The following is a 72,089-nucleotide window of genomic DNA, read 5'->3' as shown; positions in this document are numbered from 1 at the left end:
CATAAGCCTCTGGAAAGATAGATAACCAACTACTATTTATACAGACTCGATCAAGCTTTTTTGCCACGTCAACATAATTTTTCACCCTTCTGTACCAAGAAAATCACCTCCCAATAGTCTTCAGATCAAACAAACCACTATCCCCTAATGAAGTAGCAAACATGTCTGCTCTTTGATGAGAAAATTGACAGCCCTTAGATTCATTAGAAAATTTGACTTCATTAAAATCACCAAGAACAATCCAAGGTCCTTGAAAAACTATGGATTGTGCAATAAGATAATCCCAAAGGAGAACCCTTTTATTAAATTGAGGACTGCCATAAATACCACTACACCTCCAAATTAAATTATCAAATTGAACCTCAACAGTAACACCCTGATCAAAAGCATCAATGAACTTACAACAAACACACTGCATAGAGGATAGAAACCAAATACCTCCCTTATGCCCTTCTGCTTCTACTATACCAACAGAGTGATACTCCAACCTTTCCCAAAACAATTTTAAATGCTGAAAAGGAGAGTGAGTTTCAACCACAATAAAGAAAACAGGTCTAAATTTTCTAACAAGTTCTTTACAATGCACCCGGGCTAACTTATTAGAAGCACCCCTAATATTCCAAACAATCATATTTAAACTATCCATAAATAATAGGGACAGAATAAATAAGAACATAAACTCTAAACAGAATCACCAACCTCAATAGGTGGTTTGTCCTGCGGAACTGACACACTCTGATCCTCAATAATTGCCACCTTCGGACCCTCTAACACTGCACCTGCCATGCTTCCATCTACTAAGGTTTCCTCCATTGTGCCACCATTTTTATCAACTGGCGAGTTCTGTAGGGAGGAAGGCCGAGGACGCTTCCGTAGAGAAATTCCACGACGTGCAGGAGTTCTGCACGATGAAGATGGTGCAATTTCATATTTTTCTCGCTTCCCCATCCTAATGCCAATTGATTTGCCTCCATCACCATGAAAATTGGGCCTTGGAACCTTTCTCGAACCATACTTGTGCTGCTTTCCATCTTGGTCCTTCAAACCTGATGACTGACCCATTGTGAATTTTTCCTTACGCAGCACTTGTTGCCAGCCCTCTCAATCATCTATGCATGCCTCATTAACATGACCATCAGGCACGTGAGGAGCTAATGATTCCGTAACGACATCCTTTCCTTTAACAACTCCTAATTTCTCACCCAAATTACGAGAATTCTCACCCAAATTACGAGCTTCTGATTCAGCCTATTTATGAAGCTCATGATTGTTGTGTGGCACTAGTGTTGGGGCTTTATTATTTTTTTCCATCACCAAAGGAATTTCTGTTTCCTTCCAAGGACTCCTTCTCCATGCACAACAATTTATCATGCCCATACCGTGCACAAGTAGCACAAATCAACTGTAAACTCTCGTACTCCACTTCATGAGTCACACCCTCCACTATAATATGTTTGATTACAGGCAACCCAAGATTAATTTGAACACAAGCTCAGGCATATTTTCCTCTTTTTGCAAGCTTAGTGGCCAAATATACTTTCACCGGAACCCCTGTTGCAGAAGCAATTCGCAGCATTGCTTGTTCCTGGTAGCACCAAATTGGAAGTCCCGAGACTCGAATCCATACCAGCGTTGATCCAAAAGATTCTTCGCATGGCCTAAAATCCACGTCCCATGGCTTTACTGCAACATAGTGACCGTCTATCAACCACGGGCCACCAAGAATGACTTTCTCACGATCCGCAGCAATATCAAATTTAACCAAAAAATACCCAAACCCCACATTCAATAAATCAAACCCTCCTTTGATGCGCCATACTATCCGAAGCTTATGCATGAGAGCCGTGTAGCCATAATGCTTATCCATCACCTTGATCACGATGGCTTCCTTATAAGGTTCAGCTAGACAGCTCTTTGCCTCCTTGGTAAAACTGACACTTGGTGGGCGAGAATCACCCTGCTTACCTGTCACCGTCGCAATACCATCCCAGATAAAGATCCTACTAATGCAAAGGCCTTAGACTTTTCTGCACCAATGACTTTATCTCTAAAAGAGACCTTGGATGGCTTTTCTAACCCCTCTCGAGAAGAACCCTCCTTACCACCGGATACACACCTACCTACGATCTCCTCCCCCTTATCTCTTCCGATGGCATGGCCATCTTTCTCACCGTGTTTCACCCTCAACCGCTCGCCCCGCTCTCTCCTTCTCTCATTCTCCTTGAGTATAGAGTACGTATTCTTTCTCTACTAGGGTTTTTTTTAAATGTTCGGCGTGTTATCAAATTTGAATCAATTGCAGGAGCTAACAAATAGGGGATTTGGGAAAAAAGAAAAGAAAAGTGTGAGGGAGATATCCTAAAAACTGGGTGTGGACTACTAAATAAAAATTGCATTTAACATTGCCACTAAAAATTTCATTTATCTTATTATAGATGTTAATTTGAATTTTGTTTAGTGAAATAACTCTCATTTTTAATTTAGAGTAAAATTTAACTTTAATAAAAAATATTAAATTGTAAATTTTATAACTTTAAATTATATTTCAAAAATTTTATATACTAATTAAAATTTAGAATTTTGACTTGTTGGATTTAAAAAAAAATGGCATCAGTAAAAATTAAAATAAATAAAATTCAAATTTAAGAATTTGATACCTTTGGATTGAAAAAGAATATAAATTTTGTACATAGTTAGAAAATGAACTTCCATGAAATTAATTTTATTTTATTTTTCTATTAAACTAATAAAATGATAATAAATAGATAGAATAATAAAATGTAGGTATAAAACTAATGTTCTGAATTTTAAGAGTTAGGACTTTGCTCATTAATATTGTGTAAATTAATAGTGAGTAATTAAAATAGTTATTATTCCAATCAATCATAATTAGTATTTTTTTATTTTCTAGAATTAGCTAGAGTTATTTTGTTTAAGATAAATATGTACTTTTTTGTACTTCTTTGATACTCTTTTTATAATTTTAACATTTATTTTCAATTAAATCATTTTATTCCATTACTAAAGTTTCTAAATTAATACATACTGTGGAATTGGACACTGAAACTGTATTTGGCCAGAAAGAGTACGAATAAAAAAATTTGACAACTAAAAAACATAAATAGTAAATTTGTATGTATATGAATTAATCTCTTTGATTACATTACAATCTGATTTTTATAAAATAATGAACAACATAACCACACTAAAAAATTACTGTTAAATCAAGAAGGGCAAATTAACCAAATCAGCGTAGAAGTAGTAGTAAGTAAAACAAAACAAGATTCGGAGATATGACAGAGTATAAGAATAATAGCAAATGAAAAAATTGCACACCGTTAACCACATCTAAAATCAAACTATTAGCAAACTTTATTAATTTTTCAGTGGCAGCACTCGAAAGAATTGAGGAAAAAAAAACTAACAATTGGAGAATTAGAAAAGCTTGATAAATCGAATTTACCTTATATTAGAGTTTAAAATTGGAAAAAAGTATAAACCGTATAAAAATATTTTGAGAGGGATGGAGAAAAATACCAAATTAAGCGCGAAAATTAGAAGTGAAAATCGTTCGAATTCGTCACGGTGATCATTAGATCCGTGGTAATTGAGAGAACTCATCTCAAATTAGCCACGAACAAATAAAACCGTCGAAAAATTTCACAAAATTTGGCCACGGAGATATAAGACGTTGCAAGTGATTACCGTGATCATATAAATTTATCACTGTTTTTCATTCGTGGGTATCTTCTCGTTGGTAACGCCCGTGTTTCTGGTAGTGATATAGAGACTTTTGCAATTTACAAACCAAACTTGGTTGTAACACAGCCAAACCGGGTGGTATCTTCATATAACCTTCCTTGTCCAAATCTTCATAAAGGAAGGCAGTGTTGACGTCCAGCTATTTCAAATGTCATTTCTTTACCGCTGCTAATGCTAACATTACTCGTAGGGTAGTCATTATCACCATAATCTACTCCTTGCACTTGAGTGAATCCTTTTGCAACTAGCCTCGCTTTGTGCCTTTCTATGGTGTCATTGGGATTGAATTTTACCCGAAAAACCCATTTGCAGCCCACAACCTTCTTGTTTTTTGGGAGTTCAGTGAGACACCAAGTTCTGTTCTGATCTAGAGCTGTCAATTCATCTTGTATTGCCTTTCTCCAACATTCATATGCAGCCGCTTCCTCATAAGTGTTAGGTTCTTGATTTGAGGTGATGGCTAGAGAAAGTGACTTATATTTTGGGATTAGTTTATCATTTGACAAATGTTGTGAGATAGGATATAAAGAGTTGGAGTTGGCAAAGTTGCCAGAGTGAGCTGTGTGGGTTGTCATACAATGATAGTCTTTTAAATAAGTAGGCGGTTTCTTAACTCTTTCAGACTTTCTAGTAATGCAGTCATGTGTGGTGTTAGAGTAGTAATGGGTGCAATGGTGTGTGAGAAAATTGATGAGTACATTGAATTTGAAAAATATTCATGTTTACGACGCCCCGAAAAACTAAACTGCAATGCAAGAGCATACAAAAAAAAAACACAGATAAAAAATACAAAGAGAACGTAGTTACCATAAATTAATGCATGTGTATGTTGTTTGAAAAAACTTTTTAATTGGTCTATAAAAATGATGACGAATAACATGAATAATAAATAGATATAATTAATTAATGGGAACAATAAAAAAGATTTTTGAAAAACAATTAAGAAAATAAAAGAGAAAAAATTTTGAGAATTTTAAATTTTTAGTGTCTTTCGATTTTTTTGATTTATTCTTTTTATCTTTTAAAATTTCTTTTATTTTGTAATTGAAATTAATTAATAAAAGTATAATTTGATAAAAAAAATAAAAAAAAAACAAAATTAAACTTTTTTAATAATTGTTATAATTTATAAAAAAAGTTACATCATGATTAATTAATTAGATTAACAAATTTTAGGTTAAACTAAAAGTTAAAATTAATCATAATAAACTAATTCATTTTATTTTGTTTGATAATAATAAGACACATATATCATAAAAAATAACTTACCTTTTTAATTTAAAAAGAATTGGATATATATATATATATATAATTACCCAACTAATGAATATAGCACTGCTCAAATTACCTGGTCACATGATGATTAAGGATCACAATCAAGAGAGTAATAAAGCTAGTAGTTTTACCATCATTACTTGTTTTTGTGTTAGACGAGAAGATAGTACTTCACGCTAAATTACTTAATAATTAATTAATCTCATGCGAGACTAAAAATGTACTTGATGCAAAATAAATAAATAAACATATTGCAAGCCGTCATCATAAATACATGCATGTCTCAATGCATACTAATGCTAATTAATTTGCTCTATTTCTCTTTCATTCTCTTAATTTTATTATGGCCAGATCTAAAATACCCTAATCATTTCGTAGACTAAAAAATAATTAAAAAAAAAGTAGATTTATAATATATAGAGCAAGCCATAATCATACTGGCATGTTAGTAATTTGAGCAGTTATTTGATATTTAACTCAAAATTTGTTAGTTGGCATAGATTTTTCTACATTTTTAATGTTATAGTGTAATTATATATATTAAATACAGGAGAGTATAGTAGAGTACATGTTGATTTATTTCAGTAATAGAAAGTTATCGCTTGTGATATTGTTATCTAGTGAGATCAGATTTCAATAATTTTCATATGGTATCAATAGTCTCGTTCTTATATATGATCCACTGCTACTAGTACTGCTAATTCAGATTCTTCAGTCACCTTTTCCTCTTCTAATTCATCATTCACTCCACAATTCTTTGATCATCCCATAAGTGACAAGTTCAATGAAAATAATCATAAGACTTGACAACAACAGGCTTTGGCTGCAATTTTTGGACAAGCCCTTGAGGATCATCTACACTCTGACAGAATGTCCTCACAGTATGCAGACGAAGCTAATTAAGTTGCTGGTATTCTATCAACCGATTACAAACAATAGAGGCAAGAAGATTATAATATTATTTTCTGACTTCTTGCTTCCATGGATGAATCCTTCAAAAACAAAATGATAGGTTATGTTTTTACTTCTGATATCTGAAATAGAATTGAGGATTATTTCTCAAAATCAATTCGATATAGGGTCAAGCAGCTAAAAACTCAGCTGAAGCTTACAAAGAAACAAGGTCTTCCTGCTGCTGACTATGTCTCAAGAATCAAAAGAATTTTTTATTCTTTAGCGTCTTTGCGTTTTTTCTTAACTACTGATGAATATATTGATGCTCTTTTGGAAGGGCTCAATGAAGATTACCAAAACCTCATTACTACTATTATCTACTAAACCTGAGCTGTATTCTCTTTAAAAGGTTGAGATGCCCATTCTATCTCATGATGATATGCTTGAGAAATTTCACAAATCTCAGCCCTTTCTTGCTCAATAACATCTCACTCAGTCTGCAATCCCTTCTTCATCCTCTGCTGGTAGAAGTGTTGGGGATAGAAGGGGCGTGGTGGAAGATTCTTTAGAGGTGATCGTGTCTTCTTTGCTAATATTAATCGCCCTCAATGTCAAGTATGTGGCCGATTTGGTCATATTGGGTGGTATTACTTCCAACGATTCAATCAAGAACACCCTCCCCTTCTCAGATCTCATGATTTTCACAGCCCAATGCCTCCTCCTCTTCTGCTTCTTCTTCATATTCAGCAACTTCACCCCCACCATCATCATCTTTCCATAATCCCTCTGCCTATATGGTAGTTCCTTCATCTGTTTCTGATCCAGAGTAGTTTTCTGATACTGGGGCCTCTCATCACATTACTCCTCATCAGTCAAATCTGCTCTCGCGTGTTCTGAATATTCGGGTCCTGAACAGATTCATATAGATAATAGAGGAGGTATGCATATTAAACACATTGGAATTCTGAAAGATTTTTTAAATTGTAATCTTTAATTCATGCACCTGATATTACTAAGAATCTTGTAAGTGTTTCTAAATTTGCAAAAGATAATGCAGTATTTTTTTAGTTTCATGATGAATTTTGTTTTGTGAAGTACAAGTATACCAAGAAGATTCTTCTTCAAGGTTTTAATATTGAAGGACTCTATTAATTTCACAATGTTGCAATTCGAAGACTCACTACACACTACCCACTTGCTCTATTTTCTGTTTTCTCTTTCAATTTTCAACTATGGCATAAGAGACTTGGACATGCCACTACTAACACTATTAAAATTGTTTTTCAATTGTATAACTCTATACAATTTTCTAATAAAAATGATAATTCTATACCTGTGTTATGTAATGACTGTGCCTGTGCTAAAATGCACAAATTACCTTATCATGATTCACTGACTTCTTATACTTCTCTTTTACAACTCATTTATTCTGATGTTTGGGGGCCTATCCCCATGATTTCTCATTTAGGATATCGTTATTATGTAATTTTTATTGATGCATTCTCTAGATATACATGTCTTTATCTATTAGTGAATAAATCTCAAGTTTTTTATGCTTTTCTGCAATATAAGGCTTACATTGAAAAACTGACTGGTCACCATATTAAGTGTTTACAATCTGATAATGGTAAGGAGTATATCTCCGATACCTTTTCTTCTTTTTTATAGTAGTCTGGGATTGAGTATAGGTTCTCTTGTCCTTACATTCATGAGCAGAATGGAAGGACAAAGAGAAAACATCGCCATCTCACTGAGATGACTTTGTCCATGCTCTCTACTACACATATGTCATTAATATACTGGGATGAAACATTTTTAACTGCTGCTTTCCTCATTAATAGACTACCCACCTCTGTTTTAAACAATAAGTCACCTTTTGAAGTCCTTCTAAGCCATAAACTTGACTATATTCTTCTAAAGGTCTTTGGCAGTTCTTGTTATCATAATTTAAGGCCATATAATAAAATTAAGTTTAGCTATAGGTCTCACCAGTGTGTGTTTATAGGGTATGCTCAGAATTATAAAGGGTATAAGTGTTTATTACCATCTGGTAGAGTATATGTTTCAAGAAATATGTTATTTGATGAGAATATATATCCATATCCTTTGTTATTCTCTGGGAGTTCTAAGTCTCTCAGGACTACTACTATTAATGCTTCTCCTAATGAATATGTTCCTAGACCTTTAGCCTTTAGATTTCCTGGTCTTGTATTGCGAGATGACTCCATCCATTCTTTGCAGTCTAGTGATGTTGTCCCTGATGTGTCCACTAATGCTCCCAATTCATCTCCTATCAATACTGTTGTGACAACTCCATTCATTGTTTCCTCACAATCAATTTCAATATCTGACATAGAGATTTGTTTATCACCCGTTTTGCCTGACTCTGTCCCTAAAAATACTCATCAAATGGTCACTAGGTCCAAGGCAAGCATTCATCAACTTAGAGCACATTTTTCTTGCCTGAATTCTCAAATTATTGATGTAGCATTGCCTAAGAATGCCAAATCTGCTTTGAGCATTCCTCATTGATTTCAAGCAATGCAAGATGAATATCAAGCATTGATTAGGGCCAACACATGGACACTTATATCTCCACCAGAAGGTGCTAAGATCATAGGCTGCCTTGGGTGTTTGCTGTCAAAAGGTTGCCAAATGGACAGATTCAGAAGTACAAGGCTCGTTTGGTGGCCCAAGACTTTTATCAAAGTGAAAGTTTTGACTTTGAACATGTATTCAGTCCAGTGATTAGGCCAGCCACAATCAGGTTAGTTCTTAGTGTTGTTTTGTCCAGAGACTGAGTATTTCGACAATTTAATTTCAATAATGCATTTCTCAATGGAGAATTGCATCAAGAAATCTACATGACACATTTCTTGGGATTTGAAATGGATGACAAAGGTTTGTAAGCTTAATAAATCTTTTTATGGTCTAAAACAAGCTCCAATAGAGTGGTTTTTAAAACTAAGTACTACTTTACAATCATTTGGTTTCTAAAATTTAAAGTCTAATATGTCATTATTTATTCGTATCATCTTTAATTCTGTTTTTTATATCGTTTATTATGCTGACGATATTATTATCACTGGAAATGATGCTGTTGAAATTGATGATATGATTAAGAAACTACACAAAATATTTTCGTTGAAAGATGTAGAAAATTTAAATTATTTCTTGGACATTGAAGTAATGAGGATCGTTGATAAGTTGTATCTGTCTCAATCTAAGTACATTATTAATCTTCTTTCAAAAGTAAGTATGTAGTGTACTAGTCCTATGCCAACCCTCATGCTGTCCTCTTTGCAGCTCATAAGCAAGGCCTCTGAGGATTTTGAGTATCCCAAACTCTATACATCTGTAGTTGGATCTCTTTACTATGCAACTATTACTAGACCTAATCTATCGTTTGCTGTTTGTAAAGTAATCCAATTTATGTATGCTCCTAAACTGGCTCATTGAAAAGCAGTAAAGCGGATCCTTCAGTATTTGCAGGGAACAAAGGACCAGGGCCTGATTTTTCATAAATGTCAGGACTTCAGGCTCTATGATTTTTCTTATGCTGACTGGGCTTCAAATCTTGAGGATCAGAGATTGGTGTCTGACTTTTGTGTATTTTTTGGAACTAATATTTCTGTCATGAACTTGTAGGAAACAAAGTACAATCAGCAGATCCTCCACTGAAGCAGAATTTAGGAGTTTAGCTAACTGTGGAGCTGAGATTGTTTGGTTCACAAATCTGCTGGCTGAGTTGCGAATTGGCATGGCTACGATTCCTATAGTATTATATGATAATTTCAATACAGTTCTTCTCACTGCAAATCTAGTTTTTCATGGAAAGACTAAGTATTTTCAAATTGATATTCAATTTGTTCGAGACTTGATTAGGCAGAGATAGCTGCATGTTGTTCATATTCCAAAAAAATTACCAAGTTGCGGATATCTTGACCAAACCCCGTCTGCAGCCTCTTTTGTCAAGTTTAAGTGCAAACTGAGAGTTGTTCCAAGACCAACTATCAATTTGAGGGGAGCTGATAAGAATAACACTCAATTAGTTAGTTCAGACAATTAGTTAGTTAGTAGTTTAGACAGTTATTTGGTGTTTAGCTTAAGATTTATTAGTTAGTGTGAATCTTTTTACATTATTGATGCTATAGTATAGCTATATATATTGAATACAGGAGAGTATAGCAGAATATATAGTAATTTGTTTCAGTAATAAAAAGTTACCTCTTTTTTCTTTGTTGTGATATTATTATCTAGTGAGATCAGATTTCAATAATCTCTATACTAATATAAATTTTTAAACATAAATATTTAAGAGAGAATGAAAATTAATTTATATTAATCTAAAATTATTTTATTTTGTATTTATTATTTATTTCTGAAATAAATATATAATATTAAATATAATAAATATATAATTTTAAATATTATGTACATAAATTATAAATATTAAATTAAATAAAATAATTTTAAATTATTGTATTTCAAACATTAATATTTTTTAATTACGCTACTATATATATATCGTATCCTATGCTGCCTCTCAGAATTTAAATATACACATTTAGAGACTAGCTTGTAATTAAGTAGTGTTATCAAGTTAAACTCTATATGGATGCTGATTTTTCCTTTTTATTTTTAAAATTTTAAATATATGAAATATCAAATGATCACGAATGGGAACAAGCGGAGAATTCCAGTTTTGCATAGTGTCCTCCTATATATACGGCTTATAATTTATTTGTTGGTTTAAAATATTTTCAGTTGAGAAAGGAGAAGTTTGGATTTTTGAGGCACTTTTCGATTGATAATCATGATAATTTGCTTCGAGAGGAGTTAATACTCGATTTACCTTTCAAAATTTGAAGTTAAATTTAATTTGATTCTTAAAATTTTAATAAATTTAAATTAAATTTTAAAATTTATAATTGTAACTCATATTAACCCTTTAGTTAATTTCTGTTAATAATGTGTTGATTTAATATATTAATTTGTTATGATTTGGTATAATTCAAATTTTATATGATCAACATTTATTAGAGTTTTAAAAACTTGATTGTTGCTCCTAAAATTGTAAAATTTTTAAATTAAATTTATTATTATCGTCTTAATTAACGAATATATTGGAGAGCCAATCAAAATTCAATAAGGTTTAGTAAGTTTTGATCATATAAAATTTAAATAAAGAGTCCAAATCTTAACATGCAAAATTAACATACCGTTCACAAAAATCAACTCTAGAATTAACGTGAGTTGTCGTTGTAAATTTTGGAGGCCAAATTGAGTCAATCATAATTTTAAGGATCAAATTAAGCATTAACTCATTTCGAAAAACCAAAATTTTTCCTCCTCTCCCTCATTTTTAAAAAAAAGTTAAAACATTAATATAACTAACTTTGTATTGCTTATATACAGAATACATATCAGAAAATCAATTTGAATTTGTCTAATGATTAAGTCATTAATCCCATTAATTAAAAAAGTGTTAGAAAATTGAATTTTGACTTGTATATATAATTTATTGATCATTGATAATCTTTTAAATAAAGTTTAAATTTACAACAAATTCATTTTTGACTTACCAAATTTAAAAATATTGTGAAAAAAAAAATACACATATTAGGATATCAAGTGTGAGAAGTAAATTCTTACCTCGGTTGAAAATATATTAAAAAAAGGGCAATTTACGTTAGTAAATTGTTTGATCTTTAATATTACGCAAATGCATTGTTTCCAAATTCAATACGCAAATGCGTTGTTTCACTATTTTATGTAAACCGCTACTGGCAGTAGCGGTTTACAGGTGTGCATAAACCGCTACAACCAGCCGCGGTTTATGTGTGTGAGTGTGTGAGTGTAAACCGCTGCTGGCAGCAGCGGTTTACGTGCGTGTGTGTGTGAGTGTAAACCGCTACTGGCAGTAGCAGTTTACGTGTGTGTGTGTGTAAACCGCTACTGCCAGTAGCGGTTTATGTGTGCTGCATTGCCTATATAAACCGTAGTTGTAGCCACGGATTATGCATTTAGATGGTTTGTGGAGTTTTTTAGAGAGAGGAAATTCTAGAGAGAGGTCAGAGCAAGTTGTGAGCGGGTCCGAGGTATCTCAGCGGCGACTTCTGGCCAGTTATCATGGCAGGCAGGACCCTGTACCGACTGAACGGTGTTGCGCATATTGCCGGTTCTATTGGGGACGAGGTTAGTTAAAATTTATTTTTTTCTAGGCTTTGCATATGTTAGTCAGAAAATGGTAGGTTAGGTAGACGAATTAGAATTTATAGAATATTCCCTCTAGTTTGAAATTAGGCTTTGCATGCTAGGATGTTAGTTCACTGGTTAGGGAAAGGGATAGCTGACGTTAGTGAATTATTTTAGTTTGGTTAGGGTATTTGTATGATATAAAGTTTTAAATTTTAAAGCTTTATAGTATTTTAACATTTCTGGCTGTTATTTATTAAAGTATGGATGTTGTTATTTTTCCTATCGTGACTAGAGAATTTTTTTATTTTTTATTTAGAAGAATTTTTTGATGGTTTAATATATTTGTATCCGGTTAGTTATGGCAAATTTTTTAAGGATAGGAGAATTTAATTGGACTCTGTATATCTTTCTTGTTCTGTGCAGCCCACTAGGTGTATATACAGTGTGAGACGGCAACAGAATATGCCCTCGCATGATAGGATCATCCCGTATTTAGAGAGGGCTGGATTGTACCATTTGGCCAGGCTAAACAGCGAATGGTTATGGTTGGATGAGCCACTGGTTAGTGCGTTCGTTGAGAGGTGGCGTCCTGAGACGCATACGTTCCACCTGCCTTTCGGAGAATGCACAGTGACATTGCAGGACGTGGCATTTCAGCTAGGGCTGCCTGTGGATGGGGAGGCTGTGAGTGGTTGCCTTGGTGAGTTTGAGACATACATGGAGGGTGGCCGACCAGCTTGGGAGTGGTTTGAGGACCTATTTGGTGAGCGGCCTCCACCGAATAAGGTCAAGCAGATGACAGTACACTTTACATGGTTTCGCGATAGGTTTAGGGTGCTACCAGCAGATGCGAGCGAGGAGACTGTCCGCATTTACGCACGGCCCTACATCATGATGCTGTTATCGACTCAGTTATTTGGGGACAAGAGTGCGAACCGGGTACATATACGGTGGTTGCCATTTGTGGCAAACCTTGATGACATGGGGATGTATAGCTGGGGGTCGGCCGCTCTGGCATGGCTGTACCGATGCATGTGTCGGGTAGCGAACAGAAATGTGACTAATCTTGCGGGCCCGCTCCAGTTGCTACAGAGTTGGATATTCTGGCGGTTTCCGTCTTTGAGGCCGGAAGGGTTTGAGGCTTTCTCTTTCCCGCTGGCATCCAGGTATGCGTTATGTTTTTTTACTGTTAACAAATTTCTTTGGCGTTTTTATGGTAGTTTGTGTCTCATATGACTTAAATTTAGGTGGTCTGCCTACTTACCTCCTAACGATAGAAAGGAGCAGAGAGTCATAAGGTATCGGCTTGCATTGGATCGATTGACCGCTCGTGATGTAAGTTTTATAGCAGTTAGAGTTTCATTTTTGCTTTGCTATCTAGTCGTGACTAGATATATACTTGTTGTTGTAATGTATGATGAGTTTTGAAATTTCAGATTGTATGGGAGCCATACTCCGCACTTGATGTACTTGCCGTTGTCCATCCAGAGATACTTACACGTAAACCGCTACTGACAGTAGCGGTTTACACACACACACACGCACGTAAACCGCTACTGCCAGTAGCGATTTACACTCACACACACGCACGTAAACCGCTGCTGGCAGCAGCGGTTTACACTCACACACTCACACACATAAACCGCGGCTGGTTGTAGCGGTTTATGCATACCTGTAAATCGCTACTGCCAGTAGCGGTTTACATAAAATAGTGAAACAATACATTTGCGTATTGAATTTGGAAACAATGTATTTGCGTAATATTGGGGGTCAAACAATTTAGATGCGTAAATTGCCCTTAAAAGAATGTATATAATATATATGAAATAATCCATAGACCTATTGCCTTAAGATTTTAGATAAAATGTAACATATAACTTGATATTATGATTATTACTTACTTAATCTAAACAACCATAAATAATTTACGCTCTTACATAAGTAGTGATGATGTCAAATTACTATTTATTATATATTACCTTCAATAACAATAATGTATATTCCTGTATTGTCAGTGTTTAACACTTCCATAATTAAAATATACATTTAATTAAATGGCAATGGCCACATTCATATATATATGCATGAATTTAAGAGAGAGAGTGTGTGTGTATATCACTTAATTAATCGGATTTTAATAAGTTTCCTCTATATATAGATCAATGAAATGCATGAAGCTTGTGATGATAACAAAGACAGTACTAGTGTAGGAATTCAAAGAGCACTCATTTATCAAAAGCCAAATTCTTATTGTTGAATTGGTTGTGAATTGTAGACATAGAGCAAATAAATCAAAGAAGTAGTGCATATAGAAGCCTATAGGCACTAATATTGAACATGAGCACACGTCATCATAAGGTGGCACTGATGTCATCATAATATAAACTCCACTCAAAGGGACTTATATATATATATAAATGGTGTTGGTAGTGGTGGTGCAACTATCATCAAATGTTTGAATAGCCTTTTCAAAAATTAAATTAAAATTCCTAACACTGTATTTAAAAAATGGAAAATTTTTTTGAAATATTCTAAAAATATTAGTATTTTAATAGTTTTAATAGTTAAATAATTAAATTGACGATTAAAATTACTAAAATATCGATATTTTTAAAATATTTAAAATTTTTCTTAAAAAATTAATACGAAACATTATAAAAATAAATGTATGTACAAACATAAAAGGTATATATTAAAAAATGAAAAAGCTAAGAAGAATGGGACCGAAGCAGACATGCGTGTGACCACAAAAGTGCCCTAAAAAACAAGTACTCTTTGCCTCTAAGCTTCCATGCCCTAATTAAAGAAAAAATGAAAATAATAATTAGCTATTGAAAAAAAAAAAAAAGCTTAAAGGGGTAGCTAGGTAGGGATTTCATGCTGAAGAAGCATGTTAATAGTAACATTGCAGAAAGAAAAGGAAACATGCCTACTAACTGACCATGTTAAGAAAAAGATAACCCTATTTCCCAAAAGAAATAGTGAAAGAATGCATCACAGGAGACATAGTAATGTGGTTATGTGTACTTGCAATTAAAATGTTACATTATTTCAAACTTCTCTTACTTATATATTCTAATGTCCTTGTATATATCTCTTTTTTCCCAAATCCAAGCCACAGCTGAATTTATATTATGTGCCAACAAAAAGTTTATAGTGAGAAAAAAAAATAAAAGGATGCCGAATGTTTGATGGGATTGAATAGAAATGAATTGAATTAGAAATCAAATATATATATATATATATATATATATATATATATATATATATATTGTGTTTGAAATAATATATAAAATAAAAATTGAATTAATTTCGCTCAATGGGCTCCCTCTCAAAGACCTTCTCTTTTAGTTTGACACTTAAAATATCAAATTATTTTAATTTCATTGAATTCGTCTAAAAAACAAAAATATCTGAAATTTAGTTATATAGTAAATATATGAGATTTGCAAATTAAATCAATTTGAATGCTCAAAGATTATTCCACACACATGAGAACCTACAACTAAAACTTGGATATTAGAAATCTATGAGCAATATAGTTTGTTAAAATAATATTTAAATATTAGTAAAATTAGTATTTGCATTTGAATTCATATTTAAATTTAAGTTAACTAGTTTAATTATTTTTTATTTGTTTAATATCTATAAATGAGTTGTACTTTATATCATACAAAATACACAATAAATACGGATACACCCTTTTATCTAATCTCTTCTGTTAACATAGTCAATAAAACCCTATGTATCTTTATCATGATAAACCTAAGAAAATACAAATAATTTTATGTATGTTGAGACCCTCTAAGACTTACCGGATTCCAAAAAACTCAGAGCATATTTTTTAAAAAGGCAAAAAAAAAAAAAATTGTGTATTATTATTGTAGAAATTTCGTCTGTCATTGTCTGTTGAACACTGAACAATTATAATGTTTTGAATAGGAAAAAAATGAAGAGTGTATAAACTTTAATGATTTTTGTTTTGCTTTTGATGGCCAAATTGCTTATGAAACCGAGGATTTGGCAGCGAATAATAAAGAAAGAGATCTAAGACTTGCCTTTTAAGCTAGGGCTGCTAAATTATCATCGTGCTTCTATTTTACCATGCACCGTTCATAAAAAGATTGAAAACACAAACAAATAAATGTTATCATTGGACCAACCATGTCTATAGGAATGGCAAAACAGTTAGCCCTCTGCATCAGGATACTATATATAGGGAATTTACCAAAACAAATTAAAGGGAGAAAAAGGGAGCAATAGAAGCCATTATTGAAAATTATTTTCATTTTTAATTAAGTATTGCGTAAAAATTTGTTGCATATTAAAATTCAAGAGGTAGAGCGGAGAAATAATTTTGCAAATCTTGGACCACATACATTACTTTTTTTTTTTCCAGTGTATAATATGTAAAAGTTATGTTAAAAATAAAATGAAGTTCCTATAGTTTTATGAAATTTTCAATTAGGTTTATATATTTTTTTTCTTTTAATTGAGTCTTTGTACTAAATTTTTTTTAATTAGGTCTTTATATTTTTTTTCTTTTATTTAGGTCTCTATACCAATTTTTTTTTCAGTTGGGTCCTTATAAAATTAAGCCAATTACTATTAAAAGATACTTAATTGAAAAAAAAATTAGTGCAGGGATTTAATTAAAAAGAAAAAAAGTATAGGGACCTAATTAAAAATTTTACGAAACTATAGAGACCAACAGAGTAATTAAACCTAAAATAAATTACTAAACATTAAACTCTATAATTAAAAATATTTGTATAAGTATCTTAAAATAGTATTTATATAAGAGTTTATTAATAATAATAATAATAATATAAAAATATTATGTATATTAAAATTTAATTATTAAATTAGTTACTATATATTTGTATATAAATAAATGTGTTAATTTATTTATTTTTAATGCGTATTTGTATTTAATGATATATTTTATAAAAATAATTATTTAATGATTGATTTTTTTAGAAGAAGTAGTATGATTGATAATAACATGAGACAAGGGGGAATAAGAGTGCTTAAAAAGTGTGCCACTTGTCAAAAAAGTAAATGGAAAACATGTATTAGTTCTAACATTCTGGTAGACAATATCTTACCAACCGTTACAAAGTGGCATATTTAATTTATCATTCTTTTCACAATAATTTCCGGAGTGATCTTTCAAGCTATGATTTGTCTAACAAATAAAACACTACTACTACTCTTAATCAGTTTTAAGTCATAAAATCACCTTTATTGGCTGCCCCTTTATTTTTTTATTTTTTTATTTTTTTGTGACTGGCTGCCCCTTTAATTTGCCGTCTCTATATATTTTTTAGTCAATTGTATTGTGAGTAATACTAGGAAATTAATATTGTAGTAGTTAATTTCAGTTAATATTATAATAAATTGTTAAATAAATTTAGTATAAAATATATTAAATAAAGATGAATTTTTGTTGAGTTTAGATTTTGAATTTTTTTTAATTAAGTTTCAGATACTCTTATTTTTTAGATTTTTAGATTTTTTTATGTTACATATTAACTACAATATTGTCTGGACAGTGCTGATTTCTAAAACTTTCTCTTTTAATTATTTAATTAACAAGTGCATATAATTCTAAAAACTCACTCATATTAGATATGTTGGTTAAGTATATGGTTTAGTTTATTTAATTTTCAAAACCAAAAAAAAAATTATTATATCTAAGAAATGTGAAATCAATTCTCCACATCAAACACACTCTTAATTAAGAGTACTCGTTAATTTTTATGTATTTAATGTCATTATTTTTAAATAAAAAATTATTTTTTGTATTTATGACGGTGATACTTGTAGAAAATTTTATTATTAATATGGTTTCATAATTTGTCAATTCATATGATGACTTGCTAATTGTCGTGCTAATATAAAATGAAGCCTCATCACAATAATAATGATCCAAACATAATCTATATATAGATGATGAAGAAACGTTAAGCATTGGTTATATTGAGTTAGGCATCACTACTCCTTGCATGCTTCACATAAAAATGATGGCAACTATACTCACAATTTCTCTCTATTTATTGCAATGTTTGACATCAAATTTAAAAGCTAAACACACTCTCAATTAGTTAGTACTAAGATAAGCAAGTATCTTTCTAAATTTATCCGATGAACCACACTTAAAAAAATAGAACTTAACTTTTTTTAAGTGATATGGTAATTCGTAAATTAATTTTTATAAGGAATAAATTTGATATATTCAAGTATATGGAGTAAAAAAGTGATTTTAATATTTTTCAGTCTCTTGTAGGATGTGAGAAGGTTCTCTGTTGTCACCACATATTTGATAAATCAGTTACTTCAATATTTTTCATAAATTATAATAAGTAAAAAATATAATTTTTTCTTTGTACAAAAAATTAAAAAAAAAGTTTGCTAGGATGCGAAAAACTCATTCTTAGATTTCACCCAAAAATTCCTATTTTAGAACATTACACAAAAAAATCAAACTATATATAAAAAAATTTAGCCTGATATTTTATAATAGTTTTTGAATAGGACTAATTAAAAAATATTATAGAATAAAAATTATATTTAACAAATATTCTGTCCACAATAATTCTCGGACTAACAATCAAAAAATAAAGCGGTGAAATAACAATATTTCTCAATAAATTGATTATACAATGTACATTGATTTTCTTAATAAATCCTAAGTTATAAGTTGGTTACAGAAAGAATAAAATATAACTAAAAAAATAAAAGGAAGTATGTTTTTTCTAAGTCCAAGTACTATTTTTTTTTAAAAAAATACAATTTGGATTTACACTAACTTAAGCATGGAATAGATGCTGCAGATAATAATAACTCGTAAAGGAGTATACATGAGCATACCTCGGCGCACCTTTAGGAAACTAGATCAATTTACCTAAAAATAATTAAAAAATTAATTTATATTTTAATATTAATAAAATATTAAGATATTATTATAATTTATCTAAAAAATATTTTTTATATATATATATATATATATATATATATATATATTTTTTTTTTTTATATTTTATAAAATTTTAAAATTTGTGTGTCTATATATTATTTTGTATGGTATCATATTATGTACTGTATTTATATGAGTATCTATAAATCATAATGTGACTAAGAGAATAAAATAAATATAAATAAGTGCACCTAGTTAGGACTGAAACCAAGGCAAATTAAAGGCACACACATATACAAATATGAGTATGAGAGAGGGGGGGTGTGTGTGGAATGGAATAACTGTGGAAGAAGGTGGAGTGTGTTCCAAGACACAATGATTACATAGTCTTGGAGAAAGGGTGGCGTGGACATAGCAAGTGTATAGAAGAACGTGGGAGGGGCTTGCATTGACCGAGGTACCTTACCACCATTGAAAATGATATGCCTTAACCCCACAAACCCTAAATAATTAACTACTACTATACTAATTAGTAATTATGAATCCTGCTTGCTAGTAAATTATATATATATATATATAGTAACTAATTAAAAATGATGTGGAAAACTATTATGTTGTACGATTAGTCAAATATAATATACCTTAACTTCAGTGGGAAAATTAAGGTTGCCACTAGAACCTAGCTCTATTATAATCTATAGTATCTCATCTATATATACTATAGTTATTATCAATATATAAAATATTACCCTCGTATATAGAAAAGTTAAATTTTGATGAAACTTTAATTCCATTCTTAAAGGGAAAGAAACGAAAAGAAAAAGTTTGGCTAAGCTATTAATAATGATGATGATACTATATCAGTCTTATATATAGTCCTTGGTCGGTCGACAATCTGTGTTGTGTGTTTATTCAACAGTGCTTGTGTTTGCCATCGCCATGGTTCTTTCTCTCTCACACATAGACAAAGTTATAAGTCATTATGAACTTTATAACAATAAAAAATTAGATTTTACTTCTATACATTATTCTATGTATTAATTACTGTGTACAGAATATATATAGATATATTAGCAAGTTTGATGAGTTAGGGCACTTATAAGATAGAGTGCTACAAATAAAAGGTAAATTTTACTCGAGGTATATAGAATATATGTTTTACTTATTATACCAAGTGTCTTAATTAAAATTAAAACACCTACTAATAAAATTATTGATCACCATGTGGTGCCTATTTAGGTCTTAAGTTAATAGAATTTGTGTATGAAAAGTAAAATTACATGTGAAAATAAATTCTGCAGAGTTGTATTATTACTTGTTATTAGTTATTGATATAAGAGTAGTATTTATATAAAAAATATTTTTTTTTTCTTTAAGAAGACAACACATACTCTTTTTGATAACTAACTAAATTAATTTTGTCACTATTTTTGTATTATACTGGTATTATTATCATTCCTCTTCAAAATTAAGGTGGCTTTAGAAACAACCTTAAGTAGTTTGATACTAAACTTTGTAAATAAATTCAAGAAAATAGGCTTTGTAAATATATTAGCCACCTAGTCAATGGCTCTTATATACACCACATGTAGCTGACGTTGATTTACTCTATCTTTCACAAAGTGTAGATCAAGCTTAAAATGTTTGATTTTGCTGTGCAAGATTGGATTTGCGGACAAGAGGACAACACTTTCATTGTCACAGTATAAAGTTGGTGGTAATGTAATCTTTACTCTCAATTTTTGTAACGGATTTTGGATCCAAATAATTTCCGAGTCTGCAGCAGCAAGAGCACGGTATTCGGCCTCCGTGCTTAGGCTTGGTTTGGTAAAACTTTTCGAAGAAGTGCTTGTGCTTTTTAAAAGTTCAAGCTCCTCATTTTGTGTTTGGTAAATTAAAAAGATCACGTACTTATGCTTGCAGCTTTTAAAAGATCGGGGTACTTTTGAAAGCACCTAAGATAGAGCTTTTCAAAGTTGGCTTGTGCTTTTCAAAATTTAAAAGTCTAATATAACCTCATATATTAACTAATTTTTAAATTTAATGCTTGCATTTATGTCTATTATAGTATTTTTAAATTTTAAAAGCTATTTTACCAAATGCAATTGTTGTTGCTTGTATTTATTAAAAGCTATTTTTAATTTAATTTACCAAACATAAATGCTACAACTTTTAAAAAACCATCTTTTAAAAGTTAGCTTTTATAAGCTACTTTTGAAAAGTAAAAGCTTTACCAAACCAAACCTTAATCTACTAACGGATGCTTGCTTCCGACTTGATCATGAGACAAGATTTGATCCCATATAGATGTAGTAACCACATATAGAACGACGGTCATCTAAATCTTAGCCCCAATAAGAGTCTGAAAAAGCAAATAAATATAAGTCATTGCTAGCATGAAATACAAGACCATGAGTAATAATTCCAGAGAGGTAGCGTAATAATCTCTTAACACATTTTCAATGACTAATGAGAGGTCTCTGCATATATTGACACAATTTATTTACCGAAAAAGCTATGTCAGGACGGATGAGAGTAGCATATTGAAGGGAGCCCATGATCGACCTATAAAGAGAAGGATTTTCAAATTCATCCTCTCCATTTTTGGACAACTTAACCGAGGTAGTCATGGGTGTAGAAATCGCTTTAGATTCTTTCATGCCCAATATATTTCATTTGAGAAAGGTGGACAACACCAGATTCTAATTTGTTTGCCTCTATTTCTAAGAAGAAGCTAAATTTACCTAGATCCTTGAGGAAAAAGACATTGTTTAATTGATCAATAATCGACTGTATGGTTTAAGAATTATTTCCAGTAATTAGTTATATATAAGATAAGATCACCATCATGTTTATTTACTAAACCTGGGCAATTTACAAACCTGGGCAGCATCACCTTGTATAAAACCTGGTGGTTATTTCATAAAAATAAATTCATTCAAGTCTCCATTAAAAAATGCATTGTTAAAATTAAATTGACGAATTTGCCATTGATTTTTCAATGCAATTGTAAGAATAACCCGAATAGTTGTAGGTTTAATAACGGGAGCAAAACCTTGATCATAGTCGGTGCCCTCTATTTGATGATTTTCTTTGGCAACTAATCTTGCCTTATACTTCATAATTGCACCATTTGGATGGCATTTAATGACAAATATCCATCTGTAGCCTATCACTTTAGTATTTGTAGGTGCAGCAACAATAGACTATGTATTGGTCTTGTATAAAGCATTTAGTTCTTCAATCATTGCTTGATGCCAATGTTTAGATTGTAAAGCTTGAGTCACATTAGAGGGAATATTATTAATCAAATCAAGTTGAGGAGTTACCAATGTGTGATATAACTTGGGTTTACTAATACCCGATTTCAATCTAGTTTGTATAGGATGATTATTGGGTTTAATATGAGTCTTAGGAGCACTACCAAATTGTAACTCGATATTTGAGATAGGGAGACTACTAGGATGAAGTTGATTATTAGAAAAAGAAGGATTAGATGAGGATGGTGGGAGTGTAGTTAGTGAAAATTTAGTGTGAATAGGATGAGAAGTAGAATCAGGACTTTGATTATTGTGAGGATGATTTATAAGTCCCTCATTCTCTATGGTTGGTGTAGGTAAATTATGAGAAGAATCAGGAGATAAATTAAGGGTTGAATTAGATGGTACAGTGGAGATGGTAGTGTCCAAAGAAAAAACAAGAGAAGTATGAGAAAAATGGGTTCTGGTCTCAGGGGGCAGAATCAGTGGAAAATAATTCTGCATAAGGAAAGCATTGCTCATAAAAAATCACATGGCGAGTGATAATGATTTTGCTAGAATTTGTAAGGCACTTATACCTTTTATAGTGAGGAGCATATCCAAGAAAAACTTATAATTGAGATTTGAAATTTAATTTTGTTTGAGAATAAGGTTTTAAACATGGAAAGCATGCACAACCAAACACTCGCAAAAATTCATAATCTAGTTTCCTAGAGTGCATAAGTTCAAAAGGAGTTACCAAGTTTGTATTGAGAGATGGAAGACAATTGATGACGTATGTGGCTAAGAGGAAAGCATCATCCCAGTGAATTAAGGGAAGAGATGCTGTAGCAAGCATTGCCAAACCAGTCTCTATGATGTGACGATTCTTGCGCTCAGCCCTTCCATTTTGTTGATGCGTATATGGGCATGCAAGAATACCTGTACTTAATGCCTTGATCAGCGAGATATTGTGTAAAAATTTGTGATAAATACTCGTACCCATGATCAATTTAAAATCGCTTAAGCTTAAAACCTGTATGAACATAGTTTTATATTGCAAAAAAGCCTGAAAAATTTGAGACTTTGAATGCAGTAAATATATACAAGTATACCTACTAAAAGCATCAACAAAAGAGATATAATAATTAAAACCATGATATGAAGTTACCGGAGCAGGCCCCCATAAATCTGAGTAAACCATATTTAAAGGAGCAGTGTAATTATATTTATCAAGATTAAAAGGAAGAAGATGCATCTTTGCATTGTAACAAATTTCACACACATTAGATGGAACAATATTAGAAGAGACATGTATTTTGCATTTATTCATTATACTCAGAACTATTTTTGAGGCATAATGACCTAGTCGATGGTGCCACAACTTATAAGAATAAGATTTTGCAAGAAATGCCCTAGGTACATGATCACTAGAATTCCGATTGGAGAAAATATTATTTAGACTAGAACAAGGCACAGAAACACGTTCAAACACATAAATTTCTTGTCTAGGTGTTTCTCGGAGTAGAACCTCCTGAGTTTTCTGAGATTTAACAAGACAAAAATCAGCATGGAATTCAAAATAATAATTGTTATCAGCTGCAAATTTTGTTACACTAATAAGATTGTGTGCAATGTCAAGTGAATGCAAGAGTTTATCCAACAAGAAAGTTCTATGAGTATCAAGATTAATCAAATAATTTTTACCATAGTGTGTAATACTCGCACCTTTACCATTACCTAACATAATTTGTTCTGAGCCATTATATTCAGATGACGATAGCAGATTCTGAGCATCGCCAGTGACATGATGGCTAGCACCAGTATCGGGTAGCCACATTGAATTAGAAAATATTAAAGGAGTAGCCAAGTATGCCCTGAGATTATGAAAAGTGGATGGTGAAAGTGGTGGAGCCTGAGATACAGATTGAGATGAATTCATGGTAGATTGTTGATAAGAAGAATCAAATCGGTGAAAACAAGTCATTGCAGTATGGCCAAATCGATAACACACTTGACACCGAGGTCGTTGATCAAAATTGAAAAATCTGCCAGCACGGGAGAACCTTCCACCGCGTCCTCTGCGTCCTCCAAAGGGTGGTCTTGAAGATCCTCTATCAAATTGATCTTGTGTGTGGGTGTAATTTGCATGAACTACACTTAATTCAATTTTTTTAAATCTTTTAAATATTGCTTCATGTGCTAGTAATAAATCTTCAATCTCAATCAAAGAAAGTGAATCAGATTTAGTCATGATGGAAGATATGTATAATGCATACTCCTCAGTTAAACCTTCAGTTATGGCTGTGACATGATCATCAAGAGATAATACATGTTTAAGAGAGGCCAAAATATCAACAACTTCTCTAATCTGTTTGAGATATTCTTTTGCAGAAAGACTTTGCTTGCAGATTGTCTTAAGCTGAGCTCTTAATTGCTGAACACGAATCTTGGACACTTTAGCGAAGTGATCTTGAATCTTTGTCCACACTTGATGAGCATAAGCACAATCTAACATTTAGTTTTTGAGGGAATTATCAATGGTCTTTCACTTTCCATTCGGTATAAGCAGCAGATTCAGTTCCAACAAGACGTGCAGCCTCACTATCAAATTGAGTTGGAATTTTGGTTGCATCAAGATAATTATCTAATCTATTTACATTGATTACATGGAGAGTCAGTTGCTGCTATGTGCAATGTGTATCTTCATTGAGTTTGTTAATGGTGAAAATTGATAGGTTGGAAAAGAAAAAAGAAATGGTGGATAAAAAAGAGATTAAAACAGCCATAAATCTTGAACCAAAGTTATGGATATCATGATAGAATTTGTGTATAAAGAATAAAATTACATGTAAAAATAAATTCTGTAGAGTTGTACTAGTTATTGATATAAAAATAATATTTATATAAAAAATATTTTTTATTTCTTCAAGAAGACAACATAAACTCTTCTTAATAACTAACCAAATTAATCTTACCACTATTCTTATATTATACTGGTATTATTATCATAAGGGTTGTAAAAGTGTGTATTTCTTGATCTGTACGAGGATTCTTGTGGCTTAATTTAGAAGACAAAAATTCATGATAGGATATATCTAATTCAAATTCCATTTATGGATGGCGCATGCTATATAAAATTATGATTGAGCTATGAAATATTTTTTATGCATTATATGTTATATAAACATAATTTTTGAACATTGAACTACAGTTTGAATAAAAGTGGAAAAAAAATTGTCTAATGGAGGAATTTAATTTTAACTTATTAAATAAATTTCAAACATATCAATACAGTGCAGATTACTTTATTAATAGCGTAAAGTGTAAACACTCTTCACATTTTTGTTTTAATAACTTAAATGGCATAGTCTCCCCATATTCAATAAAAAAAAATACTTTAGTGTGCTATGCAATAATACATGTTTTCTATTTTCAAAGTACTTTTCAAGAATTAATTAGAATACTCATTTACACACGATAAATGTTATAAGAATAATGATAGAGAATTAATGTTTTTCAATTTATATTATTTTTTTAAAAAATTATTTTATCTGTCTTAAATTTTAAATCATTAATTTTTAATTTTACATTTTAAATTATAAATCTTAAACTCTAATTTTTTAATAAAAAAATTAACTAATGTTGACTAACTAAAAATTAATTTTATATATTTTTTATGTTAATATTATATTTATATATTACATTCCAAAATTAAGTACATAAAATTATCGTAATTAAAAAGATATCCATAAGCATAATAAGGTCAGAGATTGCCGTAAGAGGAAAGGAAAGTGGAGTAGCAGCACTCAAAAAGCTAGTTTGAGTGAGAGATGAGAAGAAAATTTAGAAAGGTAAAGCAAATAACAAAAAAACGATGAAGGAACCAAAAAGAGAGCAACAAAGCACAAAGGAAAAGGAAAGTTTTGTTGAAGGGTAAAAGGATAAAAAGGGTCACCACCTTACCCCGCACAAAGGTTTGTGGCAGAAAAACACCCACCAAGTGAAAGAGATTTGACACTGAGCCAGAAAGATAGAGAGAGATCCAAACTCCCTCCTTGATAAACAATTAAAAAAAAAATCATAAATTACTTGCATATATTTATTTTCAAAAATATTTTTTTTAAAATTTATCTTATTTAATATTTATTAATTTCGGTATCGTATATTTATATGGTTTATATATATTTGAATAAACAAATATGGTAGGGGATTAATTAATTATTAATTGAATGCCCAAAGCATGATGATGATAGGATTAGAAGGAAGAATTAGAAGAGTATAATGAATGATCACACATGAAAAGGAGGTTTTGTAGTGTCCCACTTTATTTCTTTTTTAATATGTCTCTTAGCTTTTCACTAACCCCCTTGAATACCCTTTTCATTTTTATTCCTTGTGCAAGTGTAAAGCAAAACCTCTCCGAGCTTTTGTTCTTCTTCCAATCCTCCCTTTTTCTTAGTCACATCAGACAAAACCAGAATAAATAATAAAAAAAATTTGTAGACACATCATACAATACAAAACACCTACATTCCTACCTTATAAGCTTCTGACATTTTGAATCTCCATATATACATACATATTTCATTTACTAATTTAATATTAATATTATTATTGTCACTTGCAACAGGCACAGTTGCACAAAGATATTGTTATATAAAGCCTTGGAGTTTGTAATATTATTGTTGAATAGAGTTTTTCAATATATGTATATATATATATGAAAGGGAAATGAAACAGGAGATAGATCATAATCAGCATCAAGGGGAGTGTTCTTATTCTTCATCTTCTTACCAACAAGCCAACTTCTTCAACAATATGATGCATCAACACAACATGATGATGATGAGTAGTGATGACATGATCTTTGGAGGAGGAAGAGGCTTCATCAACAACAACAATATGAACATGATGAACATGAACATGTTGTCTTCTTCTGATCAAATGATGATGCATCAGCAGCAGCAACCATGGTCCATGCCATCAATACAAGAACTACCCTTCAACAACCATGAATCTTCTTCTTCGTTTATTGTGCCTCCACAACAACAACAACAAGCTTCACCATATGCAAGCTTCTTCAACAGTAGAAGGGTTCATCCATCATCATCTTCCATGCAGTTTGCAGCAGCATATCATCATCATCATGAGGGTGCTACTTCATCATTTGATCTGCAAGCTGAACTGAGCAAGATGACTGCTCAGGAAATCATGGAGGCTAAGGCTCTTGCTGCTTCCAAAAGCCACAGTGAAGCTGAGAGGAGGCGTAGAGAGAGGATCAATAATCATCTTTCTAAGCTCAGAAGCTTGTTGCCTAGCACCACCAAAGTAAGTCTTCTTCTTTTCTCTTTCTTCTCTTCTATCAAATCAATTCAATTCTTCCTCTCTAACTTCAATTTCTTAATAATCTGGATTTTAAAACAGATTCATTAAGGGTTTGATATGTGTTTATTTCATTAATTTATAAAAACCATTTCAAGAACTGTTCCAGTATTGTTGTTTCTTAGTCTTTATCTTAACAAACATTCTTATTGTTGTTATTGTTCCTTAATCATTGTCACAAAATTTAGGTATATATATATATATATATAACTATTGTAACACAATAGGTGTGTATTTTAGGATATATTTATTTTGTCAATAAAATAGTATATTTTTGTCAATTTTAAAAATAAAATTGATGGAATTAAAATATCAGAAACTATTTAAAAACACGGAATTGGTTAGTAACTTAACTATAGAGGTAGGCTTTCTGTATGATTGCTCTCTAGTTAATTATGAAGCTAGATGTGTTGTGTTTTGGAGAGTGTCTCTTGTCTTTCTTTGTTGTGTGGTAGTTCCGAGGAAAAGTAATTAAGTAGCTAAGCTAATTAATAGAGTAAAAGAAGAGAGAAAAGGGTAAAGGGAGGTGGTACCGTTAATGTCGCAGGGTTGATACGATAAAGAGGAACCAAGAAGCAGTCTCAAAAAGCTAATAAGCTTCTCTGCTAACTTTGCTGCTTAATGCTAATACAGATTATTGATTAGTCAAACTCACCTTCGAGAATTCAATTGAAAAGCACCCTTGTCAGTCACACACGCTCTCTTCCACATTATATATATGCATCACACTCTTGCTTCCACCACCACTAATATTTCTATCATGCCATAACCTACCAACTTCTCATCACACTATCATCACATTTTAAAGTTGATGTTACCAAATAAATAAAAATATATATGGACTTTCAACTTCTCATATAATGTTTTACACGTTTTATTTAAATTTAAATATAATTAGATAATAATTTAGCTAAATATGTCAAATTGATACGAACATGACTGTACCTAAATTTTTATCTATTACAGTATTCTAGCTTGTATTGATAATTGTATGAAATAATAATTTCAGACAGATAAAGCATCATTGCTAGCAGAAGTGATTCAACATGTGAAGGAACTGAAACGGCAAACATTAATGATCGCAGAGACGAGTTCAGTTCCAACAGAATCCGACGAGCTCACTGTGGACGATGCATCTGATGAAGATGGCAAATTGGTAATTAAAGCCTCTTTGTGCTGCGAAGATAGGTCCGATCTCTTGCCTGAACTCATCAAAACCTTGAAATCAATGAAGCTTCGAACCCTCAAAGCAGATATCACTACACTCGGTGGCCGTGTCAAGAACGTCTTGTTCATCACCGCTGAACAAGATTACTACTCATCATCAACCGCCAATGAGGATCATCATCATCAACATGACCATAATAATAATAATAATAGTTACGAATACTGCATTAGTTCAATACAGGAAGCTTTGAAGGCAGTTATGGAGAAAAGTAATGGCGGTGTTGGGAATGAGCCTGGTTCTTCTTCTGCAAGTGTCAAGAGACAAAGGACTAATATCATATCCTCCATATCTTAGATCCAACGCTTTTATATTGCGGTTGCCATTTTACTGCATTTGCAAGATTGCAACGGTTATTTATTAGGTGAAAATTCATGTGCAGTTGTATTCATATGAATTTGATAGCTAAAAATAAATTTCAGCTATCAACTTTAGGTGAAAATAATTGTACTTGAATTTTCACTTGTTTATTAACTAAAGTTGAAGGTCTTTATAAAATTTTAGCGGATTAAAGGCCTAGTTTAGTTTGTTGTTATATATTTTTATATATCTTTTGATTTGAATTATATTATTTATATTGTAATCTTTTGTTTTTGGGGGGTGTTTTTTTCATGGTGTGCTGAGAAATGTGATCACTACTACTACAATGTATGTTGTTGTGTCCTCTATATATCAATATCATCATATATTTGAAGGAATGAGTTAATGATAATATGATGTGTATGTTTAGTATTTAGTGTTTTGTGTATGTGTAATGGTTGACAGCTTATATATACATTATGAGTGGTTGGATACAATGGATAGTGGGAAGAGAAACCTTCATGCATGTGCTTTGCTGTTGCATTTTTTTCTGGATTTCTAAATTATTGGTGACGATGTGAAGAGACTATTAGTGGTTAACATACATACATATATAGAACAATTTTTTATTTAAAAAATATTTATAAGTTTAAAACGATTATTTTATTTCTTTAAAAATATATATAATTAACTTTTTGAGTGTATGATTAAAATTAAAGTATCATCGGAATAACTAATTAACTTTTCATATGTAATTGTTTACAAAAATTATGTTTTCTATGTAACGATAACATCTAATTTTTTTTTTTTTTACCAAAGATATAAGACTCGAACCCGCAACATCTTAATTGAATATGGGAAGACTATGCCATTTGAGCTATTATTCATTGACAACAATAACATCTAATTAAATGTTAATATAAAAGATATTATATTAAAAGTGCATAAAATTAAGTTTTTTATACGATTAAAATTTAGCAAATTTAAGCTAAAAAATAGTTTTCAATAAAAAGCACCTTTTTAAAGTTCATGATTATTGATTATTTCAGAATTATTATATTTTTACGTAGCCAGTTGTTGACCATCATCCTAAGTATTATTACAAAGTATAAACGATCATTTCGTCTTTAATTTTTCTTATTAATTTTCTTGTATAAAATATATGCGTTTCTTTAAACAATTTAAACATAAATTAATTTTTTATATTTATTATAAGAAATAATCTTTATAAAATTAAGTAGATACTAGTAAACTAACTTTAATCTTCTAACAATTTAAATATAAATTAATAAATACTAAATAAAATAAATTTTAATTATTTTTGACTAATTTTTTTGTTATCAAATATTTGTGATATATACGGATATACAGGATATATAACTAAGGATAAATTGAACTATATATGGGTACAACTTTAACATTTTGTCTTTTATTATATAAATTTAATTTTAATATATTAATAGTATAAAAAAATTTTAAATAGTTATTCAATTATTTATTATGATGTCAATAAAAATAATTAATTTTTAAATTATTATTTAAAAATTATTTAGGATGTTCATATAAATTTTTTTCATACGTTATTATTAGTGCATTAAAATTAATTAACTCTTATTATATTTTACAATAACGAATATGAATTTCATCATTAATACGTTATTGTAATTCATCTATATACAAGCAGTGATACTAATAATTTGAGGTAAGACGGTTTACAATATAACGTGCATGTGATAAATGTGCACACTACTTATACAAGAATATAATTTTTCATATTTAATATGCGGTAGAATAAGTTTTATTTTTACTTTTCATGGTATACATGAAGTATTTCATTTGAGGCTAGTTTAAGAATTTTCTTAGAAATATACTTTTAGTGTTTTTAGATCAAGTTTTTCTCAATCTTATATATAAAAATTAAAAGAGTACACTAATTAAAGATTACGAGAAAATAATGCTATACACATACATGCAAGCTTTGTAAATCCAAACGTAATTACTGTTCGAAATAAGTAGTATGACCACACTTTAGTGTGTGTTTGGATTACAGTTTTACGGAAGTTTGCATAAAATTAATTTTGAAAACTTGATTTTGATAAAAAGTAAATTTGTGTTAAAGTGATTTATGTTTGGTAATTTTTGTATCAAAATTGATTATAGTAAAATAAATGTTGTTTGGCTTATACCATTCAAAATCACTGTTAGATAAAAAATTACTAAAATAGACCTCAACTTAAATAATTTTTTTTATATTATCCTATCATTCTAATTTAGATATTTAAATAGATCTTATTAATTAATTTTATAATAAAATTAATATTTACTTACTAAAATAAAAATAACATATAAAAATAGATAAAATATATTTTTAAATAAAAATAAAACAATATAAATTATATATATATATATATATATATATATATATATATATATAAAAGAATATTTAATCAAATATGTTACATTTTTTTAAGTATTAACTAAGAATGTTACTTTAATATTTTTTACATCGTACTTTTATTCTATTACTCTCAATAATCTTATTCTTAATATTAATTTGGAATCCAACATTTATGATTTTATTATTATCTATGATTAATTTTTTATTTAATTTATTTTTTTAATAGAATCATAATCTATGTTATAAAAAATTACACTAAAACATAGTATATGAGAATTACAATTATAACAGAGAGTACTAAAAATAATAAAAAAATTAAATATTTACTTTATAGTAATTGAAACAAATCTAAAAATTTTTTATGATCTTTTTATATAGTATATTTTTAGTATTTTTAGTATTCTTTTTTTAGTATGCTATAATTTTTTATTATTATTATTATTTATAGTTAATTTTTTGTTTAATTTACTTTACCTAATAGAATTAATAATCATATTATAAAAAGATAATAACAAACATTATACACAAAAATTACAATTATAAAAGTGTATAATATCAAATAAACAGTTGAAAAAAATAAAAATAATAAATAATAAAAAATATAGCTCATATAAATAGAAATAACAAGAATTTTATAAATAATATAATATACATGAAGGATAAAGTTGGTAAAAGATAAATAAATGGTTAGTATCCATGGCTAAAAGCTCATTAGGAAAACGCAGAAGCTAAAAATAGTTGTTTCTTGTAAACGTTGGTTTTGGTAGCAAAATCACTTCTGCGTTCATGAAAAAAAATTTGCCAAACCAAAAGTTGAAGCTTTCAAGAAATCTAAACGTGCTTCTTCTCTTCCAACGAGTTTCCCAAACACACCCTTAATCAATCATGTGTTAAATAATTTATTATTATTATTATATTAAAATGTTAATATAATAAGGTCCATGATTAAATTTAGAGATTTATCATTATGATAGTGATAATAATATTACGAGATAAATCTTTTATAATTTAATTTAAATTGTTCTTGGTTATAGAATTATTAAAAAGGACATTATAATCCGCAAAGATATATATATATATATATATATATATATATATATATATATATATATATATATATATGTCTTGATTAAATGGAGATTAATAGATCTCTTTTATTAAATTATATATATAGATTGTGTATATAGAGATATGACCATTGAACTGACTCAATTTGAGAATTTTTAATAGTTATAATTACCGCATATTTGTCAATAGGATATTTTCAAGATGAACATAGTAATAGAGTTTCTTTTGACCTGTGCCTATCATAGTAATTAATAATGTATTTATTATACTTTGATTCTGGATACATAATACCCTAGGGTGCTAGTTGAATGGATATTGGGTATGATTTAAATACTTGTAGAATTAATGATTAGTCAATAAGGAATCCATCAACTCTCGGTAAAGAGTTTGAGCTCTATGATTATAATGACTGATGAGATGAATAAAACATTGACCAAGGAAATTGAATGAATAAAGAAATGAGTTTCTTAGGTTATTCACAGTTGATTATAATAATAGTAACAAGTTAGAGTTTGATAATGACAATTAAACCATACTCTAAGGGTTAACCAAGAGTCGAAAAAGATGGAAGGAATTATACTTTATTCTTCTGAGGTTCTTAGTAAAAATATATTATTTCATACTATCGGGTCGTTGAGGAGTGTTGCTAGACGACAACCTTGATTAGTAAATTTAGTATGACTAATTTACTACACGCTTAGTATTGAACCTATGGAGTCACACACTAACGAGTGTTCTAATCTTTGTTGTAGAATTATTTAATTATTATTTTAATTTGATCAAATAAATAATTATATTAATTCAAATAGAATATTATTGTATTCTTTGCTAGCACCAAGAATATAATAATAATATGATAATTGAGAATATTAAATGAGATTTGAGAATAATTAGTTATTCTATTTCTGAATTTGAATTATAAATTTGGATAAGATCCAAATCGATTATGTTTTAAATTGCTATGATATGATTCATAAAATTTGAAGGATTCAGATTTGGAATTTCAAAATATGATTCAAATTTGAATTGAGAATCAAATTTAAAATCAATAACAAATATTATATATATGTATGCCAAGAGTAGTAGAGGAAAAGTGAGAGAATAATAAGAGTTTTATTCCTTTACTTCTACATACAAAAATGTATGTGAGCCTAATTCTTGGAGAAGAATTTTATGGTGTGTAAAAAGTTGCAAAGAGATTCTCAATTTAGATCACATATCCATTGGTCAAAGAGTTGATAGCAACGGTTAGCCTCGGTGTGGATACACATAGCGCCTTCGTACCATCGAAGGAGAAAAAGATTTTTACTAGCGTATACAGGTATTTAGATCTGATCTATATATTTTATATTATTGGAATAAAGTTTAAACACAAAATAGATCTTTAGGATTATCTTCTTTTCTTCCGCTGCGTGTTATGAATACATGGTAATTCTTCAGTGATATCAGAGCCAGGTTTTTTGTGTTTAAATTTTTATTCCTATTTTCTTAAAGTTTGTGAATTAATAGGATTAATTCAAATTGTTTTTTAAGCATGTGATGTATTTATTTCCATTGAGATGATTTTTTAATAAATTAATAGTTATTTTTTTAATTATTTAATTATGATTAAATTATCATTTTTTAATATAAAAGTTATATTTATAATCAAATATTTGATTTGATTTGATTTATTTATTAAATTTTATGATTTTGATCACAATAAAAGGAATAAGATGTAAAATATCTTTTGTTTGTTTCTGATATATATAAGTATATATATAAAGGTCAATTTTGATTTGATAATTTTTTAAGGCTAAACGTTAGTACATGAAAAATCAAATTTTGATTTGATTAATGTTTTTTGAACACTATTGTAACAACTCAACTTTCAATACGTCATGATCGTACTAAAAGTAAGGCGTTACTAACCTATTTTCCTTATTAGTTATTTAATATTGAGTGTAATACCCTAATGTTTTTAAACTGAGTTAAGCTTTACCTGGATTATATTTAGTAGCTGATATTCAAAATCTTGCGAAAATTTTAAAGTAATATAAAATCTTTTTATAAAATAATTTACATGTGTAAAAATATTGAATAACTAGTTTTTGTTAGAATAGTTATTAGTTGAAAAATATAAGTGGATCTGGAAATACTAACATGAAAAACAGGCATGCTAAACTATGAAGGCATAACAATAACAAGCTTTACTCATACCAAATAATTATAACAAGAAACATCATAGTTACAATTTACAATCACTCAATAAAAATAAAACAAGACACACCGAAAATCCTAATTCTCTTAATTTGTATAACTATGGCTAAAACAATCACATATTCTTCCTTCTTAAGGTAAACACTTAATGTTTTATATCTATGTTCTCGATAGCTTGCTCCCACTGGTGCACTTGTCTTTTCACCTCAACTGAGCAGTGTATTACTTTGTACTGCATCGTTCCTGAAGATGGTATGGAGAGAGGGGTGAAAAACAAAAGTTTCTCAGTAATTTATCTATATGGTGTCATCGTATTCATCCCCAGCCACTCCAGTTTTAAAATAAAAACAGTGATAATGTAATGTTGTTTAATTATTATTTTCAAAAGTCTTTATTAGTCGGAGTGGTGTGACTTTTAGATACTTCTCATTTACCTATGTTATGACATGTGTGATGCATACAAAATGGCTATAGTGTTAAAACATATAAAGGTAAACTCATAAATCTTGGTATGATGTTCTCATAGGCCATAAAGCAAGGCAAAATAAATAATAAATAAGAGAAGAATAGTAACATTGTCATAGATAAGTCAAACAGAATAAATCTGAATAAAATAAAGATCTTAAACAATATCATATATCATACAAAAGGAACTTTGAATAAAGAAGGATCTTTGAATGCAATAATAAACATAATCATAAATAAAAAAAAGGATAAAAGAAGAATAACCATGATCACACTTTTTATTGCACTTTTCATTACTTTTTCTCGTAACTTTTATGGAAGGTATTAAGCTCAAACCGGTATAAAAAGTGGGAGTCCCCTTCCCTTACCGAAGGTTCTTATCTCAAACATTTTGGCGATCACCTTCCCTTACCAAAGGATCATCTCGATCGATCACCCTCTCTTACCGATGGATCATCTCGATATCTTGTCTTTGGGGGTCACCTTCCCTTACCGAAAGATCATTCCTTCAATTCAATTTACAATCAAGGTTATTTAGACATACACAAGAGGGAAGTTATGACAACCAAGATATATTATTATAAAATTGATGGGAGTCCCCTTCCGTTATCGAAAGTTTCCAAAAGTTTGCCGATCACCTTCCCTTACCGAAAGATCATTCTCTCAGTTCTTTAATACACATAAGATTGTTATTATAATTCATAATACGTATGAAGGAAAGAGACATTATATCATGACATTTAATGCTAACATCTATATATGACATATAAAAATTAGCATAAAATCCCCTATCTTGAGTAAAGTTTCGATAGGTATTCTGATGCAAATATATGCGATTTGTTAGTGAAGAGAGACTTGTTCCATAGCTAGACTTTGTGTATACTAGAATGTTTTGTATAGAAAAAGGAAATAGAGTAAGAAAGGAAGGATTAAATAGCTCTCAGGTATGTGCAGATTATGTTAAGAGGCATTTAGGTGAAATCTTCAATCTGAATCGTCACTTTGGGAACCCTATAATGTTTTCTACGTTTGGAATTTGGAAATAGCTATTAGAGACAAATTTATAGAGAATTGAATTAGCTTTAAAAAAAATCTTAAATAAAGTCAATTGAACAACCACAGCTTGAGATATTCTAGAAATACTGTTAGTATATTAGGCTGGCTGATAAGAGCGTGGTTTTCTACTATGAACTTGTAACTGATTTATCTACCTAATTTAATTTGAATTTGATTTTATACTGAACTTGCACAATAGAGCTAGTATTCTTATATTTTCATATAACTAAATATCATTCAAATCTAATAAATGTAGAATTAATTATGACTATATTTTAAAAGGTTGTTTATTGTCGGTTAGAGATTTACTACCACTAATACTTTCATATGTTTAAATTTTAAATTCAAATCTTAAATCATTACCATTTTAATTAATTAATTAGTTATTAAAAAAATGACTTGATTCAAAAAGTTGGGATGTTACATTGAGCTTTTAGTTCGAAATCGTATTGCAATCTTTAATAAAATGCCAGATAATTATTTTCAACTCACTAAAAATCATATATCAAACATCACCAAGTAATAATAATCACATAATTACTAATAATAATAAATCTTATACAAGTAAATTAAAATAAAATTCAGATACAACACATATCCCTTTGTATAAAATAAAAATCTTAAGCAACAAGTGAGGGAACTCTATGAAAATAACTTAACTCATAAATAAAGTCAATAATCACCCTCAGTTTCAAACTGAGTCTTCAAACCTGTATCACTGAAAGAGTAGAAGATATTGGGATGAGAACAAACCACAGGTTCTTAGTAGGGATGGGAATACCATCAAAATAAAGAAATACTTGCAAATAGAATTAATTCCATTATAAAATAATTTTTTTTGAAGTAATCTTTTGAAAAAGTTTGGTGAAAAACTTACTTTAAAAGGTATTTAAAGAAATTCCTTTAACTTACAAATTAGTAAGATGAATAGTTTAATGAAACAAAAAGGACCAAAGACGTGCCTAGTGACTTCCTACCCAACTCACCTCGCTCACTCCTATCCAAATAATATATACATTAGAATACTCAATCAACACCTAGTCAACTTGCCTCAACCTTCATTACCACATACCAGAAACCATCCTCATCACGCCTCCACTAAAAAGGGTCTCTCAGATAAACATACACATACAAAACAAACAAAGAAATCACAGATAGGATTCAAGTACAGCAAGTAAAACAAGTAGCAGATGAACATGGCTAAGTAGTTAAGCAAATAAAAACAAATACACACTCAATCAAAACATACAAATGCATATGATGCATGTCTGTCCTGTGGCTAATGAACTTATCTGTCGGTTATACAGCCAAACCGACATGTCCTGGTAGCTAACCATTGCACAATCCCTCGATGCACATCCCCATGAGTCTATGTATAGCTTTTTCTCATATATATATATATATAAAATCGCTCAATGGGGGTACCATTCCCGGGAATTTATATGCTCCCGGTCACCCTTACGTCGTAGGGTCAACAGAATATCGAGTCTCAACCTGGAACACGTGGTGGCAAGCCACGGTACTTTATCCAAGAAAACTTGTATCTCAGATAATTTAGATAAATAAGCCATATGAATATTTCAATCATAATTCATCAATATCCACATCATTCTCAATCATGTCTCATTCATCACGAATCTTGTCATCAATATCATAACCTACGTCATCAATCACAGTCATCACCCTACATCACTATAATTAACCAGAATCATCACCGGATCTCACACAACTCAATTTTCACTAAATCACACCTGACACCTCAATTTCAAAGACAACCTTCAAACAACTCACTAAACTCGCCTCCAAATCAACAGCACACATTTTTCATCATATTCCTTAAAATAACTTTCTTCTTTTAACTCTTATGTTCAATTTTATTAAAAATATTAAACCCACTTTTCTATTCCCAAATCCTTGAATTTATACTCAATTTCCTACTTTAAAGTCTTTGGCTAGTTAATCAAATCTCTTCTCATTATTAGAAATCAAATGAGTTTAAAACTACAAGTTAACAAAATTATAAGAATCTGATTTTCTTTAATAATCTTTAAAAACATTCAAAACATACTTCTTTTATTAAAGCTACTTAAATCAAAATCGTTTTCAAAATCACAACTAAAACTTCTTCAAAATTTTTAGAAAAATTCCGGCAGCACCTCCCCTAAAAACTGGAGTTTGCCACCCATTACGGGTCCCCTATTTTCAACTTCGACTCAATCAAAACCAACATTTCAAATTAACATTTTCAAATCCATCTTTCATAATCAATCAGAACCAATTTCAAACAAAGATTCAAAATCAATATATTCAATCATTTTTGCCAGAAACTCATAAAAAAATTGACAAATCAATAATCAATTTCGCCACAACTTCAATCACAACAGAAAATCATTTCAAGCACAGAAATTAATTCACTTGCATCAATTCACTAAACTCATCAGGTATTCAACCCCAAAATATTTTAACTTTAAAACGATCCCCTACCTCAGTTAGCCGAGTCCGCATAACTTATCATGACAATTCCTTTTCCTTTTAATTCATGGCAATAGCGACAGCATTAACCCAACGAAAATAGCAACAACTCTGACACCTCTTATAGCGACCGCGTTATTACAAATTGCAATTACAGTAGCTAAAACAGCTTCAAGAAACCCAGACAAGGACATATACAAAAATCGAATAAGAAATAAGCATGGCAAAGACAGTAAAACATGTAAATGACCTAGAATCGAAAAAGATATCCGACCAGAATCATTAGGAACAGCTCCCGTGTCGGCTCCTAGCGGCAGAAAAACAGAAATTAGACCCGGACATCCGTCCTAGCAGCAGTAGCTTCACTCCAAGTGATTAAGGCAGCGGAGACACCAACAATAATAACAAACAAGGAGCAGAACAAATTTTCAAGAAAGGAAGTAGAGTTACCAGTAAATATGGCCCGCTTTCGGCGACGGCGTCGGCAGTGGCGAAGCTCCCACGAAGCTCCCTATCCTCTATCTCGTGCGTCTTGTTCCTCATAGTGACGGTGGCCTAGCAGCAACGGTGGTAGGACGCTGATGAGCGGATAATTTATACACTTTTTGGCATTATTTTTAGTATGTTTTTAGTATATTTTAGTTAGTTTTTATTATGTTTTTATTAGTTTTTAAATAAAAATCACAATTCTGGACTTTACTATGAGTTTGTGTGTTTTTCTGTGATTTCAGGTATTTTCTGGCTGAAATTGAGGGACCTGAGCAAAAATCTGATTCAGAGGCTAAAAAAGGACTGCAGATGCTATTGGATTTTGACCTCTCTGCACTCAAAGTAGATTTTCTGGAGTTAAAGAAGCCCAATTGGCGCGCTCTCAATTGCGTTGGAAAGTAGACATTCTGAGCTTTCCAGCAATATATAATAGTCCATACTTTGCCCGAAATTTGATGGCCCAAACAGGCGTTCCAAGTCAGCTCAAGAATTCTAGCGTTTAACGCTGGAACTGGCACAAAAGCTGGCGTTTAACTCCAAAAAAAGTCTCTACACATGGAAGCTTCAATGCTCAGCCCAAGCACACACCAAGTGGGCCCGGAAGAAGATTTCTGCATTAATTACTGATTTCTGTAAACCCTAGGCTACTAGTTCTCTATAAATAGGACCTTATACTATTGTATTTTTAATCTTTGATAAGTCTTATGCTATCTTAGACACGTTTGAAGGCTGGCTATTCGGCCATGCCTAGACCTTGTTCTTATGTATTTTTAACGGTGGAGTTTCTACACACCATAGATTAAGGTGTGGAGCTCTGCTGTTCTTCATGAATTAATACAAAGTACTATTATTTTTCTATTCAACTCAAGTCTATTTCTTCTCCAAGATATTCATTCACACCCAAGAACATGATGAATGTGATGATTATGTGACACTTATCACCATTCTCACCTATGAACGCGTGACTGACAACCACTTCCGTTCTACATGCAAACAAGCTTGAATGTGTATCTCTTGGGTTTCTAATCTCAGATTGGAACCTTCGTGGTATAGGCTAGAATTATTGGCGGCCATTCCTGAGATCCAGAACATCTAAACCTTGTTTGTGGTATTCTGAGTAGGATCTGGGAAGGGATGACTGTGACGAGCTTCAAACTCGCAATTGTTGGGCGTGTGACAAATGCAAAAGGATCAATGGATCCTATTTCAACATGATCGAGAACCGACAGATGATTAGCCGTGTGGTGACAGTGCATTTGGAATGTTTTCACTGAGAGGACGGGAACGAAGTAGCCATTGACAACGGTGATTCCCAACATAAAGCTTGCCATGGAAAGGAGTATGAATGATTGGAAGAAGGCAATAGGAAAGCAGAGGTTCAGGAGGAACAAAGCATCTTTATACGCTTATCTGAAATTCCAACCAAAGAATTACATAAGTATCTCTATCTTTATTTTATGTTTTATTTATCTTTTAATTATCAATTCTCCATCACCATTTGAATCTGCCTGACTGAGATTTACAAGATGACCATAGCTTGCTTCAAGCCGATAGTCTCCGTGGGATCGACCCTTACTCACGTAAGGTTTATTACTTGGACGACCCAGTGCACTTGCTGGTTAGTTGTGCGAAATTGTGATTCACGTTTAAGAGCTCCAAGTCCTTTGGCGCCATTGTTGATGATCACAATTTCGTGCACCAAACGCGGCGGCTCGGAACGGCGACACCGCTCACAACGATGACGGCGGTGGGCTTGCGGCTCTACACGGCGGCGACAGAGGCAGCTTCCTCTCCTTCTTGTTGCGGTTCCGTTCGCGAGTCTCTTTCTCACTACTCTAAGAACTAACGTATTACTTGTCGTGTCTAAGATCGCACGTGGCATTAAAATAAATCTCGAATTTACTCAGAAGGACACAAGATTTTAGAAGGAAATGACAAGCGACAAAGACAGTAATCATAAAAATTTGAAAGAACTAATGAAATTACAATTAAACATGGATGCACAAGCAATGAGGAGTGCTGAAAAGGAGTCAATTGGTAACTACAAGGATAAATCTTGAATCAGAAAAATTTCAATAGGATCAATAAGAAGAAAAATAGCGTATTAGTTTGAAACAAATTCAAGCTGAGTCAAAGAAGTATGAGATTTTACAAAAGAGAAATTATCAAAACCAATAGTAACGCAACGCAGCGGATCAACTTCAAATTATTACACGAATTTCATAGTTCGTGGAGGAATATGAGATCAGCAACTGTGTTGCAAGAGTTTTTAACATAGTTGAAAATGTAAATAGATCAAGATATGCGTAAGGTACAGATTGTGAAACAAAGAAATATAAACTACATTTCAAGAAAATGAAAAGGTTAAACGATACTTCAAATTACACGTCACGATTAGAATGTATAAGCCAATACTGCCTAACTAAAAGGAGAACTTAACATTTTCAAAGATTTAAGAATCCGTGTCATACCCAAAACAATTTTCAAAGAGATAAGCGTAAGTATGTTCAATGAGATGCAAATCTCAGTAAGAGAAGAATAAGCGACAAAGATAAGATTCACATGAATTCAGAAGAAGGCGTAGGATTATAACTAAGCAACGATGTATATGCACGAGAAAATGTTCCAAAAAGTGTCATTTCGCATCTTAACAAGAAATATTGAATCTAGGAACTCTATAAGGAACAAGAAAAGGATAGCAGTAAATTAGATCAAAATAAGCTAAAACCAAATCAGAGGAGCACAAAGTTCACCAGTATATGAAAGAATGGTTCAAGTTACCAATAAACAATAATGGTAAAAAAGTTATGAAGTATGCCAGAAAGAAGAATCAAAATACAAATAGAAAAGAATTTTGATTTCAAAGAACTCCAATAGTAACTATAAAGGAAAACAAGGCAATTATATATTTATGAAGTTCAAGAGAGTCAATAAAAATGTAAATATTGCGTCTTGTTAAAACAGATTCAAGTCGAATTAGATTATGCAAGATTTGTGAAATGAAAATTAGTTAGACTAAGGATAAAATATTTTCTCAAAAATCTTGAAAGATGCTTTAGGTACATAATCAAATAAGAATTTGCATAAAAACAACAGCGAGGTTGATAGGAAATCAAGTTATAATCTTAAGAAGGAATTTGAATCTAAGAATTTTGGTAAGAACAATAAAAAAGAAGAACAATGCACTCTTTTGAATCGAATTTAAGCTGGGTCGAAAAGAATACTAAAAATCGATGGTAGTGTTAACAAGGAATGGATAAAATCAAGAAGGAATGAATTCACTTTCTCAAAAGAAATATAAAAGTATTGCATCCAAACAACTCAAATTAAAATTAGATATGCAAAGTTTATAAGATAGAACTCAATTGAGCTACGAGCAAAAATATTTTCTCAAAATCTTAAAAAATACTCGGGTGCAAAATCACATAAGAATATGTAAAAAAAAAAAAGAGTAAAATACCAATTATGCCCCCGAATTTGTAAAACGCTGACAAAAATAACCCTAATATTTGATAACAACAATCATACCCTCGAACAATTTAAAAACGCTACAAAACTGACTAACCGTGAGGAGAACCCTTCTCCGTTTAACGGAGCTTGGTGATGTGGCAAACGAAAATCCAACGTAGCCTCCGTATTAGGATCTCAATCCCTTATCTCCCTATATCCCTAATTTATGAAACCCTAATTGCCCAATTCAAATGAAATTACTAAATTAACCTTTAGTGAAAGACCATATTTAACTAAGACTATGTTGGACGCGCGAAAGTGAAGAGTTTCTTGGTGGTGGTCTTTACTTGTCTTCGTCACTTGTCGCTTTATATCCGTCTGTTGGATTTGGTAACGTCACATGCAGTGTCACATTTGGCGTTGATACGGAGTGAAGAAGTCGCCATGGAACAACCAAGGTTTTGGTAAGCATTTTATGTTTCCGTTGTTTTTATTATCAGTTGTTTGGGGTTTGAATATGGAGGTATGATGATGGTGTTTTGATGTGTTGTGTTAGCTGATTATGACTTTTGTGATTATTTTTGTCAGATGGCTATGCATATCACATTTGTTTATCACCATCAGGGTTGGTTAGAGAAAGATGCGGATGGTGTGCTGAAGTATAATGGTGGTTCAGTGAGTATCATCGAGAGGGTGCACGTTGATACATGTAATCTATTCCTTGTGGAAGGCTTGTTTCTAGATTTAGGTTATACTAGGTATAATGAAGTTTATTGGTTGGAGCCAGGGAAGGATTTAGCTAATGGGTTACGGGTGCTCAGGAGGGATGCCGATGTGGTTAAGTTGTGTGATGCTGCATTGAGGAATGAAAATAGGGTCCACTTGTATTTTGAGCATCCAGTTGATGCGGATCCAGAGTATGTTGATGAGGCTGAGGTTATCGGTAATGAAGAAGTTGAGATTCCTCGTTTAGAAGATCAGGAAAATCAGCACCAGGAACCCCAACAAAATGAAGAGGATGAAGGATATGAAAAGACAGAAGTAGAAGGAGATCCTTCAGAAAATGAAGCAAATTATCAAGATGATCCCCCACAACACGAGGAGCAAGAGTAAGAAGAGGATGAACCAACGTTGAACAAAGGGGGGTATGATGCTGCGTTGCCAGATGAGGCTGCTACTGAAAAGCTTTCTAATCAAACTCAGGCTACAACAACTAAAAATGAGGCCCCCAATTTAGGAGACAACCATCAGACACATGTTGAAGACCAGGAGGGGCAACGTAATCCTGAAGAAGCTGATGGCAGGGGAAGAAAACGCAGGAAGAAACATGCGAGGCCCCAACCATCTGGTAGAGCTCAACCTGCACAACAAAATAATTGTGATGCACATGCTGGTAAGCATATGAATTGTAGATCCTAGTAGTAATATTGTTTATTGTTGGGATTGTGTTTTACTTATCATAAGTTGTTTATTAATTAATAACCTAATCATATGAATGCGTAATGTTGTAAAATTAGATGAGGATGCATGTTGTGGGGTTCAAGGCCGGAGGAATCATCGAAGACCCCGTCCATCCGGACAGAGGATTCTGCCACCTAGGGAAGAGAATCAGGCTCCAAGGGTGGTTGTTCCTAACCCACATGACCATGATGAAAAGCCCATTGAGTATCAGTATCATTCTAAAGAGCTGCACACCCCACCCGGTTCTGATTCTGAGGATGAAAAATCGGTATTCCCTCAGCATAATCCTGATACAAAATTTGGCAAAATTAGACTGGTGTTAGGAATGGAGTTTGGCATGATGCGGCAGTTTAAGGATGCAGTCAGGAAGTACAATATTTAGCTGGGCAGAGAAGCCTTTTTTCTCAAGGTTGAACCACATAGGTGCAGCGTCATCTGTTACAACGAAAATTGTCCATGGGAAGTTTACTGTGCAAGGAGAAACCAGCCACCTAGTTACCAAATCAAAACATTGGTCGATGAGCACACATGTCCAAGGAGTAACAAAAGCAGGTCAGTCACTTGTAAATGGGTTTCGAAGGAGTTGATTAGCAAGATTAGGGTGTGTCCTAACTTGTCTCATAGAGAGGCTCGAGATATGTTCAAGGTTGAGTTTTATATATGTGTCGGAGAGAGAATGATGTTTAGGGCAATGGAGAAGGCTAAGGATGTCATTGAGGCCACAGAAAGGGAACAATATTTGAAGTTAAGGACTTACTTGAATGAGCTCCGTAAGGCCAACCCAGGATCCACTTGCTGTATGAGCACAACCCCACAACAAGAAAGGTTGCCTAAGTTTAGAAGTCTTTACATCTGTCTAGATGCCTGCAAACGGGGATTCAAGCAAGGATGTAAGCCTTTCCTATGCCTTGATGGAGCATTTTTGAAGGGTTATTTTGGGGGGCAGCTGCTGACAGTCGTTGCTCAGGATGCCAACAATCATCTATTCCCAGTTGCATATGGAGTAGTTGATGCAGAAACAAAGAATAATTGGAAAGAATTTCTAGAGTATTTGTTGGAGGATATCGGAGATCACAGGCAATTTGATTGGCACTTTATGTCTGACAAACAGAAGGTAACTTGTCTGTAACTTGTGTCTTCAATTATCTTATAGTATATGATGACCAACTTAGTTATAGACAGGGGCTGATTCCTGCTCTACAAGAAGTTATGCCAGGGGTTAATCACAGGTTTTGTACTATGCATATGTGGAGGAATTTCAACAAGCGCTGGAAAGACCTAGAGCTTAAACAGTTGCTATTTCAATGTGCAAGGGCATTGACTGACCAGGAATTTAATGAAGGTATGGATGCTATCAAGAGAATTAATACTTCTGCATGGAAATATCTGTCGAAGTATGAGCAAGAAACTTGGTCAAGATCAAGATTCTCTACTTGGCCTAAAGTGGATAACATAACCAATAACAACGCTGAGTCACTTAATGCAACCATGGTGGGGCTAAGAGGCAAGAGCATCATTATCATGCTAGAGGAGATTAGATATTACCTCATGAAGACTATGGCAACACATAAAGATGCACTAATGGCCTACACGGGAAAATTGGCTCCTATCCAAATGAGCAGATTGGAGAAGGAAAAGAAGGAAGGAAATTACTGGGAAGCTCAATGGGTGGGAGACGATGACCACAATGTCTTTGAAGTTAGAAGGCATGGTCGAATAGTTCGAGTCAACACTGAGGACAGGACTTGCACTTGTAGAAAGTGGCAACTGACAGGTCTGCCGTGCTGTCATGGAGTTGCTGCAATTCAAAGAAAAAATCATCGACCAGAGGATTATACCCACCATTGGCTGACCATGGAGGCATACAACAGAACATATCAATTTCACATCAACACTGTCCCTAGTCAAGAGTTTTGGGCTGATGCAGAGGGCCTGCCGTGTCTCCCTCCACCTTATAAGAGGCCAATAGAAAGGCCTACAAAGAAGAGAGCACGACATGAATCAGAGAGTCATAGTGGGAGCCAGTACAAACTCAAGAGGAGCTATGGAAAAACAAGCTGTAAATATTGCAAAAAGGTAAATAAAAACTCACTTGTTCCACAACTCTTGCTGTTGACTGTTCTTTTCTGTTGATGCTTGGAATTATGTTGTCTTCGTAGGTGGGACACAACTCCAGGACCTGTCTGGATAAGAATCATGTTGCACATGGGGAAGATGCAGATGCACAAGAAGCACCTCAAGGAGGTCAGCCAGTAACAGGAGGAGTTGTGCCACCCAGGGGCTTACAAGACATGTCAGACTCAGAGCAGGAGATGTATTGAGAGGAAACCATGGATGCAGTCGAAGAGGAGCTCACACAAGGCCATCCACAATCTGAAGCTGATGAAGAGGTAGCACATTTTTCAATAATTGCTGTTTACACTAACTTTAGATGTATTAATTAGAGTTAATTTATTGTAGGCCAACATGAACACATCCAGTTCAACTAGTCATGCTGAAACAAGGAGATCTGCTAGATCCAACCTTGCAAGGAGAGCACCAAGATCTACTAAGAGTGCTACAACAACTCCTAAAGCTCCCTCCAACACTGCTGTGGCTGCTGCAGCATCTATTAGCAGGGAAAGAATCAGGGTAAAGATACCTATTATGAGACCCTCCTTAGCCCAACCGCATCTGAGGCCCACAGCTATAGCTCCAACAGCCCAACACCATGTTAGGCCCACAGCTCCAGGCTCACAAGCCACTCCAAGGCCCAACCCACCATTTAGGCCCCACAAACAAAGCCCCCTGCACCTGCTACAAATGTTGCTATTGGTTCAGGAGTTCCAAACTCCACAAGGACTCCACTTGTGTCAAATGAAACCATAAATGGAGCATCTAAGGCAACCACTTCTAGGTTCTCAAAGTTCATGCCAAATCAGTCAGCTTGAAGGAGACTTGGATATATAATTAGTTCATCTTTTGGGTTATAACTTGATATTTAGTTGCCCTTTGTTGGACAATTTGAGTATTTTGGGTTGTATGTTGATATTTAATATGGTTGGTATTTAGTTATAACTTTATCTACTTTTTGGGTTGTATGTTGATGTTTAGTATGGTTAGTTATTGCCCTTTGTTGGACAATTTGAGCATTTTGCTGTCTGGTATGAAGACTGATTAGCATGTATAGAGTATTTTAGTTGGAACAGTTAGTGCTAATGCTTAATGTTATGCAGACCAGTTGTTTCGGTTTTAATCTTGTGCAGTTACCAATTTTGATTTCTTAGGTCTATTTGAACTTATTTCACAGATCCAATTCATTAACAAGTAAGTAAATAGCCACAGCAATGTCAACATAAATTCTACGCAACAATAACACATTACATTCGTCAATAAACCCTGTCCTGCATGCATCCGTTGTCCTATCTAACCAAAAAAATCAAACTCATACTCAAACTCAGTACAAGTCCACCCAGAATGAAACACAGAAGCAATTCAACTCTCTTCATCTGCTCTATCAACATCTTTCGATCTATCTGTGTCGTCTCACTCTCAACACTGGTAAACCTCCCTTTCAAGACTCTACATGCATTGCATACTACTGTGCCATTCTTAGAGCATTCCTCCACCCCAGCAGATTCCTCATTCGTTTCGTCCATCCATTGAAAATAACGGCACCCAGTGTTCTTCGTCTGCCCAACACAAAAACCATTCATGAAGGTCAGTTGTCAACGGGGGGAAGAAATCAAGCAGAAAATTCATACAGACCTTCTACAGAGGACACCTGAAGAACCATCTTCCTGGATTTCTCATCATCTTCGACTTCAACGCCACCACCTGAAGACGACAGAAGCATGTGCCATCACATGGCTTGCTCACATATTCTTCGAGCCCTTCAGATCTACTATTTTCCATAGACTGTGTCCTTCGATTACAACTGGACATGACTGAGCTTCCACCATGCATGGCAATGGTTAGGGTTTTGCTTTCTGCTCAAATTGGGGAAAACGTTCTCGCTCAATTCCATATAAGGGAGATAAGGGATTGAGATCCTAATACAGAGGCCACGTTGGATTTACGTTTGCCACATCACCAAGCTCCGTTTAATGGAGAAGGGTTCTCCTCACGGTTGGTCAGTTTTGTAGCATTTTTAAATTGTTCGAGGGTATGCTTGTCGTTATCAAATATTAGGGTTATTTTTGTCAGCGTTTTACAAATTCGGGAGCATAATTGGTATTTTACTCAAAAAAGTTGTGATAAAATTGGTAGAAAATCAAGTTGTAATTAAAGAAAAAAGTCTAGAGTGTAATAACTTTTTTTTCCATAAGTCAGTAAAAGAGTAGGTGTAGCATTATGAACCTACAGGTTTTAAACCATATAAAGAAGTTACAAAATTCGTATAAGTGTATGCTAAATTAGAAGTAAGGTTTAGAAGTTCAAAAGATAGTCATGGACAAGAATTCAGGTGAGAGGAAAATAAAATCAGAATAACTTTGAAGATCCAAAACAAGGATTATAAGAGGACACTATAAGATAGGATGTATTACGGCAAAACAGATTTAAATTCGTCAATGAATTACATCGTCTAAGTAGAGGAACAAAAAACCTAAAACTATGATGTCAAGATTCTACGGGATAACTAGTCGCATATTCAGAATAGAATACGCATAAGATGTAGATTATGTAACTCTAGAATCAAATCGTACCTTAAGAAAGAATCTAATTCAGAAAATTTTGATAGAAAGAATAAAAGACAAGATGATATATTGATCGAAGCAAGTTCCAATTAAATTAGAGTACAAGGTTCACATAGAAGAATGCAAAGTTGAGAACCATAACATCAAGAATCCAGGGGATGATCAGGAATACAATTTGACAAAGAATAAAGCCACATTTCAAGAGAAGACAGTGAGACAAGGAATTTCAATGCAACTGATAGAGGAAAAGATAACGCCAAACACAAATAAGGATCATACGTCAACTAACTTCAGAAATTAATTTCTAACGCTCCTAAAACCTGTTATTCACATTACCTATTAATTCTATTTTATCTATGATAACCCATTAACTTTCCCGTAGACATAACCATCAATAACATCAACAGATATGCAACGGTAAGCTAATAGCGTTAATCAATAGACAGTCATGTGTTTAAAGATCCAATTCTTGTTATCCAGACAAGACCTACTATATGACAAATACTCAGAGTATGCAATGAAGCATAGTCAGTCAATTTCCAAGGCTCTAAATAGGATGAACTGCTTTGATACCATAATATAACAACCCAACTTCCAATACGTCATGATCGTAACAAAAGTAAGGCCTTACTAACCTATTTTCCTTTTTAGTTATTTAATATTGAGCCTTTAATTCGAAATCGTATTTCAAAATCACAACTAAAACTTCTTCAAAATTCTTAGAAAAATTCCGGCAGCACCTCCCCTAAAAACTGGAGTTTGCCACCCATTACGGGTCCCCTCTTTTCAACTTCGACTCAATCAAAACCAAGATTTTAAATTAACATTTTCAAATCCATCTTTCATAATCAATCAGAACCAATTTCAAACAAAGATTCAAAATCAATATATTTAATCATTTTTGCCAGAAACTCATAAAAAATTGACAAATCAATAATCGATTCCACCACAACTTCAATCACAGCAGAAAATCATTTCAAGCACAAAAATTAATTCACTTGTATTAATCCACTAAACTCATCAGGTATTCAACCCCAAAATATTTTAACTTTAAAATGATCCACTACCTCAGTTAGCCGAGTCCGCATAACTTATCATGACAATTCTCTTTCCTTTTAATTCATGGCAACAGCGATAGCATTAATCCCACGAAAATAGCAACAACTTTGACGCCTCTTATAGTGACCGCGTTATTACAAATTGCAATTACAGTAGCTGAATCAGCTTCAAGAAATGCAGACAAGGAAATATACAAAAATCGAATAAGAAATAAGCATGGAAAAGACAGTAAAACATGTAAATGACCTAGAATCGAAAAAGATATCCGACCAGAATTATTAGAAACAGCTCTCGTGTTGGCTCCTAGCAGCAGAAAAACATAAATTAGACCTGGACATCCATCCTAGCGGCAGTAGCATCACGCCAAGTGATTAAGGCAGCAGAGACACCAACAATAATCAGAATAGTGGCACAAACTAGGAGCAGAACAGATTTTCAAGAAAGGAAGTAGAGTTACCGGTGAATCTGGCTTGATTTTAGTGACGGCGTCGGCAGTGGTAGAGCTCCCACAAAGCTCCATATCCTCTGTCTCGTGCGTTCTGTTCCTCATAGTGACGGTGGCTCAACAGCAGCGGTGGTAGGACATGGCGGCTCGGAACAGCGACACCACTCACAACGATGACGGCGGTGGGCTAGCGGCTCTACACGGCGGCAACAGAGGCAGCTTCCTCTCCTTCCTGTTGCGGTCCCCTTCGCGAGTCTCCTTCTCAGTGATGGTGACAGTCTCGATGATGGTTGGCTCAAGGCAACGGCGACGCGGACAGGCTCGGACAACGACGACGGCGGCACCCTCATCGCGGTCTCTGGCTCGCGTCTCCTTCCCGCGTCAGCGCCAGCGACGATAGTGGCGAGCAATTCGGCGACAACAGACGACGGCGGTGTGTGGCTCGTTCTCTCTTTTCTTCCCTCACTCCCTCGGCACTCCCTCTCTTCTCCCTTTTCCCTGTTTTTGTTTCCCCTTTCTTTTTCTTCTTGCTTTTCTTTCTTTCTTTCTCGATGAATGGGTGAATGGTTGAGGGATTTTGGGGGAGGATAGCGGTGCTGTTAGTATCAGGGAGGTTAGGGTTTAATTTGGGGATATCTGGGTTAATTAGGATTTGGTAATTCTAATAAAATTAGGGTATATTTTATTAATTTAAAATTTAATTTAATCTTTTAAAATTATTTTAAAAATATTATTTATTATATCAAATTACTAATTGACCTTCAATCAAGTACTTTAATTTAAAATATACAATAATGTAATTAATTTTTTTTATTAACAAAATTTAAAAGTTAAAATATTAAATTCTAAAATCTCAATTAGCTAACTCAAATCATATAAAATTCTTACTATTTTACAACTATTAAACTTTATGGTTTAAATATAGAAAATTATCCAGTAATTATAAAATTAAATAAAATTTCTAATTTAATTATCGAAATTTGATTTAATTATTTTAATAAAATAATTTCTGAAAATAAAATCTTTAATGAATAAATAAATTAAAATTGACTCATAATAAGAATTTTAAAAAAATTATGGGTCTTACATCCTACCCACCTTATAAGAATTTTTAAAATTGATAATGAAAGAGACTTCATATCACTTTACTTTCAAACACATTTAAGGATAAACAAAAGATCACAGCATATATACACATACAGTTTCATATACCAAGATTTTCATATGGCATAAGGATATAAGGATATAAGTGTGATGTGAAACAGAAGCTACAAAACAAGCTTGGTGCAAAAGATCACAAAGCATACCGGCGTTAAAACAACGTGATTAACATTCTCAACACTGATCTCGCACCGACTCCAAAGATTCAACTTCCTAAACTTCAACATGATATAACTTCACTATTCCCAACCACACTTTATCAAATAGATCCCTCGGCAACTCTCCACCTTATCTATCACTCCGCAAACTCACTACCGGTCACAAATCCAACATTGACAAAACCCTTTTGCGTAAAACACAGCTCCAAAACATCTTGTAGCATCGCACACTTACCAGCTTCATATTCCGCATTCACTAACCGTGCTCTAAGAACTAACGTATTACTTGCCGTATCTAAGATTGCACGTGGCATTAAAATAAATCTCGAATTTACTCAGAAGGACACAAGATTTTAGAAGGAAATGACAAGCGACAAAGACAGTAATCATAAAAATTTGAAAGAACTAATGAAATTACAGGTAAACACGGATACACAAGCAATGAGGAGTGCTGGAAAGGAGTCAATTGGTAACTACAAGGATAAATCTTGAATCAGAAAAATTTCAATAGGATCAATAAGAAGAAAAATAGCGTATTAGTTTGAAACAAATTCAAGCTGAGTCAAAGAAGTATGAGATTTTACAAAAGAGAAATTATCAAAACTAATAGTAATGCAACGCAACGGATCAACTTCAAATTATTACAAGGATTTCATAGTTCGTGGAGGAATATGAGATCAGCAACTGTGTTGCAAGAGTTTTTAACATAGTCGAAGATGTAAACAGATCAAGATATGCGTAAGGTACAGATTGTGAAACAAAGAAATATAAACTACATTTCAAGATGACGATAGCGATGGCGACAGTCTCAACGATGGCTAGCTCAAGGCAACGGCGACGCGGACAGCCTCGGACAACGACGACGGTGGCTCCATCATCGCGGTCTCTGGCTCACGTCTCCTTTCCGCGTCAGCGCCAGCGCCAGCGACGATGGTGGCGAGCAATTCGGTGACGTCGAACGATGGCGGTGCGCGGCTCGTTCTCTCTTCTCTTCCCTCACTCCCTCGACACTCCCCCTCTTCTCCCTTTCCCCTGTTTCTGTTTCCCCTTTCTTTTTCTTTCTGCTTTTCTTTCTTTCTTTCTCGGTGAATGGGTGAATTGATGAGGGTTTTTGGGGGGTGGATGGCGGTGCTGTTAGTATTAGGGAGGTTAGGGTTTAATTTGGGAATATTTGGATTAATTAGGATTTGGTAATTCTAATCAAATTAGGGTATATTTTATTAATTTAAAATCTAATTTAATCCTTTAAAATTATTTTAAAAATATTATTTATTATATCAAATTACTAATTGGCCTTCAATCAAGTACTCTAATTTAAAATATACAATAATATAATTAATTTTTTATTAACAAAATTTAAAATTTAAAATATTAAATTCCAAAATCTTAATTACCTAAATCAAATCATATAAAATTCTTACTATTTTACAACTACTAAACTTTATAATTTAAATATAGAAAATTATCCAGTAATTATAAAATTAAATAAAATTTATAATTTAATTATCGAAACTTGATTTAATTATTTTTAATAAAATAATCTCTGAAAATAAAGTCTTTAATGAATAAATAAATTAAAATTGACTCATAATAAGAATTTTAAAAAAATTATGGGTCTTACAACTATAATTTTAGAAATTAGTTTTTTCTAATATTCTTGATTATAAAGAGCAGTCTGAGAACCAGAAGTTTTATTTTCAAGATAATAATCAGTGTATACATTTGATGTATTAAGGATTTAATTTTATATTTTTACCTAGACAACCTGGGAGTATAAAATTTAATCCACAAATACTGGTAGAAATTCTTTAACAATTGAGATAAATCCACGAATATATTGGCTAACATCTAAGAATTGTTCTCATGTATGAAAGGGTTATCATGGAGATGATAATTCTATTAAAATAATATCCTCCAATAAAATTGGTTTTGGAATGTTCAGAACTTTTGAAGTATTTGTAATATTATTTTACATGGATTATTTTGACAACCATAAGTTCTAATTTCAAAAGCATCTCCCCACTATTTATTACTGAATATCTTGAGAAGATATGATGCCCAAAGTAAGATAGTATGACTATAAAAAAATTTGTTTAAATTAGTGGGAGTATTGGGCAATATATTTTTATCTAAATAAGTTTAGAAGTTGGAATGTCATTAGATAAATGGTTTTAGCGAGAATTGTTCTTGTAAGTATTTTTGGATATTTATTTTGTTACAAACAATTTATAATAGGTCTTAATACGATTAAGGTTTGTGATCTCTTTGGAAAAGCTCAATATAAGTATTGAGGATGTGAATTAAAATTGTTCTTAATAGTTGGTTTGACCAATAATAAAGATATTGAGTATTTTTATTATAAGAGTTTAAAGCAAAAGCTCTAATATCTCATTGATATTCTATTGAATAGAGAATGAGATTCTCTCAATGCACAAATACTAGTACTCTATGTACTTCATCATGTTTAAGAAACAAGGAATTTAGCTGAGGATCACTATTTGTTAAATATTTAGACTACATTTTAGAAATGTGGCTAAATTAACAAATTTCTCACTAAATCAGTTTTTACCTATATGAGATATAGAAATGGCATAAACTGAAACTAAAAAATATTAGAGTTTGGAGATGTCTTATTATGTGTTAAGAGATTGTACAATAATAGAATTGATATTAGGTTCGATAAATGAATGTTATTGGTTATCCTAAAGAAATAATGAGTATTATTTCTATCACCCTTCTTACGACAAAGTGTTTGTGATAAGAGGTTGAACTCTTTTTTAGAAAAAGATATTCCCTCCCAAAGGAAGATAAGGTGAACAAATAGAATTCTATAAAGTTCAAGACAATCTAAAAATTAATTTGTGCAATGTCAAGAGAAACTTTGTATTTACAAAGAAAAAGTAGAAGTACAATTACTTTTATTAGAATTGTTTACCACTCAATAAAGGATGTACTTTCAGTATCCTAAAAGTATAAAAAGTTTGATCGTCAAACTAAATTTTTGAAAAGTAGTCTATTTGTATAATGATACAATTCTATCAAGATAGATCTAATGGTTACCTAGATTTTTTATAATCATGTTCAATAAGGATTGTCCTTCAAATAAAATTATGCGCTATTATAGTGGGAGATTTCATATTTTGAGAAAACGTGATATTTATTATACACTAGGTGTATTTTGCAAAAAGTCAAGCACATGTACTCAAGAGCTAAGGTGTTTAAGTTCAAAAGAATTTTGATAAATACAAATATGCATTGAAAACCTATAGACATGATTGATTGTCTCTAGTGCAAGTGGGAGATTATTGAGATAATAGTATGCCCAAGATCCAATCTATTATGATTGGCTCTCGTGCAAGTGGGAGATTGTTAGGAATAAGTAGTATGACCACAATCCAATCAATCATGTGTCAAATAATTTGTTATTGTTATTATATTAAAATGTTAATATAATAAGGTCCATGATTAAATTTAGGGATTTATCATTGTGATAGTGATCATAATATTGAGAGATAAATCTTTTATAATTTAATCTAAATTATTCTTGGTCATAGGATTATTAAAAAGGACATTATAATCCGCAAAGATCAATATATATATAATGGTCTTCATTGGATGGAGATTAATAGATCTCTTTTATTAAATTATATATATAGATGGTACATATAGAGATATGACCATTGAACTGACTCAATTTGAGAATTTCTGATGGTTATAATTACTGCATATTTGTCAATAGGATATTCTCAAGATGAACATAGTAATATAGTTTCCTTTGACCTGTGACTATCATAGTAATTAACAATGTATTTATTATACTTTGATTTTGGACACCTAATACCCTAGGGTGCTAGTTGAATGGATATTGGCTATGATTTAAATACTTGTAGAATTAATGATTAGTCAATAAGAAATCCTTCAACTCTTGGTAAAGAGTTTGAGCTCTATGATTATAATGACTAAGATGAATAAAACCTTGGCCAAGGGAATTGAATGAATGAAGAAATGAGTTTCTTAGGTCTTTCACAGTTCATTATAATAATGGTAAAGAGTTAGAGTTTGACAATTAAACCATACTCTAAGGGTTAACCAAGAGCTGAAAAGATGGAAGGAATTATATTTTGTTCTTTTGAGACTCTTAGTAAATATATTACTTCATACTATCGGGTCGTTGAGGAGTATTGCTAGACGCCAACTTTGATTAGTAAATTTAGTATGACTAATTTACTATCCGCTTAGTATTGAACCTATGGGGTCACACACTAACGAGTGTTCTAATCTTTGTTGTAGAATTATTTAATTATTATTTTGATTTGATCAAATAAATAATTATATTAATTCAAATGGAATATTATTATATTCTTTGCTAGCACAAAGAATATAATAATAATAATAATAATAATAATAATAATAATAATAATAATAATAATAATAATAATAATAATAATAATAATAATAATAATAATAATACGGTAATTGAGAATATTAAATGAGATTTGAGAATAATTAGTTACTCTATTTCTAAATTTGAATTATAAATTTGGATGAGACCCAAATCGATTATGTTTTATATTGTTATGATATGATTCATAAAATTTGAAGGATTTAGATTTGAAATTTCAAGATATGATTTAAATTTGAATTGAGAATCAAATTTAAAATCAGTAACAAATCTCATACTATATATATGTATGCAAAGAGTAGAGGAAAGGTGAGAGAATAACCAGAGTTTTATTCCTTTACCTCTACAGACATAAATGTATGTGAGTCTAATTCTTGGAGAAGAATTTTATGGTGTGCAAAAAGTTACAAAGAGGTTCTCAATTTAGATCAGATATCCATTAGTCAAAAAGTTGACAGCAAATGTTGGTCTCGGTGTGGATACGCATAGCGCCTTCGTACCATTGGAGGAGAAAAAGATTTTTACTAGCCTACACAGATATTTATATCTGATTTATATATTTTATATTATTGGAATAAAGTTTAAACACAAAATAGATCTTTAGGATTACCTTCTTTTCTTCCGCTATGTGTTATGAACACATGGTAATCCTTCAAGTACATCTGGCATTTATATTTATGTGATAGAGAGAAGCCTAATGCAGAGTCCAAGAATGATCAAGAATCAATTAACATAACATAATTAATTAGTTTTTAAATAGGAAATTCAGTAACCAAAAGTTGGTCTAGTGTTTAGGCCACTAGTCCGCTTAAGTAAGTATGGGGTTCGAATCCCCCTTGTGCATGCAACAACTCATTAGTCAGCGACAAACTCTTAAATAAAGCTCCGATATATATATATATATATATATATATACCGTATTCATGAGAATAAAGCAGATTGTAGTTTCTGATTCACTAATTCAATATCCAATGATATTCAATAATTTTCTCTTATTCTCTTCATCATCTCCTTTGAATCACTATCTACATTGTCACCTTTATCATATTAACTATAATTTTTTTATGGTTTCTAGATCTCGTTAAGATCCATAAAAAAAATTGTTCCTGTTTCTATTTTTTATCACCCTTCTCAACCTGAAAATTTTTCTTTCTCAACCCATTCTTGACAAATTTGTCGACAAAATTAGATTTAGAACATGGGAGCAACATGCACTCCATACTATTGGAGCAAATGGTCTCGAAGATCACCTCATCAAAGAGAAGATTTCACCACAGTAGAGCATTAAGGCAAAATGAAAAAAGAAAATCAGCTAGGACAAAATCTTCCAAATACAAAGAATAGGAGGCGCACGATCACTTCCTCATGACATGGTTACTAACATCTATGGATGTTTCCTCTAAGAGAACAAGATGCTGGATTGCGTTTATGCATATCAAGTAAGGGAGAAAATTCATGACCATTTTACTAAGACTTTAAAGATTCAAATTACTTGGCTTCGTACTCAACTTAAATCCATCAAGAAAGACAGTACGTTAGCTATTACCTTAAGAAGATTCAACAAACAATTGCTTTTCTTACATCAATCGACTACACACTTTCTCGAAATGATCACATAGATAAATGCAATTACCCAAGGTTTGGGTGAAGATTATGCTTGTTGAGTTTAGTAAACAATAATAATACTTTTTATGATGACAATTATTTAGTGATGTAGGTCCAAGTGTTATTGTACAACCTAAACAATAGAACCAAATATATAAATCTTAGCTACTTGGACCAAGTTCTTAGTCCATCCCATTACCTTCATGAAAGGAAGAGCATCTTGTTGCTGGTGGAATTCTGATGATTCGGGTAAGGCACAAAAAAGAAAGAAAAGCTCACTTTTTCACAAAGCATCAAAGAAGAAAAAGAAAAAAGCAAAATCTTGGAGGCTATGTCAAATCAAATGGGAGCCGAAAATAATTGCTCAAATTAAGCTAAATCAGAAGATAAATGTATGAAATTTTCATTAACATGCAAGTCAATTACTTGCTGATTTCTCCTTCTCTCTGCACAACCATTTTGGATAACATGAAGAAAGTGGTGGCAACTCTGATCTGCTGTGAATCAATAGCTAATATTAAAATTTGGGGCCAAAGCACAAGATTAAGGGTTTGAATTTGGCAAACTCATTAAGAAAGCAAGTTGTCACTGCTCATCTCTCCTCTGCTGTGCTTAACTTTGATATCTAATATCTGATTTTCTGGTCTGATTAAAGGAAAAGAAAAGGAGATTTCAGCTGGTTCAAGATTCAAGAAGTTGACTTTGGAAAGAAGCTCTAGCTATGGAAGTAGAACTCAATACAAAAAGGAGAAATTAACTTCAGTTTGTCAAGGAGAGTGAACCAAAGTTTAAGTTTCATTGAGAGCTTCTCTATTGTTCTTGATCAACATTTTGGACAATGTTTCTACATCAAAGAAATATTCCGCCAAAATGAAGAGCTATATCTAAGAGTGATGAATCTGGTTTATCTTATAACTTCAGAGCTATTCTACATCATCACCTTCATAGTTTATCATTGAATATTCAATTTGTATGTTATATCTTTCTTTGTTTCTATTCAGTGGTAAAAGGCATATAAGTGAGGCATTAAGAAAAGCTATCGAGAGAAAAGGCAAAGAGAGGTACCTGGAGAGAAAAGCCAAAATTTATGTCATATCTCTTTTGATTGTATTTATATTTTGTATCATGTATCTGAGAGGTATCCCTTACTAAGTTGGGTGAACACTTAGTATGCTGAGAGTTTAAGGAGTGAACCTAACCAAGTCAAGCTTAGGTAAAAGTTTGGTTTGTCCCTGATAGGATTAGGTTGAATCCTTAGGAATTAGTGTATATAATACTTGAAAAGATAGAGAAAATTTTACCTCAGTTGTGGTAGAGACTGGATGTAGGCTATATTACACAAGGTAGCTGAACCAGGATACATGGCTGTATCTTTTTCTTCTTCCTTGCTCTGTTTCTGTGTCTATCGTTATGAGACAAAATGAAATTATCTCCTACATAAACAATCTTGCAGTCTATAAAAAAGAAAAGTTTTACTTTCTGGTTTGAGGATTATTTAATCAAGTTTAAAAGAAGCCATAAATTCAACCCCTCCTTTCCTAGGCCATCAAGAACTTCCAATTGGTATCAGAGTTTGGTCTCAAGGATTAAGCTTCACAGCTAGGAGAAAATGTCCAATGGTAAACAACATAGGTGTGAGCACTATAGCCTACACGCTTACAGAGGGTCAGTCCAATAATAGACCACCTTTCTTTAATGGCAAGAACTACACCTATTAGAAAGAAAGGATGCGAATCTTTGTGCAATCTATTGACTATAATATTTAGAAGATCATTGTAAATGGTCCTCAAGTTCCAACAAGACCAATGTCGAAGGAGTGGCAACTTCAGAAGAAGAAGCCAAATGAAACGAAGAAGGTAAGAAGAAGGTGGAGTTAAATGCCAAAACCATCAACATGATACACTGTGCTATCAGCTTTGAGGAATACCGGAAAGTATCTAGATGTAAGACAGCAAAAGAGATTTGGGATAAACTCCAAGTCACTCACGAAGGTACCAAACATGTCAAAGAAACAAGGATAGATATGCTGCAAAAAGAATATGAGATATTTTCTATGAAGGATGGAGAAACCATTGATGAGATGTTTAAGAGATTCTCAATCATCATAAACAACTTGGATGCTATGGGCCGGGAATGACCCACACTGAAGAAAAACTTGTGAGAAAAGTTCTTAGAAGTCTTACAAAAGATTGGGAAACAAAAGCTACCGTGGTAGCCGAGAGCAACAATCTGAGTCCTTTAACATATGATGAGTTAAGAGAGAAATTTCTTGCATATGAAACCACACACACCAACCAAGACACAAGAAGAAAATGAGTGGCCCTAAAATCCAAAGTTGAGTCATCGGAAGATGATTCTAATGATAGTTTTTCAGATGATGAGATTGTATTTTTTGCTAGGAGATTAAGAAGGCTAATGAGGAGCAAAGGCAAGAACAGAGGCTCGAATTTAAAGGAGCAAAAAAGATATCTAAGCAAAGTTATTTGCCATCACTACAAGGAGGCCAGTCACTATAAGTTTGACTATCCTAAACTCAAGAAACAGGACAGGATGAAGAAAGAAAAGAAGAAAGTGCTTATGGTCTCGTGGGAGGATCTAGAGAACAATTCTGATGATGATGAAGAGTCTAAATTTGAAGCACAAATCTGCCTCATAGCTGGTCACGACCAACTAGATGAGGTAAACTACTTCTACTTGTCTATTGAAGAGTTGCATGTTATTATTGATAAGCTCACGGAGCATTCTAGAAAACTGCTGAATAAATACAATAAATACAAATTTGAAAATAAAGTTTTAAAAGCTGAAAATGATTTCTTGAAAGAAAAAATGAAGGAAACCAAAAATGCCATTGAACTCGTTGAAGAAAACATATTTTTAAAATTTGAAATTAAAAAATTTAAAGAAAAGCACTCGATTAATTCTTCATCAGACCCAGTTGCAGAAAATGAAAGATTAAATGAAATTATTAATGGTTTAAATAATGATTTAGCAAAATTTGCACACAGTTTCAGCAACCTGAACAAATTACTTGCTAATCAAAGACCTTTATTTGAGAAATCTGATTTGGGGTACTTCACTAAGGTTGATGCAAATTTTGAAAAATCATATTTTGATACAAATCATTATTTTCAAGGACCAAACCTTTGTCAAAAAACTCTGGTCTAGGCTATGTTGCTAAAGATGGTGTGACTGCTAAAACTCATTTTTATCAAAAGTGATGCATCAATCTCAAAAACCAGAAAATTCAAAATCTTTAATCACCTTCAAAATCATGCATGCAGAAATCTTTTTTCAACTTTCAATAAACATGGTCATTCTTCTTCTCAATGCTTTATTGTCAAAAGAATAGTCAGAAATAAAATATACAATATTATTTGTGATTTGAATGCTCTTGGGCAACCAAGATGGATTAACTTCAAAGGATCCAAATTAATTTGGATACGTAAAGTCACTTAAGAATATGTGCATATTTGCCTAGCATCCAAGAAGAAGAAAGACATGTGATACTTGGATAGTGGATGTTTTAGACACATGATGAAAATGTCAATATTCTTTGTCAAACTTAACAAGTATGATGGAGAATTTGTGACTTTCGGTGATGATGGTAAAGGAAAAATCATTGCTATTGAAAAAGTTGATAAAGATTTCTCTACTTTCATTAATGATATTTTCTTGGTTGATGGATTAAAACGCAATCTTTTAAGTATTAGCCAATTATGTGATCTTGGTTATTTGGTAACTTTCAAAAAATTAGAATGCCTTGTTGTGAATGAAAAATCTGATGAAGTGTTGTTTGTGACAAAATAATGTGATAATGTGTATGGCCTCACTTTAGATGAACTTAAGAGTCAAAATGTAACTTATTTTCATTCAAAAGATTCTGAAAAATAGCTATGGCACAAAAGACTAGGTCATGCTAGCTTGTATCAAATTAACGAACTAATAAAAAGAGAATTATTAAAAAGTCTTCCTAAAATCAAATTTGAAAAAGACATCACATGTGATACTTATCAAATGGAAAAACAAACCAAGAGTTCTTTTAAACCAAAAGAAGATATTTCTACTAAAAGATCTCTTGAATTGCTACATATTGATCTCTTTGGTCCAACTAGAACTCAAAGTGTAGGTGGTAAACATTACAGCTTAGTGATTGTGGATGATTATACTAGCTTTAGTTGGGTTCTATTTCTTGCATATAAAAATGATGCATTTTTAGCCTTTGAAGTTTTTAGCAAAAGAATCCAAAATTAAAAAGACTTAAAGGTTGCTTCTATTAGAGGTGATCATGGTAAAGAATTTGAAAATAAATGTTTTGAATCCTTTTGTATGAACTAGGAATTTCATATAACTTCTTTTGCCTAAGAACACTCCAACAAAATGGTATTGTGGAAAGAAGAAATAGAAACCTTCAAGAAATGGCTAGGACCATGTTATGTGAAAGTGAAGTTCCTAAGTTTCTATAGGCTAAAGCCGTGAATACGGCATGCTACATCTTAAATAGAATAATTATAAGAAAGTCTTTAAAGAAAACCACATATGAGATTTGGAAGAGAACTCCATCAAATCTGAAATACTTTAACATTTTTGGATACAAATACTTTGTTTTAAACACACTAAAGATAATTTAGAAAAATTTGATCCAAAGACTTTTGAAGGTAGTTTTGTTAGTTACTCCACAACTAGCAAAGCCTATAGAGTATATTATCAAGATACTAGAATGATTGAGGAGTCCATATATATTATATTTTGTGATTCTAATGTTGTTCTATGTGTTTTGGAAGATGATGATGCAGGTAATCAAGTGAAAGGCAACATGAGTAAAGTCCAAGATCAAGAAAAATCTGAATTTGTGAATCATATTCTTGATTCAGCTGTTGCAGACAACTCTGCAGGAGACAATCTCATTTTATCTTCTGCAACTGCTGAAATTCTTGGGAATATCAGTACCAATGAACCAAACTTATCCGAATCTATTCCTAAATCTCCAAGACCTCGTGAATGGAGATTTCTAAAGAACTATCCACAAGAATTCATCATAGGGGATCCTTCACAAGGTGTCACCACAAGATTCTCTTCTAGAAGAGCCACAGAAGAAAATAATTAGGCTTTTCTTTCTAAAATTGAAACTCAAAATGTAAATGAAGCTCTTGGTGATCCTTCTTGGGTCAAAGCCATAGAAGAAGAGTTACAAAAATTTGAGAAAAATCAAGTGTTGACACTTGTACCCAATCTAATTGGGAAGAAAGTAACGGGCACCAAGTGAATTTTTAGGAACAAATTGGATGAAGATGGAAGCATAGTTAAGAACAAAGTAAGATTGGTGGCTCAAGGATATAATCAAAAAGAAGGAATAGATTTTGATGAATCCTTTGTACCAGTAGTCCGAATGAAAGCTATAAGGCTTCTCCTTGCATATGTTGCTCATTGAGGTTTTAAACATTTTCAAATGGATGTGACATGTGCATTTTTGAATGGTATCATAGATAGAGAAGTGTGTGTGGTACAACCTCCTAGTTTTAAAAATAAAGAATTTTTAAACCATGTTTTCAAGCTTTCTAAAGCATTTTATGGTTTAATACAAGCTCCAAAAGCTTGGTATAAAAACTTAGTTCCTTTCTTTTGAAAAAATAATTTTCAAAGAGGCACCACCGATACTACTCTCTTGATTAAAAATTCTAATATTTTTTCATCCTAGTGTAAATTTATGTTGATGATATAATTTTTGGTTCAGCCGATGAGTCCTTTTGTGCTGATTTTAGTAAACTCATGACTAGTGAATTTGACATGAGCATGATGGGTGAACTTAAATTTTTCTTTGGGATTCAAATAAAACAAACTTTTAAAAAAAATTGTACATCAAGAGAAGTATGCCAAGGAACTAGTTAAAAATTTGGAATGGAGAATGCCAAGCCCATGGGCACTCCAATGCATCTAAACTCACAGTTGGAAAAGGATGAAACTGAGAAAGATGTTGATGAAACAAGGTATAGAAGAATGCTAGGTTCTCTTATGTATCTTACATCTTCTAAACCAGATATTGTGGAAAGTGTTAGAGTTTGTTCAAGATTCTGATCACAACCAAAAGAGTCACATCTTTCTGCAGTTAAAAGAATCATTAGATATGTTCATGGCATATCCAACTATGGTTTATGGTACCCTAGGTCTGATAATTTTTATGCAGTTGGTTATTGTGATGCAAATTTTGTTAGAGATAGAGTGGATAGAAGAAGCACTTCAGGAATTTATTATTTTCTGGGCAGATATCTAAATGTGTGGTCAAGCAAGAAATTGTCCACTGTAGCTCTATTCACTGCTGAAGCCGAATACATTGCTGTCTTATCTTGTTGTTCCCAATTGTTATGGTTAAAAATTCATAGCCGATTACAAATTAAAAGCTGAAAATATTCCTTTGTTTTGTGATAACATAAGTGCCATTAATATTTCTAAAAACTCTGTTTTTCACTCAAGAACAAAATATATTGAAGTGGCATTTCACTCAATAAGGTATCATGTTCAAAAAAATATTGATATTCAATTTGTTAAATCGGAGGAACAACTGGTTGATATATTCACAAAACCTTTGGCTGAAGACAGGTTCTATAAATTAAGAACTAAGTTGGACATACTCAATTATGAATCTTTGTTTAACATTGCTGATTGGTGTTTGAAGTTTTTGTCTCACAGGTCGAAATGAGATATTACTGGGCAGATGAAGAGCTTTCAATATAGAAGTGACTCTAGGTTCTAACTTTTCAAATAATTCTAAGTGGGCTAAACTTTCTTTTCAGATCTCGAGTGATCCTTGGTATTTCCTTAAACACAACCCTTTTGGGCCCAATATGAGTTTGTATATTTATTAATGGGCCTCATTGGTTTTGTTGGTCTTACATTGAAATTTTTTTAAAACTTTTGTCTTTTCTACACTTTAAATTATTATTTTAAAATACAACTTTTTTCAACTTCAAGTCAAATCCTTTTCAAATTAAGTTGTCATAGGGTTCTGAACTTCTCTTTTTTCAAGAACTGCTATAACTTGCTACAGTTGCAAAACAAAAACTCTTCATATATCTTGCATGCTTCTTCATATTCTTCATTCTCATCATTTCAAATTTTCTTGAAAAACTACAACACTCCTGTGTTATTAAGATGAGGAAGAAAATCGCTACCCAAAGAGGTACTGATGAATCCATAGTTGATGATAAAGTTTGACATGAATTGAATGGATTTCCTCACATAAACTCACATTTATTCACTTAAATAGCATACACTTGTGATTTTCTTCCAAATTACACTTAATTGTAAAAACATTGCTTTTTAGGCTCCAAAAATGCTAAGTTTAATTCTCTTAAATTTCATTCAATGTCTTGATATGTCTGTTAAGTGATTTCAGATCTTAGGAATCAAGGTTAAATTGGAAGAAGTGTAAAAAAAAAGCAAGCAAGAATAAGAAATCATGAAGAAATGAAGATTTGGGATTTTTGCAACCATGCGTACTCATCGTCCATTTTTTCCTCGTTCGCGTACGCGAATCACATTGTCGCGTACACGGGAATGCTGGCACATGCTTCATTAGTGAAAACACGCTGGGAGGCAATTTCTGAGCTCATTTTGGCCCAGTTTCAAGCCCAATTCAAAGATTAGAGGCTTAGGGATGAAGGAAGCTTGGAGACAACACTCCATTAGTTAGATTTTACATAGTTTTGAGTTTTTAGAGAGAGAAACTCTTCCTTCTCTCTAGGTTTCAGTGTTCTTTGTTCACTTTTACTTCAATCCATGGATTATATGCTTGTTAATTTTAGTTTTTAGTACTTTAAATGTAGCTCCTCTTCTCCAATTTTACTTAGCACTTTTACAATTTTAGTTATTTTGGGTTGACTTTGGATCTTGTTGGATTTAATTTGTAGTAATATATTGAGGTTTTCTTGTTTCAATTGTGTTATTTTGCTTTGTTATTGTTGATTATTGATATTGGGTAGCCTTAATTTGGATTGCTTTCTCAAATTTATGATGTCTTTTATCATTGCTCATCAAGTGTTTGAAGAAATGTCACTTATGACTATGGAGTATATTTTTATTCTTGGATTTAGAGTTGAGCAATTAGAGCCTCTTGAATTGTAAGAATCTAGTGTTGATTGGTAATTGAAGGTTTCAGTTAGCTTGAACTCCACTAAATCTAGTCTTTCACTAGGAATTGACTAGGACTTGTGGACTAGAGTTAATTGTACTCACTTGACTTTCCTTCAATTGTTAGCGGATAACTAAGTGAGAGCAATAAGTATTTACCATCACACTTGAGGATAGAAATTCTAATTCTCACCCCTAGCCAAGGTTTCTTATATTGATTGGTTATCATTTCTCTTGTTGACTTTGCTCTCATGGTTCTCTTAGCTTGATTCTTTAAATTTAGTCATATGTCATTATTGGTGCTATCTTTATTTGCATGCTTATTAGTTAATTAATTGTTTGATTGATAACTTTATTTGCTTTAGTTTAGTTGTTAGTTGTTCATTGTCTTCAAATTCTAGTCACTTTACTTTTTCCACACTCAACTTCAAAACCCCAAAAAATTCCTAACCAATGATGTGCATCTTATGGCAATTTCTAGAAAAAACAATCCGGGATTCCATTTTTGGTAATTGATTTGATTGTTGTAACATTCTTCTAAACTTTAACTTGGGGTCACTTGTCGGTTTAGGCTATACTTGTGACATTGAGTTGAAAATCCTTTGGTAATTTCTAAGCCGGCATTTATCCCACGTCAAGTTTTTAGTGCCGTTACCGAGGAACTTACATATGTATGCACATATTATTGGTTGGTGTGAATATGGTCATATGTGAATAGTTGCTCTTTTCTTGCTTGTTTGTTAGTTTGGCCATTAGTTAGGATTTATAGTTAGTAATCGGTAGTTACTTTAATTTGGTATATCTTATTGTCATGAACTCTATGTTTATTCTATTGAATGACGCGTTCATTGTCAGATCCGAGCTTAGCCCCATTTGATCCTGAAATTGAAAGAATTTTGTTACATATTAGGCAAGCTCGGCGTCGGTTGGCCTTTGGGGTTAGTGAAGCGGCTTCCGCCGAATCATCAACCTTTTTTGAGGTTGAATCCGAGGCGTCATTTGAAGGAGGAACCATTTATTCTTCTATTGACTCTATTGACGTTGCTTCCACTGAATTAGGTACTGAGACCATGGCCGCTCGAAGGAGAGTTACTCTCAAGGAGATGGGTGCACTGAATTTCACTCTTCAACCAATTCAAGTCCCCTATCCCGACTTGGATGCTAACTTTGAGTTGAAGACCAGTTTGATCAATTTGCTTCCTAAGTTTCATGGCTTACCCACTCAGGATCCTATCAAGCATCTTAAGGATATCCAAGTGGTGTGTTCAACCACTAGGAGATATGGTTCGGATGAGGTTGTTATTTGGTTGTTTTCTTTTCCTTTTTCTCTTGAAGGAAGAGCAAAAGAATGGTTCTACACTCAATCATATGAAGTTGTCACAAATTGGGATTTGCTCTAGAGAGAGTTCTTAGATAACTCTTTCCACTGGAGGTCACCGATAGATTTAGGAAGGAGATTTCTTGTATTGTACAAAGTGAAGTTGAGACACTCCATGAGTATTGAGAGCGCTTCAAGAAGCTACTTGATTCTTGTCCTCACCATAGGATAGATCACTTGGTATTGATTAGCTACTTTTGTCAAGGTCTCAAACCTCAAGACAATATTCTCTTAGATACCTCTAGCAATGGTTCTTTTGTGAAATATAAGACCGCATAAGAGGCTTGGCAACTCATTGCCAACTTAGCCGAATCTACTCAACATGCAAGGCAAAGGAACAACCATTCAAAGGCTATTGTAGAAGTATCTCCTAGTGAATCTGCTCTTACAAAGACCTTGGGAGAGATTACTACCATTCTAAAGCAAATCCATCAAAATCAACAATAACCTCCACCATTACAACAATACCAACTGGGAGCTCCATAGTGGTATTTGTGCTTGCAACTCTCATTACACGGATGAATGCCCACAACTCTAAGAGGACAACGCATTAGCGGCCACCAACCCATACTTCATCCGTTCAAACCAAGGCCCTTATCAACAAGGGAATAATTACAACCAAGGGTGGTGTAATCAAGGTTCGCAAGATAACTCAAATCAAGGTTGGCAAGACAATTCAAACCAAGGATGGAGGGATAATTACAATCAAGGGTGGAGAGATGGTTCAAATCAAAGGTGGAACAACAATTTCCAACAATATAACAACTAACAAAACCAATCATTCCAACCAAAAAACCAAGGCCAAAGATACCAACCCCCTCACCAAAGACAAGCCCAAGTACCTCAACTCACACAACCTCAAATTTCACAAATTACTTACCCTTCTTCTTCAAACCAACCTCCCATGGATGATACCCTTCGCACCCTTCTTCAAGAGCATAGGAAATTTCAAACCATCGTTCAAGAGCTTTTATCTCGGTTACCTCTACCATCCAACCAAACCCAAAGCCCCTCTCAAACTTCAAGCTCAAGTGCCATTCCATCTCAATCATTACCCAACCCAAAGGGTAGCATCAATGCTATCACTTTAAGGTCTGATACTATGTTAGAAGAGAGGAGTCCCATGGATTTAAGTGGGAAGGAGGCTACTCAAGATGAAGATATTATGGAGGTGGAAGATGTAGAATATGAAGAAGAAGCTCAAGAGGTTGTTGAGGAAGAGAAAGATCAAGCAAATGTTGGAGGTTCCAAAGAAGATGTTCTGGAAGAGCCTATCCTAATCCCATTTCCAACCTTGGCAAAGAAGGCAAAGAAGCCATTGGAGTTTGATCTAAAAATGGTGAAAATCTTCAAGAAAGTTGAGGTAACGATCTCCCTTTTTGATGCTATTCACCCAAGTCTCTAAATATGCCAAATTTTTAAAGGATTTATTCATTAACAAGGAAAAGATCAATGATTTGGAAATCATTCCTTTGGGGACTTCTATTTCGGCTTTAATGGGTGCTATTCCTGAAAAGTGTGGAGATCCTAGACCATGTTTAGTCTCTTGCACTATATGTGGTGTTCAATGTGTTGATTGTATGTGTGACCTTGGTGTATGTGTTAGTATTATGCCTCTTTCTATTTATGATGAATTGAATCTTCCACTGTTGAAACGGTCGGCAACACGTTTTGTGCTAGTGGATAAGAGCATAATTTCTGTGGTTTGTATTGCTGAGGATGTTTTGGTGAGCATCAAAGGATTGACTTTTCCGATTGATTTTTATATCCTTGAGATGCCTCCAAATGATTCTGAAAGACCTTCATCCATGTTGTTAGGAAGGCCATTCTTGAAAACCTCTCGGGTATCTATTCATTTGAGATTGATGGAAGGGCCATAAGCTTTAACTTAGATGAAGCTATGAAGCATCCGCCGGAGGACCATTCTATCTTCTGGTGTGACATGATTGATGAAGTTATGGCTGACGTCCACAATGAGACTTTTGATGAGATGAATTTGGGTAAAGGTGCAAGTGTGGGAAAACTCAATGATTATGATGAAAACACTTTGCCACTTCCAATCTTGCCAGATAATAATGTGCCAAGCCATGAGTTAAGTAAGGTGTTGAAACCTCTACCTCGTCATCTTATGTATGCCTTTTTTGATGAGAATAAAAAGCTCCTGGTGATAATTACAAGGGAGCTCATCTCTCAATAAGAGAAAAAATTGCTTGAAGTGTTGAGAAAGCACAAGAAGGCTATAGGGTGGAGTTTGGCAGACATTGTGGGTATATGTCCACACATTTGTGAGCACTGTATCTTCCTAGAAAATGGAGTCAAATCCATCCGTCAAGCCCAAAGTAGGTTGAATCCCACCATCATGGAGGTTGTCAAAAAGGAGGTCACTCGACTATTGGAGGCCGATATCATCTATTCTATCTCGGATAGTGAATGGGTTAGTCTGGTGCAAGTTGTGCCCAAGAAGTCTGGTGTCACCATGGTTAAGAGTGAAAGTGGAGAGCTCGTGGCGACTAGGGTGCAAAATTCATGGAGAGTTTGCATTGATTACTGGCGTTTGAATCTAGCAACTTGGAAGGATCACTATCCACTATTGTTCATTAATCAAATACTTGATCGGTTATCAAGTAAATCACACTACTATTTCCTAGATGGTTACAACGGTTATTTTCAAATTCATATAGCTCCCAAAGATCAAGAAAAGACTACTTTTTTACATGTTCTTTCAGAACATATGCATATAAGATTTGGCTTATGTAATGCACCTGCGATGTTCCAAAGGTGCATGACTAGCATCTTTTCTGATTTTCTTGAGCATTGTATGGAAATTTTCATGGATGACTTTAGTGTGTATGGAAACTGATAAACCACTATTTAATGATTTATCTTGTGCTCAATTGAGTGTTTTTATCAATTCTTCACCCACTTATTCATAAGAATTGCATGGTTTTACAATTCCTTCCTTATTCTATGATATATGTGAAAACATGTTTCCTATACCTTAAAAATATTAATTTTAATCATCCTTTATTACCATTCGATGCCGTGATCTGTGTGTTAAGTATTTTCAGGCTTCATAGGGCAGGAATGGCTTAGAGGATAGAAAGGAAACACACAAAAATGGAAGGAACGCACAAAATGGAGTTTTTGAGAAAATGGCAGTGACGCGCACGCATGGACGATGCGGACACGTGCCTAGCGCAAAATGCAAACGACGCGCACGCATGAACGACACGGACGCGTGCCTGGCACAGAGCACAAATGACGCGTACGCGTGACTGACGCATACGCGTGATAAGGAAAATCTCCAAATGACGCGCACGCGTGACGGACGCCGCGTGCAGGAAATTGCAGAAAATGCTCGCAGCGATTTCTGGGCCCTTTTTCGGCCCAAATCCAAGACCAGAAACACAGTATATAGGCTGGAGAATGGGGGAATCAAAGAGACACATTGGATACAAAACATTTAATTGAGAATTTTAGGTTTTAGATGTAGTTTTTCTAGAGAGAAAGGCTCTCTCCTCTCTCTTAAGTTTTTAGAATTAGGATTTCTCTTAGAGTATGGTTATTTCTTCAATCTAGGTTCAATGTTCCTTTAATTTATGTTTCTCTTCTACTTATGTTACTTGTTAATTTCACTTAGAGGTATTTCAGAATTATGATATTCTTAGCTTTGATTGATGAAAAGGCATTTTTATTCGAGTAGATTTCCTTCCCTTTTGGCTTTGGTTAAGTAATTGGTGACACTTAAGTTGTTAAACTCAGCAGTTGATTGAAAATTAGAAGTTGCTGATTTGTTTGGATCCCTCTAAAGCTAGTCTTTCCACAGGAGTTGACTAAGACTTGAGGAATCAAATTGATTAGTCCACTTGACTTTCCTTTATTCAGTAAGGGTTAACTAAGTGGAAGCAATAACAATTCTCATCACACCTGATAAGGATAACTAAGATGGGAGTTCCAGTTCTCATATCTTGCCAAGAGTTTTTCTAATTATTAATTTATTTTTCTTGCCATTTAAATTAATTGTTCCTTATTTCAAAAACGCAAAAATATACAATTCTATAACCAATAATAAATCATACTTCCCTGTAATTCCTTGAGAGCCGACCCGAGGTTTAAATACTTCAGTTATAAATTTTATTGGGTTTTGTTACTTGTGACAACCAAACTTTTGTACGAAGGGAATTCTTGTTGGTCTAGAAGCTATACCTACAATGTGATTTTATTTGTGAAAATTCTAGATCACGCGAGAGTTTTGTTTGTCAAAGACTCATCTGATCTTTGCTTGGATAGTTTAGCTAAGGTGTTAGAAAGATGTACTAGTTCAAACCTTGTACTCAATTTTGAAAAATACCATTTTATAGTGAATCAAGGTATTGTCCTAAGCCACATTGTTTCTAGCAATGCTATATCTGTTGATCCTGCTAAAGTTGAGATTGTTTCTGGTTTACCTTACCCCTCTTCTGTGAGGGAAGTCCATGTGTTTCTTGGTCATGTAGGTTTTTATCGGTAGTTCATTAAGGACTTTAGTAAGGTTGCTTTACCTCTTTCCCGCTTGCTTCAAAAAGGACATAAAGTTTGATTTCTATGAAGGTTGCATGGAAGCCTTTAACACATTGAAGGAAGCCTTAACCAAAGCTCCCATAGTGCGAGGGATAAATTGGAGTAGCCCATTTGAGATCATGTGTGATGCATCTAACCATGCAGTGGGGCTGCGCTTGCACAGCGCGATGGTAAGGATCCTGATGTTATAGCCTATGCTTCTAAGACTCTAGATAGTGCACAATCCAACTATACTACCACCAAAAAAGGAGCTTTTGGCCATT

The 72,089-nt window shown here is 32.7% G+C and overlaps 3 protein-coding genes, 1 non-coding gene and 1 pseudogene across 4 annotated transcripts; 4 read left to right on the top strand and 1 right to left on the bottom strand.

Annotated features, from left to right (window-relative positions):
- Positions 1 to 12,063: 12,063 nt before the first annotated feature.
- Positions 12,064 to 14,165, top strand: LOC107616474 (serine/threonine-protein phosphatase 7 long form homolog). Its single transcript, XM_016318427.1, has 5 exons — positions 12,064 to 12,129; positions 12,556 to 13,298; positions 13,380 to 13,467; positions 13,569 to 13,649; positions 14,148 to 14,165. The coding sequence occupies exons 1-5, from the start codon at positions 12,064 to 12,066 to the stop codon at positions 14,163 to 14,165; spliced, it is 996 nt and encodes a 331-aa protein (XP_016173913.1).
- A 12,511-nt stretch (positions 14,166 to 26,676) lies between these two features.
- On the top strand, positions 26,677 to 29,612 carry LOC107619493 (transcription factor bHLH30). The gene is made up of 2 exons (XM_016321791.3): positions 26,677 to 27,621; positions 28,685 to 29,612. The coding sequence occupies exons 1-2, from the start codon at positions 27,025 to 27,027 to the stop codon at positions 29,195 to 29,197; spliced, it is 1,110 nt and encodes a 369-aa protein (XP_016177277.1). The 5' UTR covers positions 26,677 to 27,024; the 3' UTR covers positions 29,198 to 29,612.
- Positions 29,613 to 44,292: 14,680 nt separating this feature from the next.
- Positions 44,293 to 46,110, top strand: LOC148546648 (uncharacterized; annotated as a pseudogene).
- Positions 46,111 to 46,112: 2 nt separating this feature from the next.
- LOC107616475 (uncharacterized) lies at positions 46,113 to 46,579 on the top strand. The gene is made up of 2 exons (XM_016318428.2): positions 46,113 to 46,334; positions 46,418 to 46,579. Exons 1-2 carry the CDS (start codon positions 46,113 to 46,115, stop codon positions 46,577 to 46,579), a joined length of 384 nt encoding a protein of 127 aa, XP_016173914.2.
- Positions 46,580 to 67,329: 20,750 nt separating this feature from the next.
- On the bottom strand, positions 67,330 to 67,436 carry LOC148546647 (small nucleolar RNA R71). Its single transcript, XR_015902075.1, has one exon. It is a non-coding gene; the product is annotated as a small nucleolar RNA R71 (small nucleolar RNA).
- Between the last annotated feature and the right edge of the window lie 4,653 nt (positions 67,437 to 72,089).

Source organism: Arachis ipaensis, chromosome B9 (assembly GCF_059453495.1).
Source record: "Arachis ipaensis isolate K30076 ecotype BB chromosome B9, ASM5945349v1, whole genome shotgun sequence".
Classification (NCBI taxonomy): domain Eukaryota; kingdom Viridiplantae; phylum Streptophyta; class Magnoliopsida; order Fabales; family Fabaceae; genus Arachis; species Arachis ipaensis.
The sequence above is the reverse complement of the archived record's forward strand: the minus strand, read 5'-3'. Positions and strand labels throughout refer to the sequence as shown.

Bases quoted from the DNA above. Each gene is read 5' to 3' on its own strand.
- LOC107616474 (XM_016318427.1), top strand. From the start codon at position 12,064: ATGGCAGGCAGGACCCTGTACCGACTGAACGGTGTTGCGCATATTGCC. The intron at 12,130-12,555 runs GTTAGTTAAAAT...TGTTCTGTGCAG, and splicing joins CCGGTTCTATTGGGGACGAG to CCCACTAGGTGTATATACAG. The intron at 13,468-13,568 runs GTAAGTTTTATA...TTGAAATTTCAG, and splicing joins ATCGATTGACCGCTCGTGAT to ATTGTATGGGAGCCATACTC.
- LOC107616475 (XM_016318428.2), top strand. From the start codon at position 46,113: ATGGAGGCATACAACAGAACATATCAATTTCACATCAACACTGTCCCT. The intron at 46,335-46,417 runs GTAAATAAAAAC...TTGTCTTCGTAG, and splicing joins GCTGTAAATATTGCAAAAAG to GTGGGACACAACTCCAGGAC.
- LOC107619493 (XM_016321791.3), top strand. From the start codon at position 27,025: ATGAAACAGGAGATAGATCATAATCAGCATCAAGGGGAGTGTTCTTAT. The intron at 27,622-28,684 runs GTAAGTCTTCTT...TAATAATTTCAG, and splicing joins TGTTGCCTAGCACCACCAAA to ACAGATAAAGCATCATTGCT.